Here is a 72,089-nt window from a genome sequence, read left to right on the forward strand (position 1 = left end):
TCACAAATAAAGTACTATCGGCTCTCTGTTCAGAGCTGATTTGCTCAGGTAGATCAGACGATTAACCCAGTTCCATTAACCATTACAAGGGTGGATCTCCTCGGATATGTGGATACAGAAAAGAAGGCTTCCATGCTGGGGACAATTTGTAGTGGTGGGTCATCAGTGGAGCAGGAATTCCTAAATAAATATACCGTATATCATCTCTTCTAGCCACTGAACAGCACTGAGAGAATAAATGGCCCAGCCCTGACTTTTGGGTTCCCATAGCAATGTGTTTATGTTCTTACTTTGGTCATAGCACTAACCATAACATATTATGCTCATCTATTTATCACACTGTCATCCCAAGCAGTTTGTGAACTCCTCGACACCAAGGATTGAGTCCTATTTATGCTTGTACTCCTGGCAGATCTCACAGTGTTTTTCACATAGTAGATCCTCAAAATGTGATGTTGACCTAATTTTCCATGGTGAGTCATTGAATCAATTATAACACTCAGCTGTTTAGATGGAAAAGAACTTCCATGTGATTTAAAGGGTCAAACGTAGGTAGGGAAGCTGCAGATTATTTATAGTATCACATTTGATGCAGCTTAGAACAGAAATCATGACTTTTCACTTTATCCTCAGAGTCACTTTGCTGAGAAGGCATAAAGTGGCCAGGATTGATAGTTTTACAACATGATAATCAGCAAGGGTTTACAAGACACTCTGCACAACTCTGAAATATGCTGCCATTTTTATTCTCTCCTACAGGATGTACATTGCACATATTAAAGGCACTGAGTTACAGGGCACTCTTTCAGTTTGTTTCTACTAGAAGTTTCCAAATGAGTTTGAGCATAGACTCTCTCTCTATACCAAACACTACCTCTTGCCCTCATAAGAAATTAGCATTGTACAAAACACATTTTTCAAAATGATGGCTCCAAGCCATTGGTTAAAACCACATTGTCCTATGGGGATCAGAAGGAAACAGAGCGGAAAGAATAAGAAGACTGGCTGGGCGTGGTGGCTCATGCCTGTAATCCCAGCCGTTTGGGAGACTGAGGCAGGCTGACCACAAGGTCAGGAGATCGAGACCATCCTGGCTAACACAGTGAAACCCCGCCTCTACTAAAAATACAAAAAATTAGCCAGGCGTGGTGGTGGGCGCCTGTAGTCCCAGCTACTCGGGAGGCTGAGGCAGAAGAATGGCATGAACCTGGGAGGCGGAGCTTGCACTGAGCCGAGATCGCACCACTGCAGTCCAGCCTGGGTGACAGAGTGAGACTCCATCTCAAAAAAAAAGAATAAGAAGACCACAGGAGCTGGAAACCTCATAGAGACTCAAGAACCAGGAATCTATGAGCATGAGAAGTGGATGACAGAACCAAATCAAGGAGTATGCAGCCTAAACTTTTGTTGGGGTGATGTTGCAGTTTTGTAAAGACAGTCACTAATGCACAGGGATCTGCAGGTAAAATTTGGGGGGAACATTTTAGTAAAAACGTAAAGGTATAAAGGACATTTGCTGATACCCAAGTCAACTGGGTGACTCTCTTATTTACAGATCTTTGGGACATTAATTGCTCCATATCTAGGCCTACATACACAAATAGATACACTCTTATTAGAAATGTATTGGTGCAGGCCAAGCGTGGTGGCTCACACCTGTAATCCGAGCACTTTGGGAGGCTGAGGCTGGTGGATAACTTGAGCTTAGGAATTCAAGACCAGCCTGGCCAACATGGGGGAAACCCACTTCTACTAAAAATACAAAAAAATTAGCCGGGCATGGTGGCACATGCCTGTAGTGCCAGATACTTGGGAGGCTGAGGCACGAGAATTGCTTGAACCCAGGAGGTGGAAGTTGCAGTGAGGCAAAGATCACGCCACTGCACTCCAGCCTCAGCTACAGAGTGAGACCCTGTCTTGTCTCAAAAAAGAAAGGAAAAAGAAATGTATTATATGCAAAGTATTACACAAGTTATTTGGAGAAATGCATAAGCACATTCTTACAGGTCATTTTGGTAGACCACAAATATATGTTTGAAAAAAAATCAAAGAATAATTCATCCCAATGTATGGGAAGTGACAAATTAGAAGCAGAATAAATAGGGGCATTGAAAGTTCAGAGATGGGAGGGAGGAATCACTGTGGCCCATGACTTTCTGAGAATGATTTACCAGGGAAGATGGATTTTATTTGGAATCCAAAGGCTGGATAAAATTTTGGTAATTGGCAAGGAAAGAGGAGGACATTTTAGTGCTGGTGATTAATGTGGGTAAAGGTAGAGATGCTAGGCTGTGTAAGAAGTGTTTGTGATCGGGATGACGGAAATTTCTAAAAATGTTCCAAATTTAAAAAAGAAGGGTAGAGGGAGTAAAGTCCAGACTGCCATGGGTGAAACCTTGATTCTATCCTACAGAAAGACGAACTATTAAATATTTTTGAACAATAAAAATGTAACAGGACAAAAATGGTGGATAAAAATCAATGGGTGGTAATGTGGATCACAGGTTACATGAAAGAGAGGCCCTAAATGAAGTGATTTTAAAAATAAACAGGTCTTTGTGCCTTATTTATATTTTTCAAGTCAAAATCTTCAGAGAAAAAGCCAAATGAAAAGGACAAAGCAGGAAAGTATTTCTTGAGATGTACTTATAGAACCCAATAGGTATTTAAAAAGAAAAAGAAAAAGAAAAAAAAGGAAATGTGTTTATAATGTCAAGGTAGTAAAATCCAGCAGAAAGATGAGGGAACAAATGTTTGGCTCAATCAGCATTAAGGGACATGGACTAGGGAGTATCTAGAATAAACCTAATCTTACTCTGGTAAACCCTTAAAGTGGTTTTAATTTTCCAGGTAGATTCAGAGTACAGCAAGCAAATAGAGACTGAACCTCGAGGAACACTGACAGTTTGGAGGTAGAGATTCATATCAAGCTTTACCCTCCAAAGCAGTTTGAACTCTTTCAAAGATATCTCATGATCCGATTTCTTGACTGCAACTCATATTATTGTTTCTTTTTTTCTACAGGAACGCGTCTTTTAACTCTTCTATGTGTCTGGTCTAATCCACCTTCCTTTGGCCTCTTGTCTCAAGGTACTCTCAGCTTCTTCTTATAATTTCTTGTCAAATTAGCACATTCTCTTTTTTTTCCCCCTCCTAAGTAGTTTCCTCCTCACTCATCCCTGAAGTAGGCTTTTCATCAATTAGATTTTTTTGTTTATAGTACAGACATGGAATACTTAGTAATGTCCCAAGAGTACTCTCATCTCAGCTAAGTATGGTGTATTTACAATACTCCTACAATTGGAAACAAAGATGGTTTCATCTCAGGACTAAACATTAGTTACTTTTACTGCATCTGTTTTATTTTTACTTTAAAAGAGGTAATATTACTGTAATTACATTAAATGTCTACTTTAATACCATGCCTTTAAAAGCAAGACAAATCAAAATTCCTTTCTTTCTAGAACAAGAATTGATATGTCTGATATGTCACTCCTGCTGATAAGAGAAGCTCTCTAGGGAGTATGGAGGCAAGAAACGCTTGATAGTCAGAAAAGCTTATTGGAGAAAGATTCTAGCCTTCTGTAAAATATAAAAATCATGTGGGACAAAAAGCTGAAAGATTTTTAGGAAAATGGAAAAGGTACATTAATGAAATAATGCTGAAACTTTACTTCATTAAGTGTATTCATTTATTCCTCACCTTTCCCACCTCTACCTGCCGCCACAAATAGCTTTTCAAATGTTGCCCAAAACCAGTTTGCAATATCTCTCAGGAGAATTTAATTTTCGTTGTTTCCAAATACAGCACTCAAAAAATCCCACAAAAGGTTGTACTGAACAATCAACCTCTAAAAGGAAAAACAAAATCCATGCCTGTTAAAATGTCTTTATACATGGACATTTTTGCTATTATCTTGAATTTTCTAATAAATGTATTCAGTTCTCTAGAACTAGAACACCAATTCACATCCACTGATATACTTCCACTGGGTTTGTTCTTCATTTTCTATATAGATAGTATGAGATACTCATGATGTTAACCCTTTTAAACACCACCAACCACAAAAAAATGGTACCCCATGTACTTTTGGAGAATGGACAATAATCCTTATAATAGGCTTCAGTATGTAAAATTTAGAAATATCGCACTTTTGGCAATCTTTGTATATCCCAAAATACAAAGCACTGCTAGTAAAAGCAGTTTTCAATAGTGGAGACATTTGTCTTTTGAATATAAATCACCAAATCATTTGTGACATCTAGGCAGTTTTATTTGTTCAGATATCAATCTATATGTGAATACTGAGTGGGGAAGGGTTGCTTATAAAGTTGATAATAAAAGCAATAATGGGTAGACTGACAATATTTTGATAATATCACCAAAATCTGGTGCTATATGGTTTGAATTTTATGTGACATATAAATAATGTGGTCATCAAAACAAGGATAGAAAAGGATATGACGTTTGCCTGCCTCTACCTCATTATGAAAAAGTAGTCTTACATTTTAGAAAAGATAAATGTATTAATATGTTATGCTTCAAATGTTGTTCTCTGCTGCGCAGGGAAATTTGATCAGGAAGCTGCCAATAATAAATTCCGGTTGACAAATAGCAAATTCTACCAGGCTGAAACAAAACTCAGTTCTGAAAACTATCAGAGAAATCTTTGTGAGTTGTAGAAAACTACATAAGTTTAAATTCAGAAGATATTGATTTCCACAATAATTAATTCTGCTTTATTCAAAAGACCCAATATTTATTAGACTATAGTAGGTTTATTGATGTAGAGTTTAATACTATGGCAAATTTACCTGAGTACTCTTTTTGTATTTGCTATTTAATATATACAATTTTATAAATCAGAAGACCTTATTTATAGTTCTATAAAATCTATTATATTGTATCGTTTTTCTTTCAAGAAATATATAAGATTGATATTTCTTCCTTTCTTCTTATTTTTTGTTATGACAACTTTTCCAGATACAATGCCATGTGAGCGTTCCCAACCTGCTTAACTGATGGGAAGAGATAAAATTTTTTAAAATGTTTGGGCAAAATTTGGGTCAATTTCTACTATCAAATAAATCACTACAACAACTTTTATTTACTAAAAGGTATCATATGCTAGTTATTTTAGAAAATTTACAACGTTGTATAGCTAGTTAATTTCAAAATTAAGATTCAAAATATTTGTGTTCTTTCATGAATTACGGATGCTAAGTAGCAATTGCTTACAGAGGAAAATAATATAATAAAATTTATTGCCACTAATTTTGAAACCCTCTGTGGGCTCCTACCCTAGCCCACACTCTCTCCTTCATTCAGAGGTAAATACAATTCTAAATAATGTGTTCATCCTTCTTTTTTCCTTTGTTTTGCTTTTATCACATGTTAGATTCCCTAAGCGAAATGATACTTAGTTTTCAAAGCCTTGTACTTTATACAGGTAGGATTTTGTCTGCATTAACCTGTGATTTGATCTTTTGTTTAAGCATTATGATCCTGGGATTCATTTATGTTATTTTGTGTGTACTTTATTAAGTTTTCAGGCCTGGATTATATTCCATTCCACGCATATGCATCAAGATATTTGTTTATTCCATTGTGGATGAATTTGGGTTTCTTTCCAAGATTTTTCTTTTAAGAACAGTGTTATTGTGAATATTCTTATACATGTTTTCTGATTCACAGATGTAGATTCTCTAGGACATTGGATTTTATATTTTTGACTATAAAATGCATTTTATTCAACAACCCTATCTAAACATATTGTATAGTGTATAGGAATGAGTTATGTATGTGTTTGTAAAACTAAAACCAAAATATTATAAAATACACCATTAAAATTTCTATTCTACCTACTCTATTCTACTTTGTTCTATTTAATTAAAACAAACAAACAAACAACAACAACCACCACCATGCTGGTCTTGAGCCACTGGAAATCTTGAGCCGACACTAAGTTGTAACCTTTGGTTTCAACGCATTGCTCTTTGATATATTTGGCTGCTTTAAGGTATATTGAGGAGTGGAATTAGGAGGCTTAGCATATTTTAGGCCGGATAAGTTACACAAGTGGTGGTAAAACAATCACCCAAACATACTGGAGTCCTCACTGTAGTAACTTTTACATCACGTCACTCATGTAACCTCTGCTACAGGAAAGGAGTGGTGCTTATATCCATGTAGACACACACCCAGATTTACCATGGGTCCTCCAGGGACAAGATAGACCCATGGGTTGTGCATTTTTGTGACTAATGTTTCTTTTGCTCACTGCTCAGTAAGTAAAATCTAGCGGGAAACATGGCCTATCAGATGAACATCTGGTGAATGCTACTGTCTTTGCCACAGAGGGTATGTATTTCTTCAACTTAATAGTATTAAACTGTTTTCCAAATGATTGTATCAATTTACACTTTCATTAGCAGTCTATTAATTATATCAGGAGCTCCACATTGTCACACATACTTGCATTGGCAGAATATTTAATGTTTAATAGGTGTGAAATCCTAACTCATTGTGATGTTAATTTCTACTACCTTATAAACGAGTTTGATCGCCTTTTTATATGTTTCTGGGTCAATTTCCTTTCTTTCTTTGTTAAATGCCTTTCTTTCTCTGTTGAAGGCATTCTTTGCTATTTTATCTCAGATTATTTGTCATTTTCCTATTTGCTCTATTAGTGTTATTATATATTCATTATTCTTTTTGTATTCTTTATGTGTTATTAGTTGTAAGTGGTGCAAATAATTTCTTTCCCTTTTCACTTTTTACAGTACTTTTGTATAAAATATATGTAGTTGAATTGATCAGTCTTTTACTTTATGTATACTTTTTGGATCTTGTCTAAAAATGCTTTCCTTTCTTAGGTTGCACAGTGATTTTAAAAATAATTTCCACTAAAAGTTTTTTCTTCTATATAAAAGAGCTTATTTTCACATATGGTATGGGGAAGAATAAATTCAGGAAGCTTAATGTGCCAAATAAATGGGCAGGGATTAGTAATATGGAAAAAGAACAGAATAGAGACTCCAGAAATAAATTATTGCATATTAGAATATTTTAATTTGTAAAACCAGAGGCAGTTTATATCATAGAGGAAATGGTGAGCTTGTCATTAAATGGTGTTGGACAATTGTTCATCCATGTGGAAAAATATTGACATCTATCTATATTAATCTGTTTATGTGCATTTGTATCTATGTCTAAACATAGTCTATATTTATATTATGCTTGCACACCTTCCCCCATCATACATAATAATATGCTCTTTATATTTTTATGTTATGAAATTTTAAATTTTTACTCATACACATTAATCCTGGAATAGAGAGACAGATTTGACTTTGGTATATTAATGTTGTATCTAGAAAATTTGATAAACTCATTAATTTTAACATTTATGATCATTTTAAAGGGTTTTCTATACATAGAGTAATGTTATCTAAGAAGAGTAAAAGATTACCTCTTTATTTTCATATCTTTAATTTCCTTAATGGCACCATAAGCAGTAAAGTTGTATACTGTCCCATGTATACTTGACCAGAGTACATATTCTGAAGTTAATGATTCAGAATTATATATAAACTCCATCAGTCTAGCATTTCATTTGTATTAAGTCTTCTCTATACTTAAATTTTATTCTGCTTTAGTTCCCAATTACCAGAACCTTGGGTTGCTTTCTTTCTGTTATGATGGTTGATGTTTTAAGCTTTTTCCCTAGCTTAGTTTGTGTTGACATGTTTTGATGCTATGCCATTAGGTGCATAAAAATTTAGAATTGCTACTTCATCGTAATTAAATAAATATTTTATTTTTATGTGTAAACTTCTGTTATTATTCCTTTCTGCTTTAAAACTTCTTATACTAATATAATTATACCCATTTTCTTTTTGTTAATATTTTCATATTATATATTTTTTCCAATTGATATGGTATGAATCTGTGTCCCCACTGAATCGTAATCCCCAGCGTTGGGGGTGGGGCCTGGTTGGAGGAGATTGGATCATGGGGGCAGAGTCCTCATGAGTGGTTTATCACCATTCTCTTAGTGCTGCTCTCATGATGGTGTGTTATCAAGACATCTAGTTGTCTAAAAGTGTGTGGTACCTCCCCACTCACTGTCTTCCTCCTGCTCTGGCCACATAAAACGAGCCTGCTTGCCCTTCACCTTCTGCCATGATGGTAAGTTTTCCTGAGGCCTCTCCAGAAGCCAGGCAAATACCAGCATCATGCTTCCTGTACAGCCTGCGGAACCATGAGCCAATTAAACCTCTTTCTTTATATATTATGCAGTCTCCGGTATTTCTTTATAGCAGTGTGAGAATGGACTAATATACCAACATTTTAATGTTAATCCCTAACTTAAACCATGATTTTAGAAATCTATTACATTCCTTCATTTATGTTTTCAATCTAAGAACTGCCATAGAAACTCTCCATCGCATTTTAAACGTATTAATACTTCTGGGTTTTAAAACTTGAAGCTGTGTGGTTTAAAATATTTAAATGTAAATAATTTCTTGAAGAATCAAATAAAAGCTGTTGATTTTATATATATCTTTTTTTTTTTTTTTTTTTTTTTTTGAGACGGAGTCTCATTCTGTTGCCCAGGGTGGAGTGCAGAGGTGCACTCTCGGCTCACTGCAGCCTCCATCTCCCAGGTTCAAGCGATTCTCCTTCCCCAGCCTCCAGAGTAGCTAGGACTACAGGCGCACACCACCACGCCCTGCTAATTTTTGTATTTTTAGTAGAGACGGGGTTTCACCATGTTGGCCAGGATGGTCTCGATCTCTTGACCTTGTCATCTGCCTGCCTCAGCCTCCCAAGACTAATCTTTTTATTGACCTGATATAAATCCAAAACTGGAAAAAAAATTTTAAAGGAAAAAATAAAAATAGTATTTATTCACAGTAAGGAAATCTGTCTTCCCCAAAAAATCAAATCATGGGTTGCTGTCAATGAAAAGAGTCGAACTCTATAAAATATTTGAAGAAATGTATTCTGAGCCAAATATGAGTGACCATTGCCCATGACACAGCCCTCAGGAAGGCCAGAGAACATGTGCCCAAGGTGGTGGGGCACAGCTTGGTTTTATACATTTTAGAAAGGCATGATATGTCAATCAAATACATTTAAGAAATACATTCGTTTGACCCAGAAAGACAGAACAATTCAAAGTGGGCGGGGGGAGGGCGCTTCCAGGCTATAGGTGAATTTAAACATTTTCTGGTTGACAATTTGTTGAGTGTGTCTAAAGACCTGGGAGAGATAGAAAAGGAATGTTTAGGTTAAGATAAAGATTGTGGAGACCAAAGTTCTTTTGAAGTCTTATAGAGGCTGCCCTTAGAGACAATAGGTCACAAATGTTTCCTATTCAGATCTTAGTTAATCTCATTAGAATTGAGAAGGTCTGGAAGAAAAAGATCTAGCTATGTTAACAGACATTCTTTACAGATGCAAATTTTCCCCTACAAAGAACAGCTTTGCAGAGCCATTTCAAAATGTGGCAAAGAAACATGTTCTGGGGTAAAAATATTCTCATAATGTTATGCCAGAGTCAGGCTGGAAAGTAAATCATGATGTATACGGTTAAATAAAACCCATCTGATGAGAATTTATGATTTGTAGGGCATGACTCCACAGATCCCTTAGAAAGGAGTTCGGGCAAGATTGAAAAATCAGTTTAGTCCTCATTAAAAAAATCCTTTACCATGCATTACTTAATTTTGTATCTGCTATTGCTGCTTTTCTATGTATTGAATGGGGACATGCGTTGTTTAATGGTAGTGAGGAATGAAAATGTCTCAAATGCTTAATGAAATCAACAGTAAATCTAAAGTTTTATTATTAAGCAATATATAATATTTTTAGTAATTTTTATACATATGCATGTATATATTTACAAATTTAGAAACATATTTTGGAGAATGCATGCAGCATAATACGTTAATAATTTTATCTGCAGATATAGGCCCACAACTAATACAAAACTATCAACTAATGTTTTACATTTTTCTCACTGGCCATTTAATTCTTCTTATAACAGGCTAGAAACTATGGCCTAAAATATATTTATCTCAATAAGGCTCTGATTAGATAAGGAATTTCACATTCTTTTGCATATAATCCAAATTACTTTGGGTTTCCAGAGAAAATTGTACATTGACATCTGACAATCTACTGAATACCATTCAGCAAGCATTTCTAAAACTACCAGCTCTTAAGTTCTGATTCTGATAGAAAGTTCCTCTTACTAATCATGCTGATAGATACTGTAGGTAACTATACATAATATTCTTTCATTTTCTTTGGGGCATGCAATAACTACAACTTCTAGGCAATACTCTGTACCTCCTAGAACTAGGGTTTCCAAAATGCCACAGTTGCCTGAATTGGTCTGCTTTATGACTGTTATCCTATTTTAATTATTAATAATGCCCCCTCTTGTTGTCAAAGTGTTACTATTTAGAAGAGAAATTATATGGTCAACCTAACTGAAACCTTCAATGGATCATCAACATAAATCTGAGGAAAATAGTCAAGCCTACATTCTCCATAAATCTGAAAAACTGTTGACTGCATAGCCATTTATTTATATGTTCAGTGAATATTACCTAAAAGTAAACCATTAGCCAGGTACTCTGCTAAGTGCTAGAAGAAAAATGATGAAGCTGACGTAAGTTTTCCTCTCTACTCTCATTGTTACTATTGAATCCTCACAATGTTAAGAGGTAGATTGGGCTGTTATACTCTCAGGCTTAGAGAAGTTGAATAACTTGACTTAGGCCAAACACTTAGTAAGTGGAAGATGATCACAGGTTTCTGTCTCCAATTGCCGTGCAATTAACCTATATGCTACTCTGGCAACTCTAACTGAAAAAAGATGTTTACTCCAGGATACAACAAGTGAAAAACAGCAATCTTTTTATTAAACCATATTATTGTCCAGTCTCTTCTACAGAGTGACCTTGAAAGCAATCTCAGTGTTTTCTAGGGCAAACTAAATTGATGACACTTTTTGATAAAGTCCCAGAATCATCTTATTGACAACCACATTACACATTCAAGATACTGCCCTATTGCATATCCACATTAAAGATATTCAATTTGGTGATTAGTGGTTCAACTTAACCAATTAGCTAAATTCCTTCCTTTTTCTATTTTTCTTGATAATATAAATACAAATTCTGAGATGTCCCCTGGTCTCTGGAAAGGTGTAATTTAAATGACAGCTGAGTTTTGTATCACAAAAGAACTCAAATAGACAAACGATTCAAATGGATTTTATCACTTCGTTAATCATTTAAAGCTACCTTGCATGACAGAGACAGATAACTCTTCACTCTTCAGCCATTTAATATATGAAGATATTAAACCTCTTGAGTATTCTTGATGGAATACATCAGACAATATTTATTTTCTTATTGGGCAAGCACTCTAGTATATTAAAGAAGAAGAAGCTGTTATTCAACTGAAGTTTTAACTAGACTGACTCTGGGGCTCATAATGGTAATCCACAATTTGCCAAGATATTTATTCTATTCCATTTGAGCAGCAGCATGGTTTAATGAGAAACATTGCTCTTTCCTATGGCTTCTGTAGCACTGTAATTTTACAACATTATTTATTTGTATTATGGGATATTTGATTGTCATTTCTAATCTTTCATTCTTCCCAATATCATTCTCTTCGCCATGTGACTTTATATTTCCTCTCACTAGTAGTGGAGTATATTTCCCTGCCCCACTGATGCTGAATTCTGCCATGTGATTTTCTTTGGTCACTGTCATATGAGTAAAAATGGCTGTGGCAGTTCCAAATCTAGATTTTTAACAGCATTGCCCATTTATGCATACCCCTCTTGCATTTCTGCCATCGTAATTAGAAGAACATGCCTTGGCAAATCCATTGATCCAAGGAAGATTAGAGACACATGTAATACAGCCCCAATCTTCAGCTTGATTCCAAGCATAGCCAAATTCAGTTCCTTAATCAGCCAGCTCCCAGCTGACCTGCAAGCACACGAACTTGAACAAGTAATTGTTGTAAGCCAGTAGTTTTTAGGGAGTTTTTTTTTCCAAGACATTATTGCTGCAATTGGTGGTTTATGTACATACATTCAAGAAATGCCTTCAGAACTCTTGTATGTTAGACACTAACCTAGATGTTGATAAAATAGTAGGCGAAAGAATAGTGATATATGTTCTCATAAACTACCGTTTAGAGAGTGATAGAGACAAGTTGATGGATAATAAAATACAATGTGGATAAATGTTTTGATCAGAGCATGATCAAATGGTGCCTCATTTATACCTGTGGGTATAATATATATATATATATATAATATAAATATAAACCTGTGGGTTTGCCTTCACTCTCCATAAGAAGTCATGACTATGTCAACAGTGGGACTGGTAAAAACTGTATAAAGGAATGACATTTACTCCAAATAGAGTTAGCAGTGTGAGTGATGAGAGGGAATTGAGTACTCGATGAGCTGGAAGGAGACGAAATTGGCTATGGTGAACGTTGGAGGAAGAGTGGAGGGAGAAGCTGGTGATGTATGTGCTTTAGCTGCTGCAACACCATGGTAACTATTATAGTGTTTGGACTTGACTCAAGAGCAATGGTGGTGTTGTTAGGAGGGAATTCTAGTTTTCTTTTACTACACCTGCTATTATTTAGTTGTCTTTCCCATGAGAAGATGAGAATATTGGTATCCTCGGTGCCAGACAAATTGCTTTTTCCTGGAGCATATATTTAATGCATTCAATGTGTAAAATGGCATTTAACACACTGAATACATTACAGATTTATATGTGCCAGTTTCAGTTTCTGGGAGGCAAATGCGGATGCGAACAAAACAAATGGTTAGTCATGTTTCATATAAGTTTAGGATCAACTTATTAGATCATCTTGAATGCCTTTCCCTGCCAATTCAGGATGAATTAAACTCTGGCCTAGCCATTTCCCAGTGGTTTGTCTAGCCTAATTTTAAAATAATCAAATGAAGGGACTTAAATTAGCTGGGGAAATTATTCCATGCTTTAATAGATTTTGATGCTAGGAAATGTTTTTCTGACAGTCTAACCAAATTTTCCTTCCACGATTTTATCCCATTGCTTTTAGTTCCGATTTAAAACCATCTGAATACTCTCTTTTCCTTTCAAGTAGTCACACAATCACCTAATGTTAATATCAGTGGTTTTCTTTCCTTCATTTGCCAGACCCTTGTTTTTTCACACATATTGAAATTACATTTTTTTCTCTAGATTTATTAGCTTACATACTTTGGTCCATTTTACTCTATTTTTCATCCGGGCTTTAAAATTTATATCCTGTTTTTATCATCTTCCCCAGTAGTGTTTGTATCATGTCCCCAATGAGGGTAATTAGTGAGCTGTTTGTTCCCGTTTCAAAGCCATGAATAAAGATGTTCTGTAAAATAAAGCTCTTACACTGATCTTTACTTGGTCCTCTGGGAGACTTCCTCACAGCTATGCACTCTGCCCTTATCATGAGTTGTTTTTTACATTTCTTCCAGTTTTCAAAATATGTTAGCAGCAAAACATGCAAATCTACTGAAAATTGTCAAATATGTGCTTGCGATGTGTTCAACAAAAGAGAACCAATTAAAATATGTTTTCGATTTAGACACTACAGGGTACAGAGTCTTAGTATGCAGGATTTGTAGTTAAGGTTCCTTCCAAGAGACAATAACTTCATGACAAATCGCACACTCAGCAAAGCTGTTGAGACTGGGTCTTGGCAGTTTTTGTCCATGATGGGAAGAGTTAGCAGAGCTTTGACTTTCCGCAGTGCTTGGCATATTGAGTTGAAGCAGGAGATTTTCAGGGAAATGTTTTTGCATGTCTGGCTACTATCGATTTGGAAGGAGTATTAATTCTAGGGTGATCAACTCCTTTGCCATTCCCTAACAATAGCATTGTTGGCTACTCTTTGGTTCTAAAGAACATTTCCCAAAATTGTTTTTTTTTTTGTATGGTCTTGTTAAAAAAAGAATGTTACATGAAAATGTAAAGATGGAAACAGGGGAGGAAATGAACATAGGGGATGAGCAAATATTGAACTATTAGGCATACACACAAATATTTACCTCTCTATATACAAAGACACTTTCCCAACATGTTAGAAATGGAGATAATCTCTAGTTCTGAATTAGGCAATTGTGTTAAATATGGTGTCTTCTGCCCAAAAGAACATACACTCCAGATATAACCAGTGGAGGACACACTAAGGAAGATCTTCACGTTTTGAAAGTCTGCATGCATCATTTTTCTTCTGTCTTAGGACAACCCAGTTGGGGCGCGTCTAGTGTTACTCCCAATTCTGAGATCAGGAAAATTAGGATTAGACAGTTGGACTGACTTGTCAAAGGGCCACCTATGAGTAAATGCTGCAACTGAATTCTAACTCAGGGTTGTCAGATAGCTGAGCCAGGTTTTAAATGCCGTATATACTGCACTTAAACGAGGTAATCAATGTAAAATATCATGCCTGACAAATAATACAAGCTTCTTATCCATTGACTGTTATTACTAATCTGGATGAATAGTGTGACTTATTGCTTCTAACCCAAATCCAAGATTTTTGAAACAGTAGCTGTTGCCAAAATGCTATGAGAAAACTCTTCTAAGAGATCCCTATGTGCCGATATGAAAAAAATATGTTTTCTGCAAAAATAAGTTTATTTTCTTTTAGTTAAACACAAATAAAAACTTGAAAAAGTGTTACAGTGACTTTTTGGTAATCTTTCTTTGTCATTAATTAGCTTTGTGATATCTTTGAGTTAGTTCTTCTAGCTTCAGTTGTTTTATTTTAAAATGAAGGTACTAAGAGAAGTTATAAAATGAGAGGATTCAAATGAAAGTACCCTGAGGATGATACAGCACTGCAGAGATGCATATGAATACTATTACTGCTGTTACTACTCTAAATTTCCCATCTAGACCTTTAGGAGTTAAATGGTGGCCCTGAAAAAGGTAAGTCCACATCCTAATGCCTGGAACCTGTGAATGCTGCCTCATTTGGAAGAGGGGGTTTCGCAGAGGTAATCAAATTAAAGATTTTGATATGAGGAGATTTAAGGTGCATGATCTGGGTGGACCCTAAATCTAATGACAATTGTCCTTAAAGAGACATATAGAAAAGACAAACACACACACAGGAGAAGGTTATGTGAAGACAGAATCAGAGCTTAGACTAGTCTACAAGTCCAGGAATGTCAACAACCAGCAGAAACTGAAAGAGGTTTTCCTAGAACCCCCAGAGGAAGCAGGTCCCTGACGGTATCTTAATTTCAGACTCTTCATCTCCAGAGTTCTGAAAGAATACATTTCTGTTGTTTTACGCCACCTAGTTTGTGGTAGCCTCATTAAACCAAAAATAAATAGATAAATAAATAAAACAAACAAAAAAAACCCCACAAAAATGGTACGATTCCAATGCTTTAATGTATTTAATTTAACTTGAGCTTCTAACGTATCCATTAAAATGACAAGTTTAAATGGATCATTCTTAAATTCCTTTCTAAGGGCAATAATAGTTAATTAGATATAAGTTTTCTTTTTTTTTTTTTTTCACCTTAAATATATATAATTTTCGTATGTCAATCATATCTCTTTTTTTTTCTTTTTTTTTCCTTTTTCTTCTTCTTCTTCTTCTTATTATTATACTTTAGGCTCTATGGTACATGTGCACAATGTGCAGGTAAGTTACATATGTATACATGTGCCATGCTGGTGCGCTGCACCCACCAACTCGTCATCTAGCATTAGGTATATCTCCCAATGCTATCCCTCCCCGCTCCCCCCACCCCACAACAGTCCCCGAAGTGTGATGTTCCCCTTCCTGTGTCCATGTGTTCTCATTGTTCAATTCCCACCTACGAGTGAGAATATGCGGTGTTTGGTTTTTTGTTCTTGCGATAGTTTACTGAGAATGATGATTTCCAATTTCATCCATGTCCCTACAAAGGACATGGACTCATCATTTTTTATGGCTGCATAGTATTCCATGGTGTATATGTGCCACATTTTCTTAATCCAGTCTATCATTGTTGGACATTTGGGTTGGTTCCAAGTCTTTGCTATTGTGAATAATGCTGCAATAAACATACGTGTGCATGTGTCTTTATAGCAGCATGATTTATAGTCCTTTGGGTATATACCCAGTAATGGGATGGCTGGGTCAAATGGAATTTCTAATTCTAGATCCCTGAGGAATCGCCACACTGACTTCCACAAGGGTTGAACTAGTTTACAGTCCCACCAACAGTGTAAAAGTATTCCTATTTCTCCACATCCTCTCCAGCACCTGTTGTTTCCTGACTTTTTAATGATTGCCATTCTAACTGGTGTGAGATGGTATCTCATTGTGGTTTTGATTTGCATTTCTCTGATGGCCAGTGATGGTGAGCATTTTTTCATGTGTTTTTTGGCTGCATAAATGTCTTCTTTTGAGAAGTGTCTGTTCATGTCCTTTGCCCACTTTTTGATGGGGTTGTTTGTTTTTTTCTTGTAAATTTGTTGGAGTTCATTGTAGATTCTGGATATCAGCCCTTTGTCAGATGAGTAGGTTGCGAAAATTTTCTCCCATTTTGTAGGTTGCCTGTTCACTCTGATGGTAGTTTCCTTTGCTGTGCAGAAGCTCTTTAGTTTAATTAGATCCCATTTGTCAATTTTGGCTTTTGTTGCCATTGCTTTTGGTGTTTTAGACATGAAGTCCTTGCCCATGCCTATGTCCTGAATGGTAATGCCTAGGTTTTCTTCTAGGGTTTTTATGGTTTTAGGTCTAACATTTAAGTCTTTAATCCATCTTGAATTGATTTTTGTATAAGGTGTAAGGAAGGGATCCAGTTTCAGCTTTCTACATATGGCTAGCCAGTTTTCTCAGCACCATTTATTAAATAGGGAATCCTTTCCCCATTTCTTGTTTTTGTCAGGTTTGTCAAAGATCAGATAGTTGTAGATATGTGGCATTATTTCTGACGGCTCTGTTCTGTTCCATTGATCTATATCTCTGTTTTGGTACCAGTACCATGCTGTTTTGGTTACTGTAGCCTTGTAGTATAGTTTGAAGTCAGGTAGTGTGATGCCTCCAGCTTTATTCTTTTGGCTTAGGATTGACTTGGCGATGCGGGCTCTTTTTTGGTTCCATATGAACTTTAAAGTAGTTTTTTCCAATTCTGTGAAGAAAGTCATTGGTAACTTGATGGGGATGGCATTGAATCTGTAAATTACCTTGGGAAGGATGGCCATTTTCATGATATTGATTCTTCCTACCCATGAGCATGGAATGTTCTTCCATTTGTTTGTATCCTCTTTTATTTCCTTGAGCAGTGGTTTGTAGTTCTCCTTGAAGAGGTCCTTGACATCCCTTGTAAGTTGGATTCCTAGGTATTTTATTTTCTTTGAAGCAATTGTGAATGGGAGTTCACTCATGATTTGGCTCTCTGTTTGTCTGTTATTGATGTATAAGAGTGCCTGTGATTTTTGTACATTGATTTTGTATCCTGAGACTTTGCTGAAGTTGCTTATCAGCTTAAGGAGATTTTGGGCTGAGACAATGGGGTTTTCTAGATATACTATCATGTCATCTGCAAACAGGGACAATTTGACTTCCTCTTTTCCTAATTGAATACCCTTGATTTCCTTCTCTTGCCTAATTGCCCTGGCCAGAACTTCCAACACTATGTTGAATAGAAGTGGTGAGAGAGGGCATCCCTGTCTTGTGCCAGTTTTCAAAGGGAATGCTTCCAGTTTTTGCCCATTCAGTATGATATTGGCTGTGGGTTTGTCATAAATAGCTCTTATTATTTTGAGATACGTCCCATCAATACCTAATTTATTGAGAGTTTTTAGCATGAAGGGTTGTTGAATTTTGTCAAAGGCCTTTTCTGCATCTATTGAGATAATCATGTGGTTTTTGTCTTTGGTTCTGTTTATATGCTGGATTACATTTATTGATTTGTGTATATTGAACCAGCCTTGCATCCCAGGGATGAAGCCCACTTGATCATGGAGGATAAGCTTTTTGATGTGCTGCTGGATTCTGTTTGCCAGTATTTTATTGAGGATTTTTGCATCAATGTTCATCAAGGATATTGGTCTAAAATTCTCTTTTTTTGTTGTGTCTCTGCCAGGCTTTGGTATCAGGATGACGCTGGCCTCATAAAATGAGTTAGGGAGGATTCCCTCTTTTTCTATTGATTGGAATAGTTTCAGAAGGAATGGTACCAGCTCCTCCTTGTACCTCTGGTAGAATTTGGCTGTGAACCCATCTGGTCCTGGACTTTTTTTGGTTGGTAAGCTATTGATTATTGCCACAATTTCAGCTCCTGTTGTTGGTCTATTCAGAGATTCAACTTCTTCCTGGTTTAGTCTTGGGAGGGTGTATGTGTTGAGGAATTTATCCATTTCTTCTAGATTTTCTAGTTTATTTGTGTAGAGGTGTTTGTAATATTCTCTGATGGTAGTTTGTATTTCTGTGGGATCGGTGGTGATATCCCCTTTATCATTTTTTATTGCATCTATTTGATTCTTCTCTCTTTTTTTCTTTATTAATCTTGCTAGCGGTCTATCAATTTTGTTGATCCTTTCAAAAAACCAGCTCCTGGATTCATTGATTTTTTGAAGGGTTTTTTGTGTCTCTATTTTCTTCAGTTCTGCTCTGATTTTAGTTATTTCTTGCCTTCTGCTAGCTTTTGAATGTGTTTGCTCTTGCTTTTCTAGTTCTTTTAATTGTGATGTTAGGGTGTCAATTTTGGATCTTTCCTGCTTTCTCTTGTGGGCATTTAGTGCTATAAATTTCCCTCTACACACTGCTTTGAATGCATCCCAGAGATTCTGGTATGTTGTGTCTCGGTTCTCGTTGGTTTCAAAGAACATCTTTATTTCTGCCTTCATTTCGTTATGTACCCAGTAGTCATTCAGGAGCAGGTTGTTCAGTTTCCATGTAGTTGAGCGGTTTTGAGTGAGATTCTTAATCCTGAGTTCTAGCTTGATTGCACTGTGATCTGAGAGATAGTTTGTTATAATTTCTGTTCTTTTACATTTATTGAGGAGAGCTTTACTTCCAAGTATATGGTCAATTTTGGAATAGGTGTGGTGTGGTGCTGAAAAAAATGTATATTCTGTTGATTTGGGGTGGAGAGTTCTGTAGATGTCTATTAGGTCCGCTTGGTGCATAGCTGAGTTCAATCCCTGGGTATCCTTGTTGACTTTCTGTCTCGTTGATCTGTCTAATGTTGACAGTGGGGTGTTAAAGTCTCCCATTATTAATGTGTGGGAGTCTAAGTCTCTTTGTAGGTCACTCAGGACTTGCTTTATGAATCTGGGTGCTCCTGTATTGGGTGCATATATATTTAGGATAGTTAGCTCTTCTTGATGAATTAATCCCTTTACCATTATGTAATGGCCGTCTTTGTCTCTTTTGATCTTTGTTGGTTTAAAGTCTGTTTTATCAGAGACTAGGATTGCAACCCCTGCCTTTTTTTGTTTTCCATTTGCTTGGTAGATCTTCCTCCATCCTTTTATTCTGAGCCTATGTGTGTCTCTGCACGTGAGATGGGTTTCCTGAATACAGCACACTGATAGGTCTTGAGTCTTTATCCAATTTGCCAGTCTGTGTCTTTTAATTGGAGCATTTAGTCCATTTACATTTAAGGTTAATATTGTTATGTGTGAATCTGATCCTGTCATTATGATGTTAGCTGGTTATTTTGCTCGTTAGTTGATGCAGTCTCTTCCTAGTCTCGATGGTCTTTACATTTCGGTATGATTTTGCAGTGGCTGGTACCGGTTGTGCCTTTCCATGTTTAGCGCTTCCTTCAGGAGCTCTTTTAGGGCAGGCCTGGTGGTGACAAAATCTCTCAGCATTTGCTTGTCTGTAAAGTATTTTATTTCTCCTTCACTGATGAAGCTTAGTTTGGCAGGATATGAAATTCTGGGTTGAAAATTCTTTTCTTTAAGAATGTTGAATATTGACCCCCACTCTCTTCTGGCTTGTAGGGTTTCTGCCGAGAGATCCGCTGTTAGTCTGATGGGCTTCCCTTTGATGGTAACCCGACCTTTCTCTCTGGCTGCCCTTAACATTTTTTCCTTCATTTCAACTTTGGTGAATCTGACAATGATGTGTCTTGGAGTTGCTCTTCTCGAGGAGTATCTTTGTGGCGTTCTCTGTATTTCCTGAATCTGAATGTTGGCCTGCCTTGCTAGATTGGGGAAGTTCTCCTGGATAATATCCTGCAGAGTGTTTTCCAACTTGTTTCCATTCTCCCCGTCACTTTCAGGTACACCAATCAGACGTAGATTTGGTCTTTTCACATAGTCCCACATTTCTTGGAGGCTTTGCTTGTTTCTTTTTATTCTTTTTTCTCTAAACTTCCCTTCTCGCTTCATTTCATTCATTTCATCTTCCAGGGCTGATACCCTTTCTTCCATTTGATCGCATCGGCTCCTGAGGCTTCTGCATTCTTCACGTAGTTCTCGAGCCTTGGTTTTCAGCTCCATCAGCTCCTTTAAGCACTTCTCTGTATTGGTTATTCTAGTTATACATTCTTCTAAATTTTTTTCAAAGTTTTCAACTTCTTTGCCTTTGGTTTGAATATCCTCCCGTAGCTCGGAGTAATTTGATCGTCTGAAGCCTTCTTCTCTCAGCTCGTCAAAGTCATTCTCCGTCCAGCTTTGTTCCGTTGCTGGAGAGGAACTGCGTTCCTTTGGAGGAGGAGAGGTACTCTGCTTTTTAGAGTTTCCAGTTTTTCCGCTCTGTTTTTTCCCCATCTTTGTGGTTTTATCTACTTTTGGTCTTTGATGATGGTGATGTACAGATGGGTTTTTGGTGTGGATGTCCTTTCTGTTAGTTTTCCTTCTAACAGAGAGGACCCTCAGCTGCAGGTCTGTTGGAGTACCTGGCTGGCCGTGTGAGGTGTCAGTCTGCCCCTGCTGGGGGGTGCCTCCCAGTTAGGCTGCTCGGGGGTCAGGGGTCAGGGACCCACTTGAGGAGGCAGTCAGCCCGTTCTCAGATCTCCAGCTGTGTGCTGGGAGAACTGCTGCTCTCCTCAAAGCTGTCAGACAGGGACATTTAAGTCTGCAGAGGTTACTGCTGTCTTTTTGTTTGTCTGTGCCCTGCCCCCAGAGGTGGAGCCTACAGAGGCAGGCAGGCCTCCTTGAGTTGTGGTGGGCTCCACCCAGTTGAAGCTTCCAGGCTGCTTTGTTTACCTAAGCGAGCCTGGGCAATGGCGGGCGCCCCTCCCCCCAGCCTCGCTGCCGACTTGCTGTTTGATCTCAGACTGCTGTGCTAGCAATCAGCGAGACTCCGTGGGCGTAGGATCCTCTGAGCCAGGTGCGGGCTATACTCTCCTGGGGCACCGTTTCCTAAGCCCGTCGGAAAAGCACAGTATTCGGGTGGGAGTGGCCCGATTTTCCAGGTGCCGTCTGTCACCCCTGGAAAGGGAACTCCCTGACCCCTTGCGCTTCCCGAGTGAGGCAATGCCTCGCCCCTGCTTCGGCTGGCGCACAGTGCACTCACCCACTGACCTGCGCCCACTGTCTGGCACTCCCTAGTGAGATGAACACGGTACCTCAGATGGAAATGCAGAAATCACCCGTCTTCTGCGTCGCTCGTGCTGGGAGCTGTAGACCAGAGCTGTTCCTATTCGGCCATCTTGGCTCCTCCCCAATGTAAGTTTTCTTACCAGTGTGTTTGGAAAATGTACCCAGTTTAGAAGATAAAGAAACAAACTTGGGATATTAAAGAGGAAGGTTAAAAATGTGCAGGGTACCGAAGCTGGTGGTGTTCAAGGAAAGCACAAAGGGAGAAAATAGAACAGTCCTGATCTCCAGGTATTCTTCAGGAAAAAAAAAAAATTTAAAGGCTATATTGACTCTTGATAATTAACACGTTTTGTACATTTTACCTCAACAATTTAGGTTTACTTTAAGGTATCTTTTTTATGGCAAATGTTTCTATTTTTTGAGACAAGAAATAAAGTGCATATTTGAAAAAAAATTCGTAACGAATTCAAAAATTCATGTTTTGAGAGGCAGTTTTCAAGTTTTAAATTATAATGGAACTACTTTGATATATATCTTAGAAGTAAAATTATGTATATCGTATTTCCACATTTGATTAAGGTTTTCTGTGAAGTAGACAGCTTTTAGACTACTAATTTAGCAGTAGCATTTTATTGATTAATAAACATTTTTAGTTGATCAGCAGGATGTAGAATTTAACTTATTGTAAAGTATTTTTTTTAGATAGAATACTTTTTTTTACACTGGATTAACACAAATTGGGTAAAAATTGCTTTCCCCGTTAATTTAAATCAGCTCTAAAATGCTAATCCAGTTGTTTAATTATTTGACTCCTAGCCAAATTGTTTTTGTGTTTTTAAAGTTTTCAGTGTGTGACATGAAAGCAAAACAGAACAAAACAAAGCCCAAACCACAAGCCTGTTAAAAGTTATTTCAGATGACTCAAGAAGCCAGGGATTAGAGAATTCTATGTACAAGTCCTATTCACTATGCTCTGTTTCTATCTTGAAAAGATGTGAAAACCCTAAGGCAACATTTAGAATAGTAGTTGCTTGAGACTGAAATTAATTTCAGTTGCCTTTACTCAAAATATACTACTAGAATGCCAAATTTTTGTTTATTAAACTTTTTTCTTTTTTAAAAAAATAGCCATGTTTATTACCTAAGCAACATCTACTGCTTTTGGATTCCGTGAGTGATGGATAATAGATATGTTAATAGAGGATTATTTTGATTGATAGATTCATTCATTAATTTATAAAGATAAACACTTTACACATGTGTATTTACTGAACATATGTTATGTTCTAAATACTTATCTAGGAGCTAAACAGACCATGGTGACAAAATTGGTAAACATTTTCAAGTGGCTTCCATTCTAGCAGAGGTGATCACACGTTAAAAGATAAGCAAACTATCATGAAGGCAATGACAGATAAAGTGATAGGAAGTGTGGATGGTAAAGAGGCAGGAAAGCATAACAGTGGGTGGGGTGGGAAAGGTAGCTGGAGTCAGATCAGGGCCTCTGGGCCAGGGGAACATGCATTCATGTTGAATGTATTAACCTTGGTGAGATTCTGAAGCCTAAACATAAACTATCATGTATTATGGTTGATTTCTCTGAAGTCACCCCATTGCATGTGGTGTCAGCCCCACAGAAAGATTATTTTGATTGCAAGAGTAAATGGGGACTAGAAATTAGAAGGAAAGATACCAAAGAAGAAGACCACATTCTACCAACCTTCACCAGAATATGTACCTCACCTTTATTGTCTCTGTAGGGTTCAAGTAAACAATTTGATTTTTCAATTATGTTTGATGAGAGTTTAGTGATTTTTTTTTTCGGTCATGTCACTGGTTTTGTAGCATGTGGCTATTTATTGATTAAATCAATAAGTCAATCAATAGATAGCCAGTTGCAGTTAGTTAATTTGTTGATTTAATCCATAAATAGCCATAGGTTACAGAAACTGCAACTGGCCTGTTAAGCTCTCTTGATAAACACTTAATGGTCCTCATACTGCCTTAAAGGGACCACTGGAATGGGATTTAGTTTGTGTTCACTGTCAGGTCAGTTGGCTCTTTTCCCTTTTAGGGAGGAATGGCTTTGAATTGGCCTTTTTGGGCTTTAAAAGGAAAGGCACCCAGAGAGTCTCCTGAGTCTGCGGAGACAGAGTTGGTGAGTAAGTAGGTGGTTATATATTCTATAGGCACCTTCTGAGAGGGCTCTTGGTGATCATGCCCCTGGGAGGCAGGCGTCCATACCCCTGAGTGTGGACTAGACTCAGACTCATTTACAATGAATAGGAAATAGTAAAGGTGATGAGATGTTGCTTCTGAGGTTAGGTTAGGGCAATCATTACTCATATCTTGTAAATTCATTTATCAAATGTTTTCATAGCTCATATCTAGGTAAATCAGTTCAGCAGAAGGGTGGGCATTCTTCAGGGTGTAGGAAAGCTCTATTTCTTTGCTTTGCTGAGCACAGAAATGGCTTGGCCACACCTATCTTTCCTGTCAACATACATTCAACCATGTGCTATGCACACGTACACACACGTGCATGCACACACACATACATGCCTACACTACTTTCAGAGGTAAAACTAGAAAATTCTCAGAACATACAAAGAATCTTCTGGCCAACACTACACATTCTAGGAGGAAGTAGGTAGTAGAAAAATCCACCTCCATTTATATAAGGCAGCATCAGAGGTGTGATTTGTGAGGCCATCAGAGACAAATAGAAAGTGATCTATAAGCAAGAAAATAGCAACTCATGACTGTTGTTTTTAATAGCACTAAAAGAGCAAGTACTGGAATTGTCCCTAATGACATGGATATTTCAAGATAAATATTTGAAAGCAATACTATGACTACCCTTTGGCCACCAAACAGTTTTACTCAACTCTCATCTTCTTACATTGGAGAAAAACAATCATACCTTAAAAGAGCTGTTTACCTTAGCTCTTCTGTGATTCACAGCAACCCAATTTGAAATTATATAGGGGAAGCTAAATAAATGAACTTCTGGCTTCTGTCTATATTTTATCTAAAAGTGGTCCATATTTTGTGACTTCCTAATTCTAAAGGCAAAACATTCATCAGTATTATATTTGAATATGAATTTTCTCAATGAATAATTCAAAGATAAAAAATTTACAGGTGAAACCTTAATCTAGGTTTTTTTAAATTTGTCATTCAAAGGAAATTTAATTCAGTAAGAATAAAAGACTATTCAATAGCCACTGTTCAAGGTGGAGAGATGTACCCTTATTCTCAGCCTGATTACAATCTAGTTAGAGACAAAAAGCAAGGAAGGCATACTCAACAATAAGTTTCATAACTGAGGAAACAAACAGGGATCGCAGGAATTGACTGAACGCTGGTATTATTCCCAGCTGGGGAAATTAGGGAACTATTAATAGGTTACGTGCTGCAATTGGAAATGGATAATTAAATGAAGAGCACATTTCAACAAGTATTAAGAAGGGGACATTTTTAGTCAGAGAGAAGAATGTGAATTGAAGATAAGCATGCAGTATTTGGAGAAGACTGGGTGAGAGTACACTGATATGGTAGGAGTCAGGCCACAGAAAATAACGTGTGCCTCCTGAAGGGGTATGGAATCTGTCTGGAGAAGAGACGGATTTTAGTGCTAGCAACATGGAGCATGGATTAAAGGTGTGGAAAGTCAGAGACCTGTTAAGAGGCTATTATGATATACCTTCTGAGGAATGATAAGAACCTAGACTAAAGCAGTGAAAAGAGAAGCAGAGAATGAATAGAATGAATGTGAAAGATATTAGACAAAAGTAATAACAGGATTGGCTGGGTAGTTTTTGTTTGTTGTTCTTTTTTTGATACAGGGTCTCACTCTGTCATTCAGGCTGGAGTGCAGTGGCTTGATCACAGCTCACTGCAACCTGCACTTCCCAGGCTCAAATGATCCTCCCACCTTAGCCTCCTAGGTAGCTGGGACTACAGGCATGTGCCACCACAGCTAATTCTTTTTTTTTTTTTTTTTTTTTTTTGTAGAGATAGGGTTTTGCCATGTTGTCCAGGCTAGTCTCAAACTTCTGAGCTCAAGCAATGCTCCCACCTCAGCATCCCCAAGTGTTGGGATTACAGGTGAGAGCCACTGTGTCCGGCTGGCTGAATGATTTATGTAAGGAGAGATGAGACATAACATAGATGTCTTAGGGTATTATATTGATGATGATATTGACAACCAAGATAGAAAAATAGGAGAGAGGAATATTTAAGCAAAAACTTAATCAGAAAAATTTTGAATATTTTGAAGCATCTTTAGAATTTTTACATGAAATTATTGCAGTAGATTGATGCCTTTATGTCTCTAAAACTATAGACAGAGACATATGAGATAAAAATACAGATGTGGAAGTCATTGTCATATGCTACATTTGTGGTAGATGAACAGTTACAGAGAGAAGGCTGAGATTATATTATTAACTTCAAATAGAAAGTGAAGGAGATAGGAAATGCATGTGCTATGTGGGAGGTTTTTTATTTTATTGGACACAGGAGCAGAGAGATACGATGAGCCAGAGTAATACAAGTTAATGGAATCAATAAAAAGAAGCTTTGGGAAAGAACAGTAATATAAAATGCCACAGAGAGGGCAAAGGGGAGCATGAATAAGAAAATGCTGTTAACCTTGATCAGAGGTAACTTTCAACAGACGGGTTTCAGTGGTGAGATAGTGGTGAGAAAAATGAAGGAGACTCAAACTGCATAGGCTTACAAAGACAGTATTTGGTTAAAGTGTAGGCAGGAAGCACTGGCTTAATTCAACAAGTTTATAGGTAAAAACAAAAGAGATAGGCTTAAGAGAAAGGTAGTTAGAGGACATGGAAATTGAGCATGTTTATGGGTAATAGAGTATAAAACCAGTAGAAACTGAAAAGACAAGACAGAATCTGTAACTGATAGAACATTATTCAAGCAGGAAAGTGTTAATGGGAAATATATAGACACTTGATCTGTGGCATTTATAAAAGGGAGAGTCTTCCTCCAAACAAGCTAAAGTGAGGGAAGAAAAAAGTCCTAAGAAAATACAAAGAAACTCTAAGGAGAGGAGGGAAATTAAGAGATCATATGCCAGGTGGTCTTGATAATTTCAGAGAATTTTCACTGAGATCATTTGTTCATCTGTTAAAATTTATGCTCCTGGGGAGGGTTGGAGATTTCAAGATGTTGAAAAAAGTTTGGATCGGTTGCTATAGGGAGTGAAATACAGAGTCAACAGTGAAGTTTGAATCACTCTCATTTCTAATAAAATGAGTAAGTTGAAACCACTTTTTTTCCTCCAGCCGTGCACATTTGTACAGATAGGAGCAAAGAAAACAGATAATGAGAAGTTCCCAGGGCTGGAATTGGGGAAAAGAAGGGTGGACCCTGCAGGAGGCATTACAGATACATTGCAAGAGGCTTCTTAAACTGTTTGAATAAGAAGTTGCAAACTGGGTTGAAAGAAAAGTGAAATCAAATTGGCACCAGGGACGAGTACAGCATGGAGAGATCAAAGGCACAAGGATCACAGCAAAAACACAAATCAGGTTCTGCACGGGTTATGAAAGAGCAGGTGGCATTCAGGTTGAAGCAGTGGCCAGAATCTGAGGACGTGAAGAGAAGTGGTTTCTGGAGACAGCTAGGGTGTGGACATGTTAGTAAAGGCTTGAGTTGGAGTGGGGATGGAGGCCACTGGAGTTCAATAATTTTAAAAAGTGTGAGGCCACACTGTGAGAGTGATGACAAGAAAGGGAGAGAAGGGTGTTGTAAACGAGGTGACTAAGCCAGTAAGGAAATTTTCCTGAGAGTTCTCTACATAAGAAAGAGAGAGTGAGAGAGTGAGGGAGAGAGAAAAAGAGGAGGTTAGCTATTTAATTATTCCCATTGACATGGGGATTGTTTTCTGGGGAATTATTAGCCATATACATTGTCAGTTTTGATTGCTATGCTAGGCCAAATCTGAGTCCATGGGTTTTATATAAATTTAGTCATATTCAAAGTGCCTTATGGAAATGTAGGATCATAACTTGAAGCACACAATAACCACCAGAGCCAATCTAGACTGAGTCTTGTGTTTATCTTTTGGGGCCTGAATTTTAGATAGACTTTACCTGTTGAAACAGATCCAGTAAAGAGCAAACAGTGTAGCAGAGAGAACTCAAAGCCATTATGATACCAGTAGGCTGGAGGAGGTCCCCAAATGCCAGCTGGACCTCGATCTCAGCTGGTATCCAGGTTCTTGACGCTGTCACGAGAAAGAATGCAAGGACAAGTTGGAAAATGGTGAAAGAACGGAGATTTAATATTACAAAGTGAAAAGTATACACTCAGGAAAAGGGAGTACAGGTGTACTCCAGAGTGTCACACCAGAGGCTTTGAGGTTTCTACCTTTATGGGTTTCTTTAACCAAGGGGTGGAATATTCACGATGGCCCCTGGACAAACATTAAAATTTCTTGGAACTGTGGTGCCACCTGTTTTTACACAAAATATGGTTGTTCTCAGAACTATCATGACGCTGGTGGGTGTATGACTTAGTATGTTGATGAGTGTATAATGAGGTCCTAGGTGAGACTTAGGTCAAATCCAGTCCAGTTGGCCTTAGCCAGATTGGACCGGCTTGGGTTGGGTCCAGTTGGCCTTAGCCAGATTGGTTCATCCTCTGTTTTTTTCAGGGTCTTATCAGCCCCTAGCTTATGCAACTATTTCAATAGTTTCCTTTTGCTAGTCATGTGTAATTGCTGCCTGGAATTTTCTATTCTCCTGCAACCACCCTGTCTTATTCCTGTCTAAATTATCATATTGGGGATGTAATTTTTGAGCAACGAAAAGATTCAAGGATGATACATTTCTCAAGTTCAATCTTTCCAGTAAAAATATAAATTTGACTCAGCAATTGTGACTCTGGAGGCTGGAACTAGGACCAATGGATGGAAATTATTGAGAGGCAAATTTTGACTTAATTTGAGGAAAACAAATTGTTTCTTCTTAAAGCAATGAGTCCCATGCCATGAAAAGTGTTCATAATAGACAAGTGAGACAATTCTTGCATATACTGAGGTCCACACACGAGATAATTGGCATTGTTTTGGAACTTGTTATGAGTGCAGAATCTCAACCACCATGCCGAACCTACATTTTAACAACATCCTCAGGGGACTGCCATCTATAGTAAAGCATTGATCTAGAAGACTTTCCTCCACTGGGTACACAGTTGGGCTACATAGGCTATAGACTCTTCCTGTTCTGTGATTTTTGTCATGTATTCTGATTTTAAAAGCAATTCTGTCCTTCCTTAGTTTGGCTTTTAAAATTTCAAACACCAAGTGCAAAAGCCTAGTGAACTTTTAGTCTTCATGTTAAGTTTAATTTTGTGAGATTATTTTCGTATGACATCACTACTTAAATCATCTACATAGTAAAAACTTCAAAATGCTACTTTTTGAAAATAGCTTTGTGATTCACGAATGGTATAATTGAAATATTGTTTTAACGGTACTTCAAAACCAACAAAAACAATACTATCTGAAAAATGTATGTAACATTCTCCCTATACCACAGCCCTTTCTTACGATTCACTGTTGACTCATGGAGAATCACTGTAGATATTTTTTTCTTCACTAATAATTTACTGTAGCTGGCTTGTGAAAGCCGCATAGGGAAGAAGAATTGTTACTTTCTTGCTATGTCTTGCTTTTACTTTAGTACCTCCATTTAAAAGCAAGTTAACTGTCTCCTATTTTAATTACTCAGCTTTCTCTAAGGTCTTGGAATTTTCTTTCTGAGAACAACTCAAGCCTTGATTTACTTTTAAATGCCTGCTAAAAGTAAAAGTGATTTGTTTATCAACAGAGTAAAGAAATTGATAAGCTATGGTAGTAATTATTTTTATTTTTTTGTTTAGAAAGCACATTCCTTGAGGTTTTTTTTCCTCCAAATGGAAAGAATTTTTAATTGGCATAAATACAATACAGCTCCCTTGTAACTGAGAAACATCATATAAATGAATAGGGCTTTGAGTAAAACAATGTTTCTCATGACCTGATATTGTTTTGTTTGTGTGTGCAACAACTGGGCTTTATAAAAAATTCTCCTGTCAGCAGTGGTACATCACAGTTTACAATCTCTCCCTTCCAAAGGGAGTACTATCACTACTTAGAAAAGTAGCTGATTTATGGCAAGTGGCAACAAGTAAGAAATCGTGGTTTTCATAGTGAAAGAAAGACAGAGTTTAGTGTAAAGTTTCTCTTATTTGAATTGGAGAAAGATTTGCCGTTTGTGATGAACAATATACTTGGCAATATAACTGAAGACTTGCTAAGTCAAATAGTCTATTGTCTCATGACAACTACATTGTGGACAAAAATCATGTAAAGCATGTTTCTCCTTGTTTTGCAAATTCTTTAATAACACTTTCACATGTGAGGCCCAAATATGAGAGTGATATCAAACAGTTTATATTTGTGTTCATGTGATAACCTCAAATCCTACTAATTTGTATATATTTTTTAATTTACCACTTACCCACTGTGTTCCTTTTCCTTACTGTTCCTACTGACATATCTTTAAAGTGTTTATTTATTTAAATAAGCCTAGTCCTGTATTTGAAAACTATGAAAAAAAATCAACATAAACTTTCCAGCAGCATGGAAGACTATTTTTTAATTTTTGAAAACAAAAACATGTTTTAAAATCTTGCTGCTCAAATGGTATTCCTTTGGGGTCCTGGAAGTTTAAGGTATTTTCTCATTTGTTTACAAATTACAAATTTACAAATTTTCTCTTAAGTGAAACAACTTCCAATCTTTTCTTATGCAATTCTTGGGATTTGCAACAGGAGCCTTTTCTTTAGCCAATCCACTTTTTCAGACTTGTCTTCTTCTCTCCCCCGCCCTTGAGTCACAAGTCCTGCAGCTTCTTGAGGTTGCTGAATCACCACTCATCTGCAGGCCTACTTGACCTCAGCATCCTTGTTGACAGTATTCCTCTGCTTGAGTATCCTTTCTCTTCCATGTCATGTATCCATAGCATACTCATCTTTCAATATCTGTGTCTAATAGGTTTTATTAGTCTATTTTCACACTGCTATAAAGAACTACTTGAGACTGGGCAGTTTATGAAAAAAAATTATTTAATTGACTCACACTTCCACAGGCTGTACAGGAAGCATGGCTGGGAGGTCTCAGGAAACTTATAATCATGGCAGAAGGCAAAGGGGAAGCAAGTACTTCTTACCATGGTAGAGCAGGAGAGAGCAAGCTAAGGGGAAGTGCACACTTTCAGACACACTTTCAAACAGCCAGATCTCATGAGAACTCCCTCATTGTAAGGAATACAGTTGGTGCAGTGGGAGTCACCCTTGAATTACTGTAACCAGAAACATCAGTATCACTCACTGTCACAAAAACAGCAAGGGGGAAGTCCACCCCCCATGATCCAATCACTTCCCACCAGGTCCCATCCCCAACACTGGGAATTACAATTTGTCATGAGATTTGGGTGGGGACATAGAGCCAACCATATCATATGTGTTATCTCCCTAACTATTTTGATGGTAATTCAGCTAGAAATTCTCTTCTTCTGCTCTTAGAGCTTATGATTCTTTCTTTCACTAGTAAGCCCTCAAAACATGGAGATTTGGCTGATAATCTCCACCCTTCCACTGCTGTGTATAAGTTCACTCATTGACTCATCCATGGCTTTATTATGTATTCATTATTGTATCCATTATTGTATTGAATAAGTGCTAAGAACTTTTGGAAGTCCCTTTTTAGAAGGGAAAAAAGGCTATGGCACAATCAATCCTTGTAAAAAGTGCAATGAATGTTATGGTAGAAGAGATATGTGTGATCTTGCCTGGTGGCTCCAGCAGATGAAACAAATGACATAGAAATATATTAACCTGCCATTAATGGGACATGTCACATCATTTTTTGAAAGCTTATAAAATAATGCAAACTCAGTGTGTGAGGTTGGCCTGTTAGTAATTTTTGTCTATTAGTAGAAGTGTTTTCCTTTGTTAGAGAGAGAAATAAGAAGACATACACCATATCACAATGCAACGTGAGAAAAGGGAATGCAAATAAAAGCCAGGCATTATCATTTGTGCTTTTCTATTTTGATCTGATTCCTTCTGAGTTTTAGAAGCACCAAGGATGTGGCCATTTTCAAAGTAAAAAAGAGGTTTTGATTTGGTTTATTGATTCCAGGAAATGATAGGACAGCAGGTATACCTCAATCCATGACACAATTGACCTTAGCCAAGGTATAACATAGACATGTCTCTCTGTCATACCAAGACTTATCAGTGATTGTCCTAAAAATAGTTAAAATTTGAAGATGTGTGTTGTGTTAATATCCATTTCAGCTCATCAATGTCTGCTACAATACTTGAATGCTTTTCTGATTTTTCAACTAGTTGGAGTATAATCACAAAAAAATTACCATTTATTGAGATCTATGTGTCTCACATCTTTCTTTGAACTCTAAATTTCACACTAATTTTGAAAACTAGTCATTGTTATCCCCATTCTGTAGCTAAATAAGTCAAAACTTAGGAATACTATATAACTTGCCCAGGACTACATGGTGAGAAAGCCACAGACATAGATTGGGAACTCAGAAATGTCAAATTTCCAAGACACAAACTTGGAACAGTCTCCTTTATACCACAGTGATTCTCATGGAAAAACATATCACTTAATACACATGAGATGTAGAAACTAATCCCATAGGAGCATTGGATCTCTTTGTGCCTTGTAGTAGAGTTTAAGTACAGTTAACAAGCATAATGTGAAATTAGCATTTACGGAGTTTCATAAGTTTGAAAAAGAACACTTTGTAAGTTTTCCTGAAATTTCTTACTCAACAAAATAATTGTTGTTGATGTTTTTTCTTAATCAAGCTCTTAATATCTGTCTGTAAAACAAGGCATTCCTAATGACCTGTTATACAGTTTTATAGAATGTGGCTAGGATTTAGTATGATCTCGTTTTTTTTTTAGCTCCAGTATAGCCATGTTCTTTATCACAAGCTCAAACCAGATTTGTTAAATTTTGCCTGTTGAGTAATTGGATTCCCAGTAACATTGGGTGGAGTTCACATTATGACCATAATAATGACTTGTAATAATTTGAGCAGATGTTCTTCATATTAATTTATGGTGCATATGTCCAATTTATTTATTTTGTTTCTAAGTGAAGGGTTCTTACTGGTTTCATATCTGCCAAAATGTGAATTCTGCCCTTAAAATAAAAAGGAACTGAATTGGTTGTCATCCCCATTGTCGTAAGGCATGTGGTTGGTGCTGTGGGTGTCACCTTTGAATTATTGTAACCAGAAATATCAGAGGATGATAAGAATAAAACAAGTGAAAATAGGCAACAGATTGTTAAGCCAAGCAGACAAGGTAAGAGTTATGGAACCCACAGTAACCAAAGAAATCTGGGAATAAGATCCATAAATCAGTGAAAGTCGTCTTTAGCCAGAGAGGCCCATGAGTTGGACCTAAATCAGAAACAAGGCTAAGGTCCAGCTGGGGATTTTAATTAAATTTCTACTAAGAATATAAGTCTCATGGTAAGATCAAAGATGATACTAAGTAGGGGAAGGGGTTTACTGTTCTTGGAAGATCATAAAGAAAGGGAAACCATATGCCAACTTTCCAGGTCCCAAACCTGGATCTTTCTTTTCAGCTCAGAGAGAATGACCTAGACATACAGTTAGCAAAATGCCAAGTTTTTAATTTACAAGGAATATTTGACTTACACGCAGACCATATCAGCATGGCCAGAACTTTCTGTTCGTGCGGTAAAATGTAAATGAAAAGCCAAGTTATAACAATTGAGTCGATTAAGTACAATAGCAAATAAGACATAGAAGGGCTTGACCTCATTTGTTGTAGTAGAATGAAACTGACAATAGATAAGTACAGCATCATATAGACAAGATAATATTAGATTGTGATGGGGGCTATATGAAATAAATTGGGATAATGTGAAAGAAAGTTTACTGGGAAAGAGGATTTGCCATTTTATTTTATTTTTCCTAGAGCAGGTTTCTCTGAAGACACGTCATTTTACCCAAGACCTGAAAGATGAGGATGGTCAAGCCCTATCACAAAACAAGTGAAGATGTCCAGGCAAGGTAAAAGGCAAGTCTTATCAACAGATGCTGGGGTTATACTGTAACTTTGAGAGCTTTGAGGGAACCTTTCTGGCACTTCATAAGTGGAAAACAACTAAATCCGTTCCTCCTTCACACCCACCATCAACATCACCACCATCACTACCCCTACTTCACCCCCAATATCAACAATATCAATAAAGTATCAAATTTTAATTTGTACCAAAGAGAATTTACTGCCTAGAGGCTTCCCCACATGGGTGTAGCAGGAGGTTTAAAGTTACCTATTGTGCTCCACGGTTTCTAAAACACAGATGTAAATATTCTCTAAAAGAGTTTGGTCTAAATAAGTCTATTTAGATTAATGTTTAAGTTATTAATATTTGTTAAAGTTTAAGTTAGTCTTATTTAGGTTAATGTTCAAGTTGACTTAAAAGTAAACTTTCAAATGTAATTTTAAAATAAGTATATAAAGTATGTGTAATATATAGTCAAAAACTTTTGTGTGGATAGAACAAAGAAATGTTTAAGATTGTATTAGATGTTTTAAATAAAATGGTCTGCAAGATGAGGAATATGAAGAGTGCTGAAATGAAGAAAAGTAGCTAGGAGCTTTCATCATGGATAACATTTTGTCATCTTCCTGCTGTGTGACAGAGTGTTTCATTTTCATTAGCATTTTAATAAGGGAAACAATTTGTTTGTTCATAGGCTTTCAAAGTCTGGTATTTGGAGACTTATTTTGGAGAAATGAATGATGAGATATTTTAAATACTATTATATATGAATAAATTATGAACATTTAAAAAGAAAGATGAAAAACTTGGAATTTGAAATTGACGTCTTTGTGATCACTTAAAGAAAAATTTATGCCAGCAATAAGATACTTCTTTAGGATTTCAGAACACTCTTTCCCTTTGGGATTTTTTTCTTCTTATTTTCCTTCTCAAGAAAACATGCCTCTAAAATACCTCTAACTTTGCATTTAAACAATGATTGAAGCTTCTTATCTTGTCTGCATGCTTTTCAGTCCAAAATTGAACCTGATTTGTAATCTAACACATTACAAAAACCTCTGATATATTAAATATGTATGAATAGCACAAATTTCTAAAATACTGAATGTATTCTAGGATGTTAATTGCCAACAATTTTAAAATTATATTAAAATGCAAAACAACTTTTTGTAGAAACTTTTGGTGCTCTAAATATTTACTGAAGACATTTTCCATTGAATCATTAAAAAAAAAACATCTCATTGGTTTCTAGGTGAGTAGACTATATGACTGTTTAGAATTACAAAATATAAGTTCTTGAAAACGTTAAACAGAGGCTAGAAATACCTGAAAATTAAAAATTTGGGGAAAAAATATTAACATTTTTGTTAAAACACATAAGCTTTAAATATTATTTAAAGTGTTTTTATTTTATATTTAAAAATTGTTTCCTGCTTAGTGGACTACTTATCATATTTTATAACATTTTACTCATGTAAATTAAATTACTGATGTGTTTTAGTGGAAATGACTTAGAATTTAAAGTCTGTATGTTTGGTTTATTCCAGCTGAATGAATCTCAGCTGAATTAATTTGCCTAACTGATGCAGATCTTGACATTCTTATGTAAAAATGAGGATGATGCATCAGAGGACTGCGATGTTCCGTTTGAGTTTGAAGGCCTAGGAATTTAAAACTGATGATGGTAAACAAAACTTCCAGAAAGTTGGTTGGGTATGATTGGATAACATTTTGTCATCTTCCTGCTGTGTGACAGTGTTTCATTTTCATTAGCATCTTTAATAGGGGAAACAATTTGTTTATAAATATAAATGTTATTAAGTGGTACTTTCAGAATAATGCTATAAGCAGTGAGAAATTTGCTAAAGCACTTTCAAATTAGGAAAAGAAGCAAAAGTAAGCTTCAACAGAAATAAAATCTACTATATCTAACTAAAACGAAACAAAAGTGAACAAAATGATCCAAAGCAGATGATAGAAAACTTCTGGAAAACATTATTGGGTACAGGAACATAGAAATAAATAAAGAACAGGTTATTTATAAATTGTAGCAAAATATTAGAAGGCAAAGGTACTGTAATTTTAGATCACAGACATAGTACTTAATGAATTTCAGGCCAAATTTTATAACCAATAACCTCTGTGATTCAGAGTCTTAAGTAGGTAAATTTAAGTTACATAAATAGATAATAAATAATTCTATATTTTGAGGGTTATTAATTGCAAAATTTTCAATTACCCTCATAATTTCCCCCAAACACATGGTTATAGCAGCTAACCATCGCTGAGAGGTTGAAGAGATACTATGTGCCAAGAATTACATAACCGTATTAGTCACTGATTCAATTCTGCAGAAATGAATGCCTGCATATGAGGTTTTTTTTTACTGTTGTAACTGTCATTTTTTTCAGATGAAGAAACAAGTCATGCAGGAAGTGGGGGAGACAGCACTTAGATTTAGGTTTATTTCACAGCCCTTACTGTTAAGCATTTTGTCTATAATTCCTTGTTTGTTATATTTGTGTTTTGTGATTATCCTGTATTAATGAATAGAACCAGAGTTTGTCAAGTTTGACCAAGTTTTGCAAAGCAAGATTTCATTAGTGTGTATCTGGAGTGGACTGTTCAGAAGAACCATGTTTCCCTTCAGTTTTATATTTAGGATCCAGAACCCACTGAAGGAACACTTTTTTTCTAATAAGTAGGTCCGAAGGCTTGCTCTCTGTGCTCGTATTCTCCCTATCTGAATGCGATGGAAAAATACAGTTAACATTTTAGTTGTTAACTCTGGGATGCAGAATATTGTCTCACCCAATGTGTTAATATTCTCAGAAGTTGTGGCATCACTGAATAAGCACTTCTGGTAAAATGTGTTGATCTTCTTACATGTCATTCAGTATTATACTTAATTAACTCTCAAATTCAATTAGAGGCACTTGGCCAATTCAATCCAACTTTTCAGTTTATTTTTCAGTGTGAAGTAATTTCAACTCATAACAATAGGTATTGAAATGAATATATTTAGCCCTATGTAATATTAAATGTGTTACTTTTACTTGTTTCAATTTTCATGAATTATAACTATGATGATTGTCACTTATTGTATAGCACAAACCAATAAGCATCATCCTTCTCTTTTGCAATGTTTGATTCTAGTCACAAATCAATTTCAGAATGTTAGGTGCAGAGGCTCATTAGAGCTCATTTGGTTCAAATTATCGTTTTCAAAGATATCAGCTCATGTAAATTACTCAGGTGATAATTATTTTTATTGTAATTATAATAGTAACAACATGATTATAATGGTAACAACATGTTTATCAGAAAGCTAATATTTGTTTGATTATTTGACTTACAAAGCACTTTTATATGCATTATTTCATTGAGCTTCCTATAAATTTTGTGAGTAGTAGAAGAGATGTGATTATTATTAAAGTGTACCAGTGGGAAAACACAAGTTTACTAATGTTAAGGGATTTTTCTCAGGCTCATATAAGCTATAAATAAAAGAAAGGAGTTCAAATCAGAATTTCTGCTCCTTTCATCTTACAGTAACACCTTGTTTTTATTTTTTAAATTATTATCAAATATTTCAGCATTCCAAAATGAATAAAGAACTTAGAGTGAACAGCATACATTCAGGATCCTACTCAAGAAAGCAAATGTGACTGAAACCATTGATGGCCTCAAGATGTTCTTCTACAATTGATTTGTTCATTCATCTTTTAATGGACATTTTGCTCTGAGTGAGAAAGAGAGAGAGGCTGGTGGGGAAGGGCATGGAATTGTATAGGGTATGCACGTTTACAATTTTATTTGATTCACCAACTTTCTCTCAAACAGTGTTGAACCAACTGTTGCTCTCAAGCATGCATAAGATATTCTGTTACTCTTTGCAATCAGTCACATTTACTGTAGTGTATAGTAGTGTATGTGCCTGTGTAGTGTGTGTGTGTGTGTGTGTGTGCATGAGAGCAAGCGAGCGAGAGAGAGAGACAGAGAAAGAGAGGGAGAGGGGAGAAGTAGACAGAGAGTTTTAATTTGGCCATTTTTATGGAAAGAGAGAGGGAGGGAGGGATAGGGGAGAAGTAGAGAGAGAATTTTAATTTGGCTAATTTTATGGAGGTATGAAATGATTATTTTTTTCTTATGGTTTTTAGTTACATGTCTCTTATTACTGCTGAAGTTAGCACACTTTCAGATAAACATGCAGACACACACCCACCATTTGGATGTCTTCCCTAGGAATTGCCTGTACATAAACCTTGACCTCTCTGCTTGGATAGCTGACTTTTTATGTTGTTGATTCATAGGAGTTATTTACATACTTTGGATAAGAATTCTTGCAGATTATGTTACTTTTCCCAGAGCTTGGTTTTTTATTTTCACATACAAACTGACTGTTTTAATGAGAAGAAATTTTAAAAGTATCTACTTTTTATCCTTATCTTTCTTGTTTTAGCTATTTGTATCTTGTTTAATAAACATTTCTTTTCCCTGAGGCAACAGAGACATTGAGACACATTTAAAAATTTTTAAATTTTCAGTGTTCACTTTTAGGTCCAATGCACCTTGAATTGATTTGTGTGTGTGTGTGTGTGTATCCTGTAGGTATGGATCTAACTTAATTTCTCACATGAATAACTGTCCCAGCTCCATTTAATGGCTAGTGTGCCCTTTTCTACTGACTTGGTGCCTCTGTCACATGTTGAGTTTCCAACTGATTCAGCACTCTGTATTTGAGCTCTTCACTGTGTGGCCTTAGATTTGTCACCTGTGGATTAGTATTTAAATATTCATTGTTTTACCTTTAAATAAAATTTCGTTTAGAACAGGGTAATTCCTTCTCTTTTCTGGCTCCTCCCTGCTCCTTCCACCTTCCTTCCCTCCTCACACTTCTCTTTGTCTTATGAAATTATCTTGCCAATTTTTTGAACGTTTGCCCATCCAGTGGAGTAACAAAGACTTAGATACATTCACGGAGAAGTGACCTTCTTGAAAATTGAGAAATGGCTGCTTTCTCAATTTCTGCAAGTCTTTAAAAGTGTCTTTCAATGATTATATATCATCTTTACCCTACAACTAATAAAGAAATGACAATTTTATTATTATCATGGATCCAGTATATCCTTGATAATTATTTTTAGTATAAAATCTGTTTTATTATATCAATATAGTTTGAATATTTTCTTTCAGTTACTATTCACTTGAGGTCTTCCTTATAAATAACATTTATTAATATAGAGAGTCTTTCTTTCTTTTTTTTTTTTTTTTGAGACAGTCTTGCTCTGTCACCCAGGCTGAAGTGCAATGGTGCAATCTCAGCTCACTGAAACCTCCACCTCCTGGGCTCAAGTGATTCTCCTGCCTCAGCCTCCCAAGTAGCTGGGATTACAGGCACACACCACCATGCCCGGCTAAATTTTTTTATATTTTTAGTAGAGACAGGGTTTCATCATGTTGGTCAGGCTGGTCTCGATCTCCTGACCTCAAATGATCCCGCCCACTTCAGCCTCCCAAAGTGCTCAGATTACAGGCGTAAGCCACTGCGCCTGGCCTAGAGTCATTTTTTAATCCAGCTAAATTATATTTGTTTTATAACCAGTGAGCTTATCTTACTTATTTTATTTCAATAAAAAATATATGTGTTTTTATCTCCACATATTTTGTTCTTCCTACTTATTTGTCTTTTGGCCTGACTTAATTGTTCTTCTTTTCCTGTTTTCTTTGCAAGTAAAACATGTTTTTTCTCCTTTTCTTAATTACTTTGAGCTGGTATAAGAAAATACCATGAACTGGGCAACTTGTGAGAAACAGAGCTTATTTCTTCCAGTTCTGGAGGCTAGGAAGTCCAAGATTAAGATGCTGGCTGACTCTGTGTCTGGTGTGGGCCCATCTCCTGGTTCACAGATGGTGCCTTCTCACTATGTCCTCGCATGGTGGAAGCGCCAAGGAGCTCCCTTGGGCCCCATTTATAAGGGCACTAATCGCATCATGAAGCCTCCACTCTCATGGCCTGATCACCTCCCAAAAGTCCCCACTTCCTAATATCATCATCTTGGGGTTCATATTTTAACATATACATTTAGGGGAAACACAAACATTTAGACTACAGCACCTCTGTTTTCAACTGTTTACTGACATTTTAACATTCTTTCTTAAGGAACCTAAAGTAAATCTAACATTTCTAACTTCTTTAAGAACAATCCCCAAGCACACATTGGGGGAATACATTATTTATATAATTTAATTATTCCTTTTTGTACAATGAATTATTCTATCTAGCAATTAATTTACATTTATCTATATGTATATTAATTTCTTTGCCCATCATTTCTTCTAGTCTCTCACTCTTCCTTCTGTGATCATTTAATCATTTGAAGATTAATAATTTGCTGTTTTATAAAATGCTTATTTATTTGGCTTTGATATTTCTTGATAATTTAATAACATTATGAATTTATGTCAAGAACAGCACAAAAGTGATTCATGCCCTTCACAAGGCATCATTTCAGGTGGCACATACTATTTGGGTGTCTCATTACTTGCAATGTTAAATTTGTCACTTGGTTAAGTAAAAAGAAGTGTCGTGAGGATAAAGAATGACAGTGTACTTGTCCTAGAATAAAGGAGACGAAGGAAATCCCATAACTGAATGAAATGTGTGATCCTGGATTGAATCCTGAACCAGAAAAAGGAACACTATTACTAGGACAATAAATGAAATTTGCATAAGGTCTGTAGATTACTTCATTATATTGTTATCAGTGTTTAATTTTTGGTGTTGATGCTCATATTGAAGTTGTTTAAATAGAAAGTTAGGAATAAAGATTGTTAAAATTGCCCTCATTTGACCTCATTTCTTTGATTATCGAAGTGAAATATATACAGATTTGTACATTTTTTTATTTTTATATTATTATTATTATTATTTTAGACAGAGTCTTGCTCTGTCGTCCAGGCTCCAGTGCAGTGGCCCAATCTTGGCTCACTGGAAGCTCCGCCTCCCAGGTTCACGCCATTCTCCTGCCTCAGCCTCCCAAGTAGCTGGGACTACAGGCGCCCACCACCAGGCCTGGCTAATTTTTTGTATTTTTTAGTAGAGACGGGGTTTCAAGGTGTTAGCTAGGGTGGTCTCAATCTCCTGACCTCGTGATCCACCCGCCTTGGCCTCCCAAAGTGCTGGGATTACAGGGGCAAGCCGCCGCACCTGGCCTGTACATATAAATTTCTAAAAAAGTGAACATATGTGTTACTAGAAATATTTGGAGCATTTTTTGACTTTCATTATTGAATTACTGTTGATTTGGGAACTTAATTCTAGGTTGATATCTACTTTCTCTCAAAACTTTGAAATATCTTTCAACTATTTTCTGTTTCCACTGTGGCCATTGAGACCTTCATAGGTCAACCTAATAGACAATTTGTAAAAGAGCTGTTAATACCATTTTCTTTAAAAAGTCTTCTGTTTTTATTTGGTTTTGGTAGATTTAGTAATGTATACTATAAATAATAACATTTTTATCCTAATGGAAATGATTTATGCTTACTGATCTAAATATCCTGGAACACTTTTTCATCCGTTTTGGAAAACAGTAGTATCTCTAGCTATTAATTTATCTTCTCTACTCTCTCTGTCTTATCTTGGTAGAAATCCAATTAGATCTTTTTGACTTTTTATTATACTCACCATTTCTCTTTAACTCTCTTTCATATTTTTCATTTATTGGTGTCTCTGTTTCTTTCAGGCAGGCTATAGGCCTCAATCTGTCTTCCAGTTTATTTGATATCTTTTTGTTTTTTAAATCTATCCATTTAACTTTTAAAATATAATTATTTATATTACATGTTTCATTTCTGCAATTTTTTGGTCTATCTTTTTATTGTTTCATGTTCTGTGCTTGTATTTTCAATGCACTTTTGTTCTTTCAAAATTATACATTCTTTTTTCATATTCCAAGTCTGACCATTTCAACCTCTTAAGTTAATAGTGGTCTAATTGTGCTGTTTATGGTTTTTGTAAATTCATACTTCTAGACACATAGCTCTTGTTAGCTGGGGAACATAGATTGCTAGTTTATGTTTTGCTGCACTTTGCCACTGGGTATCATGTGAAACCGAGTTTGAGGGTTCATCTTTCTAATAGAGATTCCATTAGTTTTTGACAGGCAAACCAGGGTTTTAACAATTTAAGACCCACTTAAATTAATGGTTGGCTAAAATATCCCAAACAATTTAGTTACTTTAAAATAAAATTCCAACCTTCTCTGAGGACAGGTTCTGTTTACAAATTATTGTGGCAGACATATTTATATTCCTTGGAATTGAAAAAAATTTTTATCTCTGACATTTTTCATATGGGAAATTTTTCTAATTTATGACATTACTGATGATCGGCCCTCCAAGAGTTTCAGCTTTATGCAAGAGCGCCAATTCCTATCTTGCCTAATCTATACCCCACACATCCTAATCTCTTCACCACATAGCCATTGCATCTCAAACATTATCTTATTTAATCTTAACGATTTTTAGTTCTCCTTTTTATGGATGAAAAACATGCTCAGAGATAAAATAGATCATTTGGTCAAGTTTACAAAGGTAAAAATTCACAAAGCTGAGATTCAAATTTTTCTGAAATGCTTATCATAATTAGATATTATATACACTACATACTTATATATGTATATATACACACATACTTATGTATACATACACTCATTATATATAATGATTAAAATAATATACAGCAAGAACTGTCAACACATAAAGTTTAACAATTTAAAACATTAAATTTTAGTGTGAATACACTCAGATGTCTCCCATCTTCCTCTTATTATTATTTTACTATATTTGTGTTATTATATGTTCTTTCATCTATGTGTTCCTCTATCCATCAATGAGTCTATTTTATCTTCGATGCATTTCATGGGAAATGGTACACATCAGTACATTTCCCTACATATGCTTCAGCATGCCTCTTTTGTTTGCTGTTTTTTTCCTGATGTAAAAGATTTGTGTAAACACAAATCATGAGTATATGTGCCGAGTTTTGATAAATGCATAAAATATGGAATACTTTGTGAATCTGCGTGTTATCCCTGGGCACAAGATGATGTGCAAGATAATTTTCTCTGTATCAATTCAATTACAGTACATATCCTGCCAAAGAAAGTATTCATGTACATTTAAAAATTCTACTTCTCGTATCTTTTTTAAAAAGGATTTGAAGTTAGTTATAGAATACATGAGATACATAAAATACAGTATAATGTCCTTGTGATAAGACTGAATAACTTCAGAAAGGTTTAGAGTGATAATATTAAGTGGAATCAGGGAGAAGACTAACATTCATATCACACAATTTTTGCATATAAATAATTCTACGTGTTACTACTATGAACAAGTATCAGAGTAATGAAAACCCTGATAATGAGCTGGTGCTAAAGAAGCCAGCCCCCCATCAAAGCACAAACAAAACAAAACCACAACCAAAAAAACACTTCATTCCCGGCCTCTGTTTAAAAACTATTTGTGAATAAAATATGTATAAGTATGCTCATTGTAGCAACCACATATTCATTCTTCAAAGTAAAAAGTGAAATTTCAAATTGGAGGAAATTATGTATATTTTAGAAAGAGTAGTGGAATTTCCACAAAAAAGAATTTGTGCAAGTTTTATTTTACAATATCCTCAGATAACCTTTGGCTATGGTTAGGCTTCCTCACTGTTTTGGTAACCCCAGGGCTGACGTCTGAGGGTCATAATGCATTTTTATTTTTGTTCCAGTTCTCATAGCTGTATTTTCCTTCTCCATCACAAAAATGATTGGATCTCAATCTTGAATACTGTAAAAACTTAGCCTTGGTTTTGGCTATCAGAAATGACTTACGAATTGTAGTCTGTCTTTAGGCTGCATTCTTCAGAGCAAATATTCTCACAAATCACTAATTTTAAGTAGAGGACTAAGATATTTATTAAATATCACATTTTCATTTTTTTCAATATAAATCATTGAAGACCGTTAGGATCATAGTCATACCCAGGGAGTTTATCAATAACCTGTAGAGGACTGAATTACATACATTAATAATTAAATACAGGTAAGCCTTTACTTTTCTACTGCAATCACTAGTTACCACAAATGTAGTGGCTTAAAATGACAAAAAAAAAAAGTATTGTCTGGGAGTGGTGGCTCATGCCTGTAATCCCAGCACTTTGGGAGGCCGAGGAGGGCGGATCATGAGGTCAGGAGATCGAGACCACATTGAAATCCCGTCTCTACTAAAAAATACAAAAAATTAGCCAGGCATGGTGGCGGGCTCCTGTAGTCCCAGCTACTAGGGAGGCTGAGGCAGGAGAATGTCGGGAACCCAGGAAGCGGAGCTTGCAGTGAGCCGAGATCGCGCCACTGCACTCCAGCCTGTGTGACACAGCAAGACTCTGTCTCAAAAAAAAAAAAAAAAAAAAAAAATTGACTTACAGATCAGAAACCTAGATAGGCTTTATAGGGTCCTTCGCTTAGATTCTCTGAAGAGTAAAATCAGTTTGTCAGCATGGCTGCCTTTCTTACTGCAGGCTCTGGGGAAGAAGCTGCTTCCATGATCATTCAAGTTGACAGCCAAACTCAGTTCCCTGTGGTTGTAGGACTGAGATCCCTGCTTCCTTGCTGGCTGTTAGGTGGGGACCAGCCTTTACTTCTAGAGGTTGACAACATTTTTTCTCATGTTAGGTAAGGTGACACCTTCTGCAATAGAGCCTAATCGTTTTCTCACTTTGAATCTCTCTGACTTTCCCTTCCATCTTAGTATTATTATAAAGAAATACTTTAGATATTCCTAAACCAAACTTTGAAAACTGCTTCTTTATATTAGCGGTTTCTGACTGTACTTTTATACTGTAATTTTATCTCTTATTTCCATATCATAGCTATGCAATTGATCCATATTAAGGCACATTGCTCCTTTTTTCACCGTGGTATAATTTTCCATTGCACATACATCAGAAAACGGGGATTTATTCTGCTAACAGAAATTTTTTGTGGTTATTTTGTTTTACTTTAGGCATTTACATATTTTTCTACAACAATGCTGCTAATGTGTTCATATATCTCTCCATATTCCTATGTAAGAGTTTCTTCAGGGCACAAGACAGAAAGGGAATTTCTGAATCGAATGTTGTGAACTTCATTTTTGATGACAATATCAAATTACTTTCCACAGTGGTGGTGCCAATTTGCATTCTCATCAGCAGTGTGAGTTCCTGTTGACTCACATTCTTGCCAACTTCTATTGCTGAATTTTTATATTTCTACAATTATTAGTGATGGTGTCCTCTGAGTTCTGTCTTCAAAAATATTTATAATGTAGCCAAACAATTCTGATCTCTTATGTGGAAGATAAAATAGTAGAGCCTGTCAACTAGTCTCAGTATATTCACTTTTAACACAATCTATCTAGTCAATTCCCTGTTAAGTCTATTCCCTTCAGTAGATAGAACAATCAAAGGAGCTTGAATATCAGGTCTCCTCAGAATCCTTCCTAAAATTCTGCAATGACTGTTCAAGGTACTTTGGCTAAATCTAGGGGCATTTTTTTTTCTATAGCCCAAATTATAAGCTTCTGCCTTCCTTTTAAAATATTTCTCCTGCTCTCAAAATCCTTTCAGTTTCTGGGAATGGCCAGCTCTCTCCTATCACAGGGCCTTTGCACAGACCCCTGTTCCTAGAACACTTTTCACCCTACCTGCCTTTTGCTCAGATATAAAATAGCTTACATTCAGTTATTTTTACCATTTGCTTTAGATATCAACTTAACACTTCACCTCTTGTGAAACATTTTCTCTTACTCCATGATTTACACTAGGTTCCATCTCAAAACACATCCTTCTTATTATTTTTTTCTTCATAGGTTTATAACATTTTGGAATTATTTATTGCCTGTTCACTTTTATATTCCTTTCTCTACTAAACTGTAAGCTCCATGAAAAAACTTTGCCCACCATTGTGGTCTCCTTTGCATTCCCAAACGTTAATACAGTGTAGGTGTTTGATCTTCATGTATTTTTTTGAATAGACAAATTAATACAATATATGCGGTTTTTCATAGCTATATCATTGCTAACAGATTTACTAGTTTCATTTATATATAAATATGCTACATTTAAATATCTAAAGAAACATTTGTCTTTATATAAAGTAAGTAAAATTACTTCAAAATAAATAGGTATGATGGAGATTGCTATATAACTACTAGAATATATTGAAAGTAAATGTTAGGTGAACTTTTCATAGATGTACTCACCTTGATTTAATTCCTAAAATACTAAAAATGAACTTCATTTTAAGGCAGCCTACCTAGCATGGATTTCTATGGTTAGTAAAACAATCAGACTCTAGTATGCTTGTAGTTGGATAAAATCTTCATGTGAAAGAGGATTTTAAAATCACATGTCCTCACAGAATACCACTACTTCCACTACTAAAATTATTTTGGAGATCTTAATTGTCCTAAGGGCTCTATATACATATTTTATTTAATCCCTCCACCAATCTCATGAGTTAAACACTGTCATTATCCTTCTTTACACACAAGTAAGGCAAGCCTTAGGAGACGTAATAATCTACTTGAAAGTACATGGCCAGAAATGATACAGTTGGGACTTAAACTTGGAGTTCTCTTTTTTTGTTCCTTTTGAGACAGAGTTTCACTCTGTCGACCAGGCAGGAGTGCAGTGGTGCAAACTTGGCTCACTGCAACCTCCACCCCCTAGGGTCAAGCGATTCTCCTGCCTCAGCCTCCTGAGTAGCTTGGATTACAGGTGAGTGCCACCATGCCCAGATAATTTTTTGTGTTTTTTGTAGAGATGAGGTTTCACCATGTTGGCCAGGCTGGTCTTGAACTCCTGACCTCAGGTGATCCATCCTCCTTGGCCTCCCAAAGTGCTGGGATTACAGGCGTGAACCATCACACCCGGCCAAACTTCGAGTTATTACTTCAAAGTCTGTGCTTTTAAACACGGTTCTTATCTAGGGCCTTCTTTCATTAGCAGTTGAGCTATGAAAAACATGTTATTATTTAGGATTCACTAAGCAATCAGTGCCTTCATGTCATTTTCTATATATTAGCTTGATTATAGTATTTTTTTATAGTAGGGAATCAGAGACAGAAAGAGGACTAAAAATTGCAGACATATTCAATGTGCAAGATATGGCTTGGAAGGGAGAGGGGGATACATAAAAGCAACACGAATCAGATCTTTAAACTCGGAAAGCTTGTAATTATTTTGGAAAGGAACAAATTTTTCTGAATAAATAAATGTATCTGGGAAAAATAATAATTGCTATTCATTGTGATATCCCGAATCATGAAGAGTAATAGGTAATGTGCAATATATTTTAAATAGATTTTCATACTACCCTTTAAAATTAAATCTATCAGTTTTAGAGATAAGCTTGATTATGTAGAAATTAGCTATAACTAAGACGATCTGTAGGGACTAATGGAAAAAAAGCAATAAGAGGTTATTACAGGTAGACGAGAAATAATCTTATTTTTTATGTTTACAAAACTGCCTTGTCTCCTAGAGGGTAAAGTAGACATAAATTTGATTCCCATTTAAATATTTGCACTGTCAAATATATCATACCATCACAAGAGAAACACACACTATCCTCCAAATAAACAATTCTAATCCGCTATACAATACCTAATTCCATTTTCCTACTATTGCCCAATCTGAAATCTTCTTCTCTTTTCTGGCCTATACTGATAATTCAGTCTAGGCAGGGTCACATGTTTGCAACTGTTAGAGTCTGTGTCTCCCTTCTGCTGATTGTTGGTCTTCCTCTAATAAACTGTTTATCTTGGCCATATTGGCTCCGAGAGTGTAGGGTTCACAGGGAATTTCTTTTTGCTTTAGATCTTTTGCTTTCTTACAAATTTCTGCCTGTTCTTCTATTGTCCTAGCTGTGAAAAAGGTGTTTTCTGCCAACTTGTAGCCAGTAGAGCAAATATATACAAATAATGGAGCATTCTATCAAACTGCCAGGCTAGACAATGTCCATCTTGGATGCAGTCCTACTCAAGATGCAAACCATACACATGTGCCTCACCAAGTGAGCCAGCTGGGTGTCTCCCTCCAGCAGGCCAGAAGCAGGGCGAAGTGTGTACCAACCAGCAGTTGCTTTTAGTAATGTGGAGTGGAATTTGAACTGAATTTCTACAGTCCTTCAATATATGCACTGGAATAATTAAAAAGATGTAAATAACAGCTATCAGAATGGTGCCAGACTCTTCACTCCACTGTCCTGCAACTGTCCTCCCCTGCTCATCACCAGAATAGCTTCCTGTGGGTCTCTGTTTTCCCAAGTAGGACTTTCAGATTTGGAAGAAAGAATGCATTCAGACTGACTTGCTTAGTTACATTCGCTCCAGAGTTCATAGGGACTAATGCATGTGTATACCAGCTGAAGATGATCACAATTAGAGTGCAGTTTTTTTAAGCTGAAAAGACTAGATTTATTTATAAAATGAAGTGAAAGTCATTATTAGGAAAGTCATCATTGGAAAGTCATTGTCAGGACATTCTGTTTTAAAGTCTAAAAACAAAGAAGAAGGGAGGAAGAAAAAAGGAAGGATGAAAGGAAGGAAGAAATAAGATGAAAAGAGAAAGCAAGCAAGAAAATAACAAAGAAACAAAGAAAGAAAGATGTTTCTTGGCATTTTTCTGGTTCTCCATTAAATAATAGTTTAGATAGTTGCCAGACTACAACCATCTTCTAATAAAAAATTATGTGTCTAGACTTAACCACATTTACTGTCTACGCCAGGTCAAGTAAATTAAAAAATTGTTGAGATTGTAAAAAGGGAGTCAAAACAATCAGAAACTCATGTGGTAGAAACATCACACCATTTGGAGAGACAGATATGACTAAATTTGCTTAGTACTTAATCTAATCTTGGAAAAATTACCAAATCTTTCTGACCTTCATTTTGTTATCCTTAAAATAAAGATGAAAATGAACCTAGTTCATAAGGCTCATAAAATAGTCAATAAGATAGTGTTTTAGTTTGTTCTCATGCTGCTAATAAAGACATACCAGAGACTGGGTAATTTATAAAGGAAAGAGGTTTAATGGACTCACAGTTCCACATGACTGGGAAGGCCTCACAATCATGGTGGAAGGCAAAGGAAGAGCAAAGGCACATCTTACATGGCGGCAGGCAAGAGGGCATGTGCAGGGGAACTCCCATTTATAAAACCATCAGATCTCATGAGACTTATTCACTATCACAAGAACAGCATGGGAAAAACCTGCCCCCATGATTCAATCACCTCCCACCGGGTCCCTCCTATGACATGTGGGGATTATCAAGATAGATTTGAGTGGGGACACAGAGCCAAACCATATCAGATAGCATGCATATGTACATAGAAAATGCCAAATTGTTCATGATCAGAAAATGTTTATTCTCTCCCCTATTCTTTTCCCTTTCCTCTGTAGCTGTGTGCACGTACGTGTTTTGACTATGAATGAACTCCATTTATTCTTTCACCTTCCAGCTGAGCTCTTATCCCTTCCCTGATTTTCTCTTTCACTTAAAAATGAACTAAGGAATTCCACTCTATTTATATTTTATAGCATATATTTAAACATTTCTTTCACATTATTGTTGGCTAAGTTTTATAGTTCTTCAATGCTGATTGCTACAGTGTCTTTCAAATCCAGGAAAAATATGCAACTTTGATAGTCCCAATGTGCCTGCAGATTTGTAGGTGGAAGGACTGATTGCTTTATGATTAAGAGTCTGCAATAATTTGTTTAAAAACTTTAACTTGCAGGCTGTTAATGATTGGACTAAGTGACTGAGGAAAGATCAACTTTAATTGTATGACTTAACTCTACTAAGAGTTTCATAAACACATTTTAACAGTTTTGTTAGAATAGTTATCATAACATAAATGTATATATTTTTAAAAAATGTGTAATATTGGGAGTGGAATTTATATAAAAACCAACTAAAACATATTTACCCTGTGATGTAGCCCCTTAGCACTTTCATAAAAAGTAGAACGAATGTTCACTTTATTTCAAAAGGATATTATTAGATCACATATAAAAGTTAAATATACCTAAAAGATAGCAATAATCTAATTATGTAATCAATTTTAGTTTGGGAATTATTTTTGAGTAATGATGTAATTCTAAGACTGAAGAAAGTTAAGGGATCATATATATATATATATTTCAAGGGGGAAAAAGGCCAATTGTATAAAACGTCAGAATCAACAGGCTGAAAATAATTTCAGAGAATGCATTGCAGTTTACTGTTTTCTGGTTGATGTAACGAATGGGAATATGCTTTATAGAGCCATGTCTGGCTAAGACTACTCTTTCTTCATAATTAATTTTATATTTTCACTACCTCTTATAAAATAAAGAAATTAAATTTCTGTAAGTTTAATACATAAGTTTAATACATAATAATTATTCAACTTTATATGCTTTAACATCTTTGGAAATTTCATTGTATTTCAACACATTTGTGAGGTGACAGGAGAGTCTCAATTTTATTCTCATTTTATTTTCCGTTTGTTTGCAATTAAAAATCTCATGTGACATAACTACACCTCACTATAGGACATATCCAATCCTGACAATTTTTATTTGTTTGAATCAATCTTTATAAGAAATAATAACAAGCTGACAGAATTCTGTAAAAGAAAGCCAATCAGCAATCAACTTTATAAGGTACTACAATATCCTGTAAATACAAGTTAAACCAATTTTGAAATAAAACTGTCAGTGCTTCTATTCTTGTTTGATTTGTTTGGTCTGGGTGCAAACATCTTATATATAAGGTATTTTATATATCTTAATTGATGTGACAGTAAAAAATATTTTAGGAATTTCCTTGTCTGCCAGTAAGATTCTGTGATGCATTATTTACAAACATATGTTCTTGCTGTGAGAGTTACTATTAAAAAGAAATATGTGAATTTTTTGTAAACTCCAATTATAGGAGAAATTGCTGTATCTGCCTGCCTGGAATATAGTTTACCTTCTCTCTGTACCAAAATTATAATAGGCTTAACAATGCCTATGAAGAATCGGGGCTAAGATGTTATCAGTACTTAGATTTCTTAAGTGAATGACCTTTGAGCTATATGGCATTTGAATGTTTTATCAACATAGACAAACACAGAAAGAATCCAAAAAAACATATTGTAAGAAAAGCTGAAATACTCAATAAATCTTTGCATCTTTCCTTAGAAATGAAAACAAAACAAAAATAGCATACTTCTTCTACTTTAAATGGTCTATCACTATCATCAGATATTTTAGTTTTACTTATGCTGCCTCTCAGTATCCTAAGAGCAGTGGAAAGTAGCATAGCTAATTATGATTTTTTTTTTCAGTATGCATTTCTCATGTGGCCATTTATTCATTTAAATCAAATTGGAAAAGACAGGTTATTTTTTGAACTTACAAACTAAAATCTTGAGTAGTGGGATATGATTCCTGCTTATGTGATTCCACTGACTTTCTGTTTATTTCCTCCTTTATTCTACCCAGGCTTCCTCCTGCCCTTTGTCCCTTTCTTATTTCTTTGTACTCTGCTTCTTTATTTTTCTTCACTCCCTTTCTCTTTCATTCATCCAGTCTTTTAAAATATATAAAATGTCAGCAAATATGGTATTATTAAACATATTCTTCCACAGAATCAGAGGTCATTTTTGGTTTACAGTCGAAATGAACAAATATACACCTCTGACAACAGCCAAAAATATTCATGTGTTACTTAAAATTATCTGAAATTTATTTCTACAGAATGATTTCAGAAAAATATCCCCTTCTTTAAAGAATCTAAAACAGAGCCTGTTCTATTTGATCAATAATGCCCCATTTGTCCTATTCAAAACCTTGTATTTTGACTTTCTCTTCTAGTCTCACTGGTTAATTACCATTCCATCCCAGGAGGAAAATAATTTTCTTATGATCCAATTTTAATAACATATTTTACTCCATGGAATGCCAACATTTATGCTTGAGATATTTTTGTAACAAAAGAAAATAGCTAAAGGTGTTGTCATCACTTGAACCTAATGGAATTTGTGTATTTTTTTTTTTGACATGACTGTAAGAATTCAGTCAATGTGACAAATCACATATCCTCCATTATCTATGCTATGTTTCAAAAAAAGGTAAGGTGTTCTTAAATCTGGTAAACTAATGTAGTACTTTGAAAAAAAAAAACAAACCTCTTAACAACTGGAAAGTATGTGTGAGCATGTATGTATGTATGTGTGTTTTATCAGAATGAAATTATTTTCCGGTTACCAATTAATGATTCATACAAGTTTTAGTTTAAACTAACTTTTCCTGATTATTTTTGAATGAATCACTGAAATATTTATGTAGGTAAATTGAAATTCCTTAACCTTTGATCTTCTTAAGATGAACCGCAATCTTCATGGCAAATTTGCGTATTCTTGGTAAATGCATTTATTTTATTTATGATTTAAGTTTGTGCTTATTAAAATAACAACTAACCATGGTTTTTGGTTTGTAGAAAGGTCTTTTTGTAATTCTATTTACTTCTCCAAATTTATGATGAACACATTATTATTATTATTGTCATTTTAAATTTAAAGAATCTAAATTTCAGGTAAGTTGATTTTCCATTGCCATGTAAAATATTCATTAGAGAAAAAAGCCTGGAACCCATATGTCACAATTCCTCATTTAGTATTTCTTTGATATTTATCTTATAAAGATACAGCAAGGATCTCTACTTTGTCTTTTCTTGTGTTTCTTCAATCTTTTCTCCATCCTGATCCTTTCACAGTGCAAATCAGATTATGTAACTCTGCTGTTTAAAGCCTGTCTTTGGGTTCCCATTGCTCTCAAAATGAAGAACAAAGTCATTAACAAGGTTCATAAGTTCCTGCAGTATTTTTTTATCTTTTTTCTAGACCAACATACTTTCACTTGCCCTGGCGTCCTTTGCACTCTTGTCACATGGCTTTTATTCAATATTTGGACTTCCACCAAAGGGATTTCCACCATTGTGATCATACATTCTGAAATGCTATCTCCACTCACTCTCAGATTCCCAACACCGTCTTTCTAACTTTTTCATTTTGATCTCCAGTGAATACCACTTCCCTCCATCCCTGAAGTTTCTTTTATACCCCTGGAATCTTTTTATACAGAGTATGTGGCTTCCTGCACTCATGTAAACCACTACTTGGAATGGCGTAATCTAATTGCATACTCATATCTGATCATTTTGAGTTAAGGTCCACTTCCTTGTTTCTTTTTCCTGCTACTAGTCTTTATCTTGATGAAATATGATTGAATGCAGGCTACAGAGAATTCTTCAGACAAGTGCCCTTGCAGAGTGCAGTGAAGCATTTTGGCTTTGTTGGAGAAAAAGCTATACCATTTCTTTATTTTGCTGTTTCCTTTCATTAAGTCTACATATTCTCTCTAGTAACTTGCAGGTCAAATACTTTTTTTTTTAGTACAAGAAAACTTGATAAATATTTTATCTTTAATAAATACTGTAATTTTGACATCTAATGAAAAATTTGCTGCTCTATAAAAACTACTTTGATTGACTACCTATTTCAAGTGGCTACTGATTTATGAGATGAATTTATACATGATTTTGTGCTTCACAATACAATTCTGTTTTTTAATGAATCTCAGCAGTTTTCTATATTCACCAGACATTGTGTTAGAGTTTCCAAGCGAGTTTCCAAATCCTGTTGACTTTAACAATAAATCTTGCTAATAACTATTTTCTGGAAAGAATATTTTCTTTACCATAAAAAAGTATGTATCTGCTTTTCTCAGCTTGGCAGACTCTGTATACATTGTTCTCCACTGTGTGGTGACTACAACCTCAAATGTAGCCAAGGGCAAATGATCACTGGCCAACTTGATCAGCCAAAATATAACTTTATCTACTAAATTGCATATTTCAAGGGAGTAAAAAGGGATAAATTTTTTGAGCAGATTTTCAATTATTAATTTGTTGGATGCATGAATATTTAGTAAGGGTTATAAGTAATGAGGATATAAGTTGCCAGGCACAGTATAAGTGATATATTAAAAATTGTTGAATGATATACACAGGACGATATGGAAGAATCTCACAAACATAACGCTGAGTTGAAAGAAGCTAGATGCAAAGGAAGGATATTATACGATTCACATAAAGTACAAAAACAGGCAAAACTAATTTATTCTGAGAGAATGCAGGATAGCAATTAACCACTGGGGAGAAGCAATGCTTAATGGGAAACATAAGAGGGTGGATGTGGCCTTTGTGGGTCTAGTCATGCTCTGCTTCTGGTGTACATGCTGATTACAAAGTAATGCTCAGTTTATGAAAATTCAAGCAGCTGAAAATTTACAAAATAGATGCATATTATAATTGAATAAATAAAGATATAGTATTTTTTATAACTTTAATATAAATAAAGAAATATATGTTAGGCTTATTGTAAAAGGAATCAAATATGTCTTTTCCTCACAGTTGCAAAATGCATTGAAATTTTACATATTGATAATCTTCTTCATATAGACATATATCATTAATTGACTATATTGGTGTTTCACACATTGTTTAGTGCTTTAAAGCTTTGGTTTTTTAGAGACAGGGTCTCACCCTGTTACCAAGGCTAATGTGTATGGCCTAATCTTAGCTTACTGCAGCCTTGAACTCCTTGGACTTAAGTAATCCTCCTGCCTCCACCTGTTGAGTAGCTGAGATACAGGTGTGTCACAATGTTCAGCTAATTAGAAAACAACAACAACAAAAACTGTAGAGACAGGTTCTGGCTATGTTGTTCAGGTTGGTCTCAAACCCCTAGCTTCAAGCAATTCTCCTGTCTCAGCCTCCCAAAGTGCTGGGATTATAGGTGTGGGTCACCATGCCTAGCCTTGACAAATTGTTGTTGATTTAGTGGTGTATTAGTCTGTTCTCATGCTGCTAATGAAGACATACCTAAGGGACTGGGTAATTTATAAAGAAAAGAGGTTCAATGGACTCACAGTTCCACACGGCTGGGGAGGCCTCACAATCATGGTCGAAGGCGAAGGAAGAGCAAAGGCAAGTCTTACACAGAGGCAGGCAAGAGGCAAGAACTTCCCTTTATAAAAGCATTATATCTTGTGAAACTTATTCACTATAATGAGAACAGCACAGGAAAAACCCACCTCCATGATTCAATTACTTCCAACTAGATTTCTCCCACAGCATGTGGGGATTATTACAATTCAAGGTGAGATTTGAGTGGGGACACAGCCAAACCATATCAAGTGGTACCATAATTTTTGGAGGAGAAGAGCAAGCAAATTCAAATACAGTTCTATTTTTCATTCTTCTCTAAATAAGAACATGTTTACTAATAGTTCTGGCCTTTCGGTTCCTTGATGTCAATAAATTGAAGATAGGATAATCTGACATCAGTTCCTTGAGATATTGTGTGCACATTTTTGGGACAAGAATTATATAGATATAAGACACTTACTTTCTTTTAATAGCACATCGTCTCCCAGCATACAATTCTCTTTTTATTCATCTCTTAACAAGAATGTAACTACTCATATAGCATGAAAATGACATAGAGAACAAAAATTATTAAAGCTCCACTTGTTTAGCTCAAGTAAAGGGTGTTAATCACAAGAATGCACAGAGAAATAAGGAGACAGCCAACTCTATTAAAATAACTATACAATCAGATATATCTAGGAGACTGAGATATAATTTCAGAGCAGAAAAATAGTTGATAATCAGAGGGAGGTTATAATGGATATTGTGGTGACTTCCCAGAGCCATATTTAGAATGGAGGCACTCACTGTTATAGCCACTGGCATTGGTGTTCTTGGAATTGCCCTCAGCTGAAAAGAACTGCTTTGCCTAAAGTCAGGCCTCCTCTCTGGTGTGAAGACCTTGTCTAATGACAGATTAAAATAATGTATGAAGGTCTGTCTCCTTTGGCTTAGTGAGTGTCAACTCTGCAGGGCCGGCTCATCTCCAGATCTCCTCTTGAGGTTGTTGTGAATGTATCACTGTTCATCATTGCCTCCTGCCCAATCCTATTTTTTTCACCCTCCACAGTCATTGTTCTTGCAACTGCCCCCCAATAAAATCCCTGTGTACAAACATCTGTCTCAGGGTGTGTATTATTCTGTTCTCACACCACTAATAAAGACATACCTGAGACTCTTCCTTTTGTAGAGGAAAGAGGTATAATTGACTCAAAGTTCAGCATGGCTGGGGAGGCCTCAGGAAACTTACAATCATGGAGGAAGGCAAAGGGGAAGCAAGGTGGTAACTTCTTCATAAGGCGGCAGAAAGGAGAAGTGCAAGTGGGGGAAATGCCCTCTCTTATAAAACTATAGATCTTGTGAGACTCACTTATTATCATGAAAACAGCATGTGGGAAACGGCCATCATGATTCAATTACCTTCACCTGGTCCTGATCTTGACAAGTGGGGATAATGGAGATTATAATTTAAGGTGAGATTTGGGTGAGTACACAGATCCAAACCATATCAGAAGGCATTTCTTAGAGAAAAAAAAAAAGTAAGACAATTAGTATCAAGAGTGGTCTAAGAAAAACATTTTTAAGATAGGATTTTGGAACTGAGTTGCATTCCTGCCAGTTCTCCCCAAAAACCTCATCACAGGTAGCATGTAGGACATGAGCAAATCCTCCAAGCTATAATGTTTCATAGTCATGGCATGGGTAAAATGTGCCATGACTATGAAAATGGATAGGATATTGGTGGAAGAGAATGCACTGGCAGGTCTAATAGGCCAGGCTTTTGAGAAATGCAGGTAAAGAGTTAAATATAAGGACTATAGTATTTTATAGCTATTGCTGGAGAAAATTTATGCAAAAGAGGAAGACAATGGAAAGATGAAGATAATCCACAATTAAAGACTAAATGTGAAAGCTAGAGGCTTCATGAGCAAGATACAAAGTAGAGATTAGATTGCCTGGTTCGTTACCAGTCTGGAATGAGAAATATTGGAAGATAAGGGACAAGGAAATCTAAGTATGTCTCATATAGAAATGGACTTCTGGGAGAGAGAAAAAATTATTAAATCCTTTTTGCATGTTAATGCCTATCAGGAGCACCTTTTTTGAAGTCCCACACCTTCTCTTGCTCTCACTTCCTTTCTGTTTGAAGAACTTCCTTTAGCCATCATTTAACAGTAGGCTTGCTAGCGAAATATTTTAATTTTATTACATTTGGAAATGCCTGTATTTCCTCGTTACTCCTGGAAGATATTTTTCCTGAATATAGAGCTTACGGTTGACAGTTTATTCCTTTCAGCACTTGAAAAATGCTGCATCACTTCCTTCTAGCCTCCATTGTAGAAAAGAAAGTCACTGTTATTCAAATTGGTGTTCCTCTGTAACACTCATTTGTCTCTGGATGGTTTCAAAATATTTGACTTTGTCATTAGTTGACAAAAATTTATTTACTTATGTGTCTTGGCATGGATTTCTTTGGGTTTGTCATACTTAGGGTTTCATCAATGATATGGTTTGGCTGTGTTTCCACCCAAATCTCACCTTGAATTGTAATAGTCCTCATGTGTCAAGGGTGGGGCCAAGTGGAGATAAACGAATTATGGGGGCAGTTTCCCCCATACTATTCTCATGGTAGTGAATAAGTCTCATGAGATCTGATGGTTTTATAAATAGGAGTTCCCCTGCCCAAGCTCTTGCTTGATGCCGTGTAAGACATGACTTTGCTCCTCATTCTCCTTCTGCTATGATTATGAGGCCTCCCCAGCCATGTGGAACTGTGAGTCAATTACACGTCTTTTCTTTATAAATTACCCAGTCTCGGGTATGTCTGTATTAGCAGTGTGAGAACAGACTAATAAACAATCAGCTTCTTCAATCTCAAATTTCTGTCTTTAACCAATTCAGGAGTTTTCAGCCATTATTTTCAAATAATATTTGTGTTATCCTCTTTATTCTTCTGAAACTTTGCAGCTAGAAATCTCAGTTCTTCTGTTGCTGTTCCTCAGGTTTCTGACATTCTGTTCATTTTTTCTGTATAGTCTATTTTTATTATTTTAATTTTAATGTAATTAATTTATTTATTTTGAGACAGGGTCTTACTCTGTCACTCTCCGACCTCAACCTCCTGAGTAGCTGGGACTACAGGCACATGCCACAATTCCTGGCTTTTTTTTTTTTTTTTTTTTTGTAGAGATGGGGTTTTCTATGTTTCTCAGGCTGGTCTCAAACTCAGGAGCTCAAGTGATATCTACCCATCTTGGTGTCCTGAAGTGCTGAGATTATAGGCATGAGCTACCATATGTGGCATTTACAATCCATTTTTAATCCATTGTTCAGATCGAGAAAATTTGATTGACATATTCTAGAGACTCCACTTTAATGACAAAGCAATCCAGTGAGTTCTTTTTCTTCTGGTTGTATTTTTCAGTTCCATAATTTCCAATTGGTTCTTTTATATAACTTCTATTTCTTTGCTGAAATTTTCTTTATTTTTTATTTTAAGATAACTTATAATTGTTTTTTTAAAGGATTTTTATAAAGGCTACATTAAAGTCCATTTCAGATCATCTCAACATTTAATTCATTTCAGTTTTGGTATCTATCACTTTTTTCCCATTCAAGTTGTAATATTTTATTTTTCATTTGAATATTACATTATGAGACTCCAGATCCTATTTAATCTGTTAAAGTATAGTGCAAGAGTGGAGTGAGTTCCTATGTTCTGCTTTATTCTCAGCCCCACTGGTACCACCCAAGCGAAGGCAGACAGCTGACTCACACTGCTTCATTGCAGACAGGTGCAGTATAAGCTCAGCTCCTTTCTTAGCTCCACTGACATCAGAAAATGGAGAAGGAGAGGTCTGAATAATACTGCTTTGTGCTTCTGGGTAGGGGTCGAAGGTCAGCCCCTTTCTAGGCCTCACTGGCACCAGGGGAGGAGAAGGAAGGAAGTGGAGTACAAACTAGCCTTGCCTCTGTCCACCTTGTTCTGTCTCATTGATATTGGGTAGATGAGGAGGCTTATTGTTCCCCTGGACCCTACTGATACCAGAGATATAGGCACAGTGCTGTGTGTTTCTGCTTCTCACTGTCTCATTTAGTGTGTTTGCTGCCATCTGGAGATGGAGATTCAGCATCTCATTGGGTTCTGACAACACAGAAAGTTGAGTGGGTGTGTGGGAAGAATGATGCCTAGTTGTGAATATCCTGCCTCTGCATTGCCTTGTTGTTGGATTCCACCAACGCTACCTTGGTGGGAGAATTGCAGGATTACCTGCTTGTACAAACAAGAGATTGAGATCAGTACCATTTGGTCCCTGTTATACTAATCCAGTAGGTGAATTAGATTGTTGTCATCTACTTCCACTAGAAGAGGTTTGCATAATAAACTCCTTTCTCTGCACTGTTAACAATATCCAGCTGTGAAATAGAAGCTCCATCTGCTTCTGCATGACTGGGAATGGAAGATTAGTTGTTTGCTCAGTGCTGCTGACACCATAATTTTTCCAATGGGAAAACTGGAGCTCTACTCCCTGCCTCTGCAAGATAGTTTGGTGAGACAGAAGATCAGCTCCTCACTCAGCCTCACCGAAACTGGAGGGCGGGGAGAGGGTATGTTGATGTTTTTTATTGGTGTTTGCCTGGAGTAAGGCAGCAATTGCTGGAATGGTGTTCTGTTGTTTGGCCACCTGGCTACTTTTTCCTAGTACTTTGGCTAATAGGAATTGGTTTTTCTTCAAGGAATTTTTTTTTTTTTTTTTGGTGTTCTATTGGCAGTTATAAGTGGGCAATTAAAAAAAAAAAAAAAAAAAAAAACACCTGGGAACTCACCACCATGTTCCTCAAGTCTCAAGGTCACTAGTCAGCCTACTTTCTTTGTTAACATTTCAGACTTTTTAAATCCTTGTTTGTTGTGTTATATCCAATGGTTTTTAGTTATAAGAGGGAGAACCTTGGTTGTATTAGGGCGATCCCATCTTGACTGTAAACTGGAGTACAACTGGTGATAAAGGAGTGTAAAAGACTGCCCTCTGAAGGGTTTGCTCAGCGCCAGAGATCTTTTGAGATTGCTACCAGGATATCAAATTTAAAGTCCTCCCTCTGTCTAATCCCAAATCCATGACTCTTCTGAATGAGGTGTTCTGAAGAGCACTCCCTAGAAAACTACCTGAAAGCAAATCTAAACCTCAGGGTCTCTTTTCCATAGAACCTGAGGTAAGACATAGACCTATGAGCTTGTTACATCTCAGGAGGAAGAACTGGTCATGTGATCTTCTCCAGTCTGCAAATATAATGTCCATGTTCTTTCAATCTCAGCATCTGACATTTCCAAAGGAACTGTCATTATATTCTGCATATCTTTTTGTACTTCCTAATATTTAGTCATTGTTTCTGCTTATGTATCATTTCTATTCCTTTTTAATTTTTATTGGCTTATTTCATGAACTGGTGGGAATTTGGGTGTCTGACACTCGAAAACGTTTGTGAAAAATTTGATTGATACAAGTTAATCACTCTCATCTAACAAAAGAACCAGCTTTTGTGTCAATGTACTCCATAGAATTCTGGTCACCCTAGAGTTTGTTAGGTTTGGTCCTAGCCCAATCAACTATGACAAGCGGGGTTTAGAAATATGTTATAACTGTTGCCGTTTCCCTCAGTAGAATTCTGGGTTTGAAAACTTCTGGAAGGGCACTGGGTGTGGCACATTTTCCCTCGTTTTACTTTTTTATTTTTGAATTCTATACTGGTCATTCTTTATTTACATTTGTTTTTCTTTTATTCCTGCATCTCTGTATCTTTGGCCAGAAGTCTGTCTGTATCTCATATACTTTAACCAAAATCTGGCATTTGGTTTGTTTTACTTTTCTGGGTGGCATCGTTACTTTACCCACACTGTTTCCACATTTTGGTGTATCCACCCAGTGGTTGAAAGGACTACAGGGCACTTTCTAGTAAATTAGTCTAAGATACAGTAACTGAAGCACCACCATATTTCAAAACATAATCAGAGACCTATAAGTCACCACGAAATGGAAGATTCATTTACAATTATGACTGTAACAGAAATGTTAAATCCTGTAGCTTCTAATACTTACTAAGCCTCGTTGAGGTTGCGTTTCACACATGGTTCCCATCTTCACAGGGAGTATACATGAAACAAAAGAACAAAATACAATGAGTGGAGAAAATAGCCAATGTTTTCGGTGATTGGGCACATAATCCCCCTCAAATTAATCACATTCTTTGTCAGAAAGAGATTCATATTTCCTACCCAAGAAAAGGACAAGAGACCTTTTCCCAACTTCTAGATGTTTGACAGTCTCCTTTCACCATGATATACTCTGTTATTTCGTCTTCTCCCCACCTCTTATTCTTATTTTTTATTTTTTTTTTTTGAGTCAGAGTCTCGCTCTGTCACCCAGGCTGGAGTGCAGTGGCACTATCTCAGCTCACTGCAGCCTCAGCCCCCTGAGTTTAAGTGATTCTCATGCCTCAGACTCTGAGTAGCTGGCACTACAGGTGTGCACCACCACGCCCACCTAATTTTTGTATTTTTAGTAGAGATGGAGTTTTGCCACATTAGCCAGGCTGGTCTTGAACTCTTTACCTCAAACGATCCACTCGCCTTGGCCTCCCAAAGTGCTGGGATTATAGGGATGAGCCACCATGGCTGCACCCCCATATTCTTTGATGTGTCTCCTCTGTCTCTTACTCACAGACCTTTCTAATTCAGTGCGTGTGTCTGTGTGTGTGTGTGTGTTTATTGGATTGGGTTTGATTATTTCCTTGATTTCTATATGCAGAATTTCACAAATCCAACTTTAGTAAAATAATTAAATCAGTTTTTTTTGTACCAGTAAGTATTTCTATGACCCTATCTCCTTGGTATTTGACACAGCAACTTCAAAGAGCTTGCAAATTCAATAAATATTGAATTTACATGCAAGTGTCTAAGGCCCTTGACATATGTTGCATTAAAAACTATATAGTCTAAAGATCCCTTTCAACTTTGGGCACCTTTAAGAATGCTCTTTAAGTGCCATAATACCTACCCACCACCTTTTTTGTTGTTGTTTAAAAATATAGCTACCTATAACTTCATAAAATAACAATGTATTTAGAGAGAGGAATATCTCAAAATCAAGCTCTGGTAAACGTTGAATTTAACAGTCCATAACAGTGATGCAAGATACTACCTCACAGTCCATTTTTTAAAATACCAACCTTTGTCTTAGAAACAATTTGGCTTCAAGCACTGGCTTTCATAAATCAAACAGTGTAGAGAACAAGAAGCTGAACACGCCAAGAGAGTTTTAGCAGCTCAATACATTCTTCATCCAGAAGTTGTAGGAAGCTATCATTTTTTTTAGTAGATTTTTAAATGAGGAAAGCAAGATTTTTCAAATGAATCATACCTAAGTACTTTCCCATGTAACTTTTAAAACTAGGGATTGAAATACAGCCTTATAAAAGTGATCTACATGTAAGCTTGTGTCACTGGTTTGGGGTACGATGGAGTCAAGATAAAAAGATAAGGTTTAAGAATAACATGTCTTATAAATTGCATTTTTAAAATTTTCTTTGTTTTGAATAAAATTATTAATATATTGTCAACAGCAAAATCAGATCAGATTGAAAACTTTAAGTTTATGGTACATACAAATTGACAGTTGATGAACTGCGAATGCTCAAACTAAAAGTGGTCAAAGGAAGTTCAGACATACGGTATTATAGGCTGGGGTATAAAACAAAAAGGAAGAAGTCACTGAATCTCTACAATAATTGGCTGTTGCCACTGAGGTTTCAAGATGACAGGGAGTTAGTTGAAGGTGATCATATTATACCATTTTTAGAAGCCAACTTAAGTTTCATTTATGACTATCAGAGGCATTTACAGGAAATCACCTAAGCTACTTTTCACTCATGTGGCCTAACTGATTTTGTCTGCTCAGGGGATTCTCAAGCTTGGTCTCCATTTTATTTTAACACTACCCACATTTCGGTCAGCCTCTCAGAAAGCTGAGCAAGTGGCCAAATGGTATAGCATTACTCGGAGGTACCACAGTTGATGTAGTCACTGGAGGGATAGTCATGAAGTCACTGTCACTGAGGCATGCATGATCATCACAGACATGGGTGGTAAGGGCATTGAGTTCTCTGAACTATATAATCCTGATGGATGCCATTTGATGTGTGAGTGGCTTCCAAAGGGCATTTAACACGCTTGAGAAGATAGAACTCTCCAGAGAGATTAATACAATGATTAGGAAGAGAGTACTAGTCAAGGACTGAAAAATTCCCTAGAGCAGAGATTCCCAGGAGCCAAGATTTAATCAGTTAAATACATTCATCAAAGAAGACTTGCCTGGCTGGGCGCAGTGGCTGATGCCTGTAATCCCAGCACTTTGGGAGGCCAAGGCGGGCGGATCACAAGGTCGGGAGATCGAGACCATCCTGGCTAACTCGGTGAAACCCCGTCTCTACTAAAAATACAAAAAAATTAGCTGGGCGTGGTGTTGGGCGCCTGTAGTCCCAGCTACTCAGGAGGCTGAGGCAGGAGAATGGCGTGAACCCGGGAGGCGGAGCTTGCAGTGAGCCGAGATTGTGCCACTGCACTCCAGCCTGGGAGACAGAGCGAGATTCCATCTCAAAAAAAAAGAAAGAAAAAGAAAAAAGAAAAGAAAAAGGAAAAAAAAAAGAGAGAGAAAGAAACAAGCCTTGCCCTTTAGGGAAAAGATTTGCATCTGATCTTAAGTTATTTTAAGTTTTGAGTAACAATGCCTAACATATTAACATAGAAACAGCGATTTTTTCCCAGTAAGAGCATAATCTCCTCCTTTTTGAGCAATTAGGGTATTAAGAACTCTCCTATACTGAAGCTAAATTGTTCACTTCAGATTGTATTACTTGAAGATAACTTAAGGTACTATTAAAAACATTTAAAAAAAAGGTTAATAGTTGGAACAAATTATAAAATTAGTTTTTTTAGTCTGGATGGCAGTTAGTTGCAGTTTCTAGCTTTAAACTTAAAGATTCAAATCTAAAAATGATGGAGTGAGAATAGCAGTTGCAATATGATGGATTTTCCTGGTTTGCAGTTTGAGTGTTTCTGTTATGATATTGAGTGTTATAGTGGCTTCTCTGAGAAGCCCACACAGTAGCAGTCATGAAAGTTGCCCATATATGATTTGTTATGGTAATTTTTTTGAGGTTTATACCAAATGGTCCAATTTCAGTTTGCAGAAATTGGAAACAGATCCGTTTTAATTTTTAGTGAAAAAAGAAGAATACGGGATCTAATCCAGTTTATGGGTAAACAATAAAACCTCAAAGACAATGAACAGGTTAGAATTATGTGAGATGAAGAGGGTTGTGTACTAGGAAGTGGGCCCTCACCAGATATCAAATCTTCCAGGACTTTGTCTTGGACTTCCGGCCTCTAGAACTGTGAGAAAAAAATCTCCAGTGCTTTTAAGCCATTTATTTTGGTACAGCAACCTGAATGGACTAAGACAACTTCTAAATGAAAAAAAGTACATATCTATAAAGCACAATGAGTAGATATGGACACTACTAGGGGAAAAGAAACATTTATTGAGTGGAGTGGTAGACAATAATAGTGCTCAGCCATGTCTGATTGTTTTTTCTTCCATGGAAATATAGAAAATTACACCTCCTAACAGGCCCATAGGATTAGTTATGGCCAAGGAAAAATGAAAGGAAGTGATATGTCTCAGTTCTGGGCTGCAGGAACAGTAATCCCATATACAGTTCTCCTATCTACCACTTCCTCCAAGACACAGAATGTGGAGGCCACTGTTGAGGAGACAATGTGAAAAGGATGAAGCTGCCTGGTATACTGAGTATGCCAGGTATACTGAGTATGCCAGGTATACTGCCTGGTGGATCAAGTCAACCAAACGCATGGTGGACATTACAGACATGAGAAATAAATGGTGTTGTGTTCTGCTGCTGAGATTTTGGGATTGTAGCATATCCTGATCTATCCTCACTAGTATGGGAAATGGTTAAATGATAACATACATCTATCTAATATCTATAAACATGAATAACATTTCTGAGGTAACAATTTGCGAACAGCATAAAATAGAAAAAAAACTCACACTCTGAAATTTGTAATTGAATTTAATAGCAAATTAAGTAAGCTATATCACCATACTTCTACTTACATAGACACTATTGGAAATGGTTTGATTTTGTTGACTGCCTGCCCATGTGGTAAATCCTTATAAGTTAAAGGCGCACACAAAGGTCATATTTGCCTCAGTAACAAATTTTTTAGTAGCAGGCAGTAGCCACTGTCAGGCTAACATAAAGGATGATTCCATGAAATGGCTGGAAATGATGCTCATGTTCTCATAACGAGTGGCAGGGAAATAAATGTCTCCCTCATTCTGACAGACTTTGCCGTGTTTGGCAAAGCTTTCTAAAACTGTGATAGAGAGTGGAGTTAGCTTCAGGAATAAGCCAGTCCAGTAAGAATGTTAGAGGAGGCCTTTCCGTGTCCAGCAATAAATTGTCTATCTGATAGGTCAATTGACTTCTGTTGGAGCCCGGATCATCCTGATTGCTGCACCAAGCACCATTATCAGTGGACCATGCTATAGGAAATAATAGTTATTTAAGAAGTGTGGAGATTTCACTTGTGTTCTCCAAAATATTGGGATTTTTGATTCTGCAGCTGTAAGAGATACAATTTTTTCCCCATTCTTCTCTGGACGTATTTATTTAATTTGTAAAAAAAAAAAAAATCTCTCATGGCAAATCTTCCATAGTTATCACCAAATAATTCTAAATTTCTGGGAAGAAGAGTGGTTTGAAAATCCATTGATGGTGGACATTTTTCTAATGATTGACCCCTATTTTTCTTAGCCCCAAGAAGCTGTAACTGGATGGGTGAAACAGGATATATATTGCCTTTATTGCATTCTATGAAGAAATGAAAGTCAAGCTAAAGCAATTAATGTTCTTTTAAAAATGGTCTCAAACTCAGTATATAACTGTTATTTAACTGATAATTTGATTAATTAACTGACTTATGGATCATTTTCTATCTTGGTAAGGAAAAAAGTATTCATTGTCTTTTGGTGGCAGCTCTTCACCATCAAAGGTTAACATCTGGAGTGACACATAGAAGATTTCTTTTTAATAAAAAGAAATCCAAGCTATATAACTTACATTATTATTTCTGCTTCAACACTGCATAAAATACATGTCTTTTGTCTTGCAATGATTACATTCACAACTAGATAAGATAACTTTAAAACAAAGATAGCCAGTAATACCCATCATAAAACAAGCACAGAAACAAGACAAGATAAATTCATGTAGGGGTAAATTATTTAGCCTTGGGACCAGCATATGTGTCTGATACTGGCATTAGACAGATATTCATATGCCATTATGTTTTGTAATAATGTAACCAAGATCTAAAACAGGAAGTGGGGAAACAGCCCATACGGTCTGCATGAAATATGCTTCTTCCGGCCGGGCGCGGTGGCTGACGCCTGTAATTCCAGCACTTTTGGAGGCCGAGGTGTGCGGATAATGAGGTCAGGAGTTCGAGACCAGTCTGGCCAATATGGCAAAATCCCATCTCTACTAAATACAACAATTAGCAGGGCATGGTGGCACGTGCCTGTAGTCCCAGCTACTCAGGAGACTAAGGCAGAAGAATCACTTGAACCCAGGAGGTGGAGGTTGCAGTGAGCCGAGATTGCGCCACTGTACTCTAGCCTGGGCAACAAAGCGAGACTCCATCTCAAGAAAAAATAAAAAAAAGAAAAGAAATATGCTTTTTCCAAAAGCCTCACTGCTGATGATTATGGAGAATTCTTAAACAGTGACTGACAACCCAACTGGGACTTCTCACTAACCGTTACTGGAAAGTTCCATTTCACCCCCAAAAGTAGACTGCAGTAGCTTAGTGCTGGATTACATATAAAAGCGCCCAGGCTACTCTTCAGGTACAAGTAGTGGTGTGCTGATAAATTGGATGTCTGAGAAAAAAATACCTGGATTTGTAGCCAATTTCCATGACGTAAATACTCTTACATAGCCAATTTCCAGCTACCAACTAACTTTCAAAATTTCAAAATATTTAACAATCAACTTTCATAAAACCATAAGAGACAGTTACAAAATACCACTGGCCTGGGCAGGGGTCTTAAGAGAGGTCCCAGGACTCCATCCACAATGTAAGTTGTCCTTCATTCCATATCAGGAAGCCCTCAGTGTGTAAGCACCATCAAAAACCATTACTGCCTCCCTCTATATCTCTCTTTATTTTTCGGACAACCTAGTGTTTCTCTCTGGAGATGTTTAACAACTACCCTATTTAGCATCTGAGTCAGTGAATAGCAGAAATTTTAATTTCTATTTACAAGTAGATACATTGCTTGTTAAATATTTTGTAAACTGTAAAATGGAGAAACACCATTGTTTTTTCTTTAATTACTATTTTCTCCTTAATTTCCTCTGTGAGATTACTGATCCCTGTATTGTTCTCTTCTTACATAAACATCAAGCAAACATCAGACATTGCTAAAATCCCAACTGCTACATTTCAATTTTACTCCTTTCTACAGACTGTGTGTTTGAAGAAAGTAATTTGAATTATTTATATTCCAAAGTTTACAGCTATTAAATGGGAATTATAATAGCTATTGTTCACATGAGCTGAAAATTACAAAATCGCTGGATTTATTCATGTTCCATGTCTAAAATGTCTTCCAATCACTGCATTTGTGCTTAATTAAATTCAGTTGTTTTCCAGTTTTTTGCCAAGTACATTAAAGTTGAGGTTAAAATCTGCTTTTATTTTTATTTGATGCCAAGGGAGCAAGATATCAACATATGTCAAATTTAAAGGGAAATATATCTATTAATACATACACAGTATTATGCAAGATGTTCCAACTGTGCACATTTCTCAAGAGGAGAGGAGAAAAAAATCTACAAAAATGACTTTTGCTACAAGAAGAATATAAACAAGTTAAAATCCTTTCGTGATAACAAAAGTCTCACAAAAGAGGACTGGACTTTGTCCATGTTTTAGGAATTTGCAGATATAAAGAGTTAGTTATCTTCTACTCCAGCACTGTAATGTGTAGTGTGAAAATATTTGCTGTCAGAAAAAAACAAAGTTGGAAGGCATAGATTTCACTGACAGGGAGAGGTCAAGAATCCTTTCACCTCATATCTTTATATTTCTAACTTTCATCAAATGCTTGCAATATGACAAAAACATTGATTTTTTTACCACTCTCCCCATAACCCCAAACTTTTAAAAAATCCTGCAAGCATCTTGTTCCTTTGGCATGAAATTCACTATTAACGCATGTTGTAAGGGCCCTGCTTGCCTAGATGCATAACACTAAGCAGTTTAGTGCAGCATAGCTGATAGGCTACTCTTTTCTATTTTTTTCCACTAAAATGTCAGCGAGTTTTAGGCAAAGAAGCATATGAGGTAATATAACACATACGCCAATAAGGATATTAATTTCTAAAGAATGCATCCAAACAATTGAGAGTGTTACAGGAACACTTTCTCAGTTAACTCCCCAAAGGGTGTAACAAAAACTAAATCTATCTGTAAAAAGTAGTTTATGAAACATGTATTACATTATGTTTGAATAAATGTGGTTTTAGGAGTGTTTTTGGGTACACTATACAAATCCAACTTTCCTAATCTCAGTATTTGTCATAAAGGTCCACTCCTCAAAAAAAAAAACAATTCAAACACTCAAAATTGTATCATTTCGGTAGTTCGAGACTTGGAACTTTTGAAGACTTTATGTCAACAGAAAAATATTTCAGCCCATTCCTTAGCTTTTAGGAACATTGCTTTCTCAATGTTGTATTAATTCATACTTATAAACCCAGGAGCTTAAGCGAAATTTGTGTGCAGAAAAGGATGAAAAGTCCTTACTCCATTAGATAAAACAATTTGCATCTTAGCTCCATTGTACAGCACATCTTCATCTCACTTTGAGACTTAGAATGATTGGTGAAAATTGCAAGTGTTGTCCAGTAAAAAAAAAAAAAGTGTAGGTTGGTGATGGTAAGGGTGGGGGGTAGGGAACAATAGGACTGGAATTGTCCACTGCTCTCTGCACAGATAAGCTAACAGGAGAAAGTCAATGTCCTGAATTAGAAAGGTCCAGAAGAAAATTATTTTCACTGGAGACATTCCTTAAAGTCCCAGTCTAATGCGGGGTTTACCATTTTTCTCATAAAATTTACAATTTCCTTTCATACTGTCAAGCACTATTTGTTGTAATATTTGTAGTTCATGAGCATTTGTTTAATGATTGTTTTCCTTTTTTTTAAATTATACTTTAAGTTTTAGGGTACATGTGCACAACGTGCAGGTCAGTTACATATGTATACGTGTGCCATGTTGGTGTGCTGCACCCATTAACTCGCCATTTAGCATTAGGTATATCTCCTAATGCTATCCCTCCCCACTCTAAGCTCTGTGAGGCAAGGCTATTATATTCAACGCCATGAACTGTCCTTGGCTTTTTCTTTACCTCGAATCTACCATGATGCTAACAAGTTTTCCTCTGCTATTTTGTTGTTATTTTCAGTGAAGTTCACCAGACACGGCCTGACTGCTATCTCTTTTCTTCTATCCACATCCAAGTTTCTCGATTGACCTGTGAATTGACTGCTCTTGAGTTAATGCTGAATCCTGGTCCAAGTGGTTGCTTTTAGAGGGAAGTCAGATCACGAGGGGCAGCATCTCTGCTGAGAGGGCTCCCTTCTATATAAAACTCTCTGACCAGCCAGTGTTCCTTAAACAGAGGAGCAAACATGTAAGCTGATATGCACCGTCTCCTCTTTTTATCAATGTGGGCTTTCAGGTACTTTTTCACGCATCTTAAAAATCCAGGACTGTATCTGGCACTTGAAAAATTCCAACCCAGTCAGGTAATTTTCTATCTTTTTATACTAATTTTACTAGGTAATTAACTACAACACACATATATATTTAAAAATGCTTATTGTAAATAACAATTACTATGTATTATGGAATATTCATTTTTCACACTTATTTAATACATCAGTTTATATACATTTCTTCATAGTCTACATAAGAACATATTGATGTGCATTGCTGTTACATTCCAAGAATAATTCTTAAAATGTTCCTTGTGTGCATCTTTGACTTCATAATAAATACTTTAAATTATTATAATGCATGTTTGTGAATTTCTAGTTTTGTAAGGCAGAGTGCTAGAAATGTTTCTTAACAATTTGTAATAACTCACTTTATAATCTCTAATAAAAATAATGAATAATTGCAATGCATATCTCTAGAAATAAAATTTCTCTGGACTATATATTTGGAACGAACACTTTAACTTCTTACATTGTGTATTTTAGAGGTTAAAATATGGAAACAATCACATATCACACATTTAAATTTAAGTAGCCTGTGCAATTAATACTGGAATTAAGTGCTATGTTATAATATTAATTTTTTAGGTAAAAGTGACCAATATTATGAAATTATTTTTATTTTTAAATTTTATTTAGAATTGGGGGTACACGTGCTTGTTTGTTACATATAGTGCTTACTTGTGGTGTTTGAGCTTCTAAGTGCACCAACAATGAAAATATTGAACATTGTACCTGATAGGTAATTTTTCAACACTCACCTCTTTTCCACTCTTTCCCCTTTTGGATTCCCTATTGTCTATTAGTTCTATCTTTATGTCCATGTGTATCCATTATTTAGCTCCCACTTGTAAGTAAAAGCATATGGTATTTGGTTTTCCATTTCTAAGTTAGTTTCTAAGTTAGTTCACTTAGGATATTGGCCTTTATTCCAACTATGTTGCTGCAAAGAACATGATTACATTCTTTTTTATGACTGCGTAGCATTCCATAGTGTACATATATCACATTTTTAAAATCCAGTCAAACATTAATGGACACTTAGTTTGGTTCCATGACTTTGTTATTGTGAATAGTGCTGCAATGTACAAATTAGTCCAGGTGTCTTTTCAGTATAATGATTTCTTTTCTTCTGGGTAAGAAAATCTCACTACCCAGTGGTGGGATTTTTGGGTCAAATGGTAGTTCTACTTTTAGTTCTTTGAGAAATGTCTAAACTGTTTTCCCTAGAAGTTGAACTAATTTATATTTCTACCAACAATATATAAAAGTTCCCTTTTCTCTGCATACACATCAATGTTCCCTTTTCTCTGCATACACACCAACATCTGTTTTTTGACTTTTTAGTAATAGCCATTCTGACTGATGTAAGATGATATTGCAATATGTTTTTAATTTCATTTCTCTGATGATCAGTGATATTGAGCATTTTTTCATGTGTTTGTTGGCCACTTGTATTTCTTCCTTTGAGAGATGTTGCTCGTGTCCTTTACCCAGCTTTTAATGGGATTGTTTGCTTGTTTTCTTTTTGAGTTGTTTGAGTTCCTCATAGATTCTGAATATTAGTCCTTTGTCAGAGGCATAATTTGCAAATATTTTCTCCCATTCTGTAGATTGCCTGTTTACTCTGCTGATTATTTATTCTGCTATATAGAAGCTTTTTAGTTTAATTAAGGCTCATTTGTCTATTTTTGTTTTTGTTACATTTGTTTTTGGGGTCTCCATCATAAATTCTTTGCCTAAGCCAATGTCCAGAAAAGATTTTCTAATTTTTTTCTAGTATTTTTATAGGTTCAGGTATTAAATTTATGTCTTTAAACCATCGATATAGTTTGGCTATGTCCTCACTCAAATCTCATCTTGAATTGTATCTCCTAAAATCCCCACGTGTCTTCGGAAGGACCTGGTGGGAGGTAATTGAATCATGAGGGTAGGTCTTTCCTGCGCCATTCTCATGATAGTGAGTAAGTCTCACGGGATCTGATGGTTTTATAGAGGGAGTTTCCCTGCACATGCTCTCTCTTGCCTGCTGCCATGTAAGATGTCTCTTTGCTTTTCCTTCGTCTTCCATCATGACTGTGAAGCCTCCTCAGCCTTGTGAAAAAACTAGTCCATTAAATCTCTTTTTTTAATAAATTACCCAGTCTTGGGTATTTCTGTATTAGCAGCATGAAAACAGACTAATACGTCCATATTGAATTAATTTTTGTATATGATGAGAGATAGGTGGTCCAGTTTCATTCTTCTGCATATGACTAGCCAGCTATTCCAGTACCATTTATTGAACAGGATGCTCTTTCTCTATCATTTATTTTTGTCAGTTTTGTCAAAGATCAGTGGGTTGTAGATATGTGGCTCTATA

General features: G+C 36.1%; 1 long non-coding RNA gene across 1 annotated transcript; it reads left to right on the forward strand.

The window, feature by feature from the left end:
- The first annotated feature begins 21,262 nt into the window (after positions 1-21,262).
- On the forward strand, positions 21,263-33,734 carry LOC134738945 (uncharacterized). The gene is made up of 3 exons (XR_010125233.1): positions 21,263-21,373; positions 21,595-21,711; positions 33,651-33,734. It is a non-coding gene; the product is annotated as an uncharacterized LOC134738945 (long non-coding RNA).
- The last annotated feature ends 38,355 nt before the right edge of the window (positions 33,735-72,089 follow it).

The sequence above is a fragment of the Pongo pygmaeus genome, chromosome 22, assembly GCF_028885625.2.
Source record: "Pongo pygmaeus isolate AG05252 chromosome 22, NHGRI_mPonPyg2-v2.0_pri, whole genome shotgun sequence".
NCBI classification, from domain to species: Eukaryota; Metazoa; Chordata; class Mammalia; order Primates; family Hominidae; genus Pongo; species Pongo pygmaeus.